At 35.6% G+C, this 72,089-nt stretch overlaps 1 pseudogene; it reads right to left on the reverse strand.

Moving 5' to 3' along the window:
- Positions 1–41,540: 41,540 nt before the first annotated feature.
- Positions 41,541–45,847, reverse strand: LOC131154562 (uncharacterized; annotated as a pseudogene).
- Positions 45,848–72,089: the final 26,242 nt, after the last annotated feature.

Raw genomic sequence — 72,089 nt, forward strand, 5'->3', positions numbered from 1 at the left:
ATTTACAGATCAAATGCAAAGAGAAGAATTGCATCTGTAGTCCCAAAAAGAAGAAGCATTTCAAAGACTACGGATCTGACAAACTTTCAAAGAAAGATTACAGAAAGAAGAAAAGATTCAGATTCTTCAAGAAGAAGAATAGAAGAGGACATGACAAATCTCCTCGCTATTTCATTTGTAAGAAGAAAGGACACTATGCAAAACAGTGCCCGAGGAACCGAACAAAATCTGCAAAGCTTGCTCAACAGTTACAAAATGAAGAATTAGATGCAGATGCAGAATCTATTCTTTCAGAGCAAGAAGAAATGACAGAGGAAACAGTTCTCGTCCTCACTGATTCAGAAACTTCTGATTCAGACAATGATTATCAGACAGATGAATCTCTTCAGATTCAACCAGTCCAGCATGTTCTATTTTCCCAGAATCCTCAAATAAGCCCTCATGTCCAGATCCAGCTCCTTCCTGAAAAACATGGTAAACCTATTCCTGCTGTTGCATTCATTGATACAGGATCTCATAAGACCATGATCAATCCTAAAGTCTTACCACCAGATTGTTGGTCTTCCCACACTCAGTTTTTCAGAGCAGCCAATGATCAAATCTTTTCAACCTCTTTGATTTCCAAAAACAAAATTGGGATTAAACTCCTTCCTAATTGCATCATTTGGACTCAGGTAATCGGTAGTCCACTCCCTCAATATACATAACGCTTCTCCATCAAAGGGAATTAATTTTTTTAAACATTGTCTAATTAATTTTCGACATTCACGTATACTCATTATGTTTATATACACCTATATGTATATTATTTTCTGTGGCATTATACTTTATTTTACTATTCTTACCTTCTTAAAACAATTATTACAATTGAAACAATGAAGACAATGACATACATGATTTATCGTGCTTCTTTATGTTGTGACATAGATCCTCAATCCTTTACACATGTACAACAGAAACTATATTTAAGTCACTATGGATATCCAATCAAATACATAACATGAATAAATAATTAATTAAATTAAATATGATGAAAACTCACATATATTCAATGATAATAAATTGTTAGTGTGTAGGAAAAAACTCCATAACACAATTTATGCCTCCTTTTAAGGACAAGTTCTTAATCCCATGAAGAATTAGTAAAATTATAAAATTTTTGATGATGATTTTTATAAAGAACCAATAATGTTATGAGACATCTAGTTGTGTTGCTTACAAAGAATTAATATTGATATGACATGTCTTATTAATTGTTCCTAGAGACAATTTTAGCTATTAGATGACTCAAAACACTTCTTATGATAGTTAGAATTGTAAGATAACTTATGAACTTCCACAAATAGCCAGTTTAGTCAGATGATCAATGCTTATCTTCTTCAAAAAAGATTCTTAAAATTATCATTCAATTAAATTCTTGGGCAAAAGACATTAATATCCCCTAAGGTTTCAAAAATCCCAAGGACCTCCCTTGAAGTTTCAAAAATTCCAAGGATCTCCTCTGAGGTTTGTCAAAAAGACACAAACATTCCTTGTATTTTACAAAAAAGATAATGTTTTTAGGGGAGGTATGTGTCTTTTCAGAAAACCTCAGGAAAGGCTTGTGGCATTTCTAAAACCTTAAGGGAGGTCTATTGTATTTTGGAAACCTGGCCTTTATCTTTTTTTCAAACCTCGGAAGAGGTGAGTGCCTTTCACCCTAAATTTCTTATATTTTTTCCTTATTAGATATTCATATTTCCTTCAATTTATATGGGAAAATTCTAACAAAATATTGAATTCATATTCGTTTTAAATCTCCCCTTACAAAATGGAACCAACATATGAAAATTCAAAATTTTAAAGGAACTATAGTTCTTATTGATTCATAAATACTACTATAGATATAACAAGATAATCACAAGGGTAAACTCATGAGTTATCCAAATTTAGAAAAGTCCAAATATATGTATATAAACAGTTCAAAATCACAAGGATTTAATTTAGTGTTAGTTGCTAGAAGCATGATAATTGAGAAAATAAGTAAATAACAAAGATAATTGCACAAAATAGACACAAAATTTATATGGTTCAACCTATAGCCTACGTCCAAGGGCGAAGAAGACAAGAGAATTTCATTATTAGGAAGAACCAAAATACAAGAGCATCTAAGATGGTATGCTCTCTCTTACAATTGGAAGACCCAAAAAGACACCTATAAATACACTCCCTAAAAGATAACTCCTCAAATTAGAGGAAATAACTCAAATCTTCCTTAAAAAACATATGCAAATCAATTTCCTTGAAATCAACATTTTTTTTTTATACAAATAACTTCTCTTTTGTATGGGAGAATAATTCTTCTATCTTTTGCAGATAACTCCTCTTTTGAATGAGAGATTTATTGTGAAGCATAAGTGCATTGGCTAAGGCAAGGGAGGGAAAATGAGAACATTCATATGGGTTTTGCCCACGATAACAAATCTCGCCTTCCTGTTATATATGGGATTATATTTTTCTTCCATATTCTCCGTCATGTGCCCTTATTGACACCCTATTTTGTTTAGGATCAATTCAACCAAAACTTTAGCTAATTAGGAGTTAAAGGAATATCAAGGGGTTAATTTGAGTTCAAGAATTTTAATTAAAGTCTATTTCTCTCTCTCTCCCACATTTCAGTGTTCTAATATTGCATTCATAGTATTATGGTGCCTTAATTTCATGTTTGGGGTTCGTTTAATCAAGAATAAGGACCTATCCTTGTTTTAATTTAAAATTAGAAAAGAATAGGATAAAAAGAAGGCCCAAAGACCTCTTTGGACGTGCATGGGAGCTTTTTAAAGCTTAGGGGTAGTTTTGGAAAATGGAAAAGAAGGGCAAGAAAGCCTAACTTTTGCTCTATTTAAAGACCTTAAGAGCATAAGGGAGATACATAGAGTAAAAGGCATACATTCAAGCGAGAGAGAGAGAGAGAGAGAGAGAGAGAGAGGGAGGTGGGTAATCTACCTAAAGCAAAATTTCGACACTCAAACTACTTGCTTTCTCAAAGAACCAAACTGCCACAAACACATTGTATCTTCACTAACTTTGTTTTTCATTAAACCTTGCATGTTGTATGTTCAAAAGCAATATTTTGGTCAGAGTTGCTACCTTACTATATGCTTGAAGAAAAGCTCGCTTTGAAATTAAGGTTTTGGCCATATTAGTGTTGAAAATGAATTTTATTTATGGGTTAAATGCATGGTTGTCTCCACTATAAGGTCATGGATGAGCATTAGAGGAAAAGATTTTGGTAGAGAAAAAATAAATGAGAGAGGGAGTCAAAGGCCATGGCAATTCTAAAAAAGATAAGAGACGAAAGAGTCAAAGGTCCCATTTTTATGTACATAGATTGTCCAAAGGGTAGGAAATAGGTAAATCGAGGTCGAGAGGTCCATAATGAATTAAAAATAGCTAAGAAAACCCCCTAGAATAGAAAAAATCTAATCATCGTCATTATCACTATCGACAGCTGGCCAAGGTAACAATAATCTCAATTTTGCAAGTTTTAGGTTGTTTTTTTAGGTTGGAAAAGACTCCTAGGATCATGAAGAGTAAAATGGTAGTGGTGGTGTCAATTTTGGCTATCAAAGGAGGACAAAATGAAGAGATTGGTATTTTAGGGTTCCAACATCTTCGTTGGCAAGTCGCTAGAAAAGACGGATGGAATGGTAACTCTACTGACTCCCCTTTGCATGTCCCGTGCACGTGACGTGCTTAATCCAATTCAACAGATCGGTCAAAAGGTCCACTTCTATTTATTTATTTATTAAATTAATAAATTCACTTTTAAGTTTTAAAATAATAAAAATGCTTTTTAGGACAATTTTATCATTTTTAGATATTTATCAAGTTTTTTTTTTTTTTTGTTTTCCTTCATTCTTAGCCTCTATAAGTTGTTAAAAAATCATAAAAATTGTTAAAAATTATTGAAAATACCAAAAATTTTCAAAGGGTGTTTTTATTGTTTTTAGGCTTTCACAGTGTTTAGAACTCATTTACGTCTTAATTTGGGTATAAGGGTCAAAGAATGTGAAAAACATGAGCCTCAATTGCACTTGGTATCTTGCTTTGCATGCATTTATTCATTTATGAATGTTAAAATAATCATGTTGAGTAAAAAATATAGTTGAGAAGCATTTTCATGAGGTTTGTTTAGAGTGAATGGTAACAATTCGAATTATATATGTTGTCTATATGATACATGGTGCTATTTTTCTACGATGCAATGTTTGAGTCCTTATCTAAATTTGGCAATGGTTTGGATGTTTGGAAATCTAAAAACCATAAACCTTAATTAATTATTGCGATGATGGATACCCAAAGTACATGTTATTGTTCTTCATATGGTTCTTAACGTGATGGAAGCCTTACAACTCTAATGGGTTACTCGATAGTTGTAAGGTGGAACAATATCTAAAAGCATGGTAAATAAAGTCCACTAAACACTCATCCTCAACCTTGAGACCCTATTGTATTACATGAAACATGAATGTTTTTATATGCATGTTCAGGAAGGAAAACAATTGTATATATGTCATAATTTGAGATTGGCCAAAATATAATATTTTCCATAATTCATTAATTTGATGGAATCACTATAACCAATGTCATAAATCTTAATTAATGAAATCAAAACGACACGTTATTGTTCTTTGTGTGGTTCTTAAGGTGAGGGAATCCTTACAAATCTAATAGGTTACCCAATGGTTATGAGGTGGAATAACACTTAAAGGAAAGGTAACATAATTTATTAAACATTTGAAGGCTATTTTAAATTAATGATTGAACATCCCAAATTCATCATGGCACCATTCAAAAGGATAAGTGTGTAAGGGATGCTAGCACCTTCCCCTCACATAATTGAATTCTTGAACACAGGTTTTGTAATGTAGACCATAGACTATTAGTTCGTTAGATCATAAGATTTGCTAAAGACCAGTTAATCAGTAGTAATTAGGTGAACTTAATCACATCTAGACAATAAAAAAAAAAGGGGTTAGTGGTGATTCTATGAACCTATGAAGTACAAGATAAAGGATATTTAGCACATATTTGGATAATTATCCCTATTAAGGCATTGAATTTTAGTCTGCATGTGTCGATAGCTTGGTGACTGCTAGGAACATTAGATAGTCAAGCCAAAAGATAAGTTCAGGATTGTGCAAACATTAATCAAATTTGTCATTTAAATCTTCTATGTCTTTATTGTTAGTTACTTTTCTTGAATGGGTGTATGCAATGTGGTTTGGGATAAGGCGATCTGCACACACTCACAATCCCTATACCTAGGCTTGTCTTTTTAGAATTAGGTAGGTACGGAATAGTGTTCACTATTGTGAAACAATAGTCTTCGCATAGTCCCATAAAACATCCCATTCAAATTGTATACCTCCAGAACTTCAAAGGTGAAGGATGAAGATTCTACTAGCCTACTTGAGAGTGTTAGTAGAAACAATTTAAGGACCTTTTATCCTTATGTAAATCCAAACACCATGCAGAAAGCTTTAATTCCCTACATTGAATAGGTCCAATCCAAACAAGATAGGGACCTCATCTTTGTGCAACAAAAATGCTTTATATATATGATTTTGTTTCTTACTTCCTTCTATGGTGTTTTCATGTGTGTAATCATTTGCCATGCATTTGACATGTTTTAGGATGGAGCCTTGCTATGGAGATAATAGTTAAATTCCTTAGCTTGCCCAAAAGGTAGTGGTGACCTTGGAGATTGAGTGGGAGGTTCTCATAAGTTCTCAAAGAATGGTGGAAAAAGGCAAAAGCTTTGTTGATGATCAAAATATAATATTGATATAGATTTTGTCCATGACTAATGAGCAGAATGAGTTATAGAAATTGTTTGATATTTGGCAAAGTTCGTCCATAGTCCATAGTCTAATCAAATGAGGACCATTCATAGGAATACATTCAAAGCCACGAGGTTTAAAGTAAATCAATAGAGTGAGCACATAAAGAAGAAGGGTGATGATCAGGTCTTAACTTATAAATGCTTAAAACATGAGAAGCAACCAAAAGGATGACATCTCTATTCTTATCATGGATCTCATAGTATATGGCATAGTGATATTTCCCAAAGCATTGGAGCATGTAGGTGAAGGGTTAATTTCTCCTTACTTACGTCAAGTACAATGCAAATCATAAGGCCACTATTCTTGCCAAAATTTTAGGTCACTTGATCATTGTTGAATGCAAGGAAATGGAAGGTTCAAAGATTGTCTTCCCTTTTTATATATATGGCTTCAAAGTTACTTTATTCCTTTAAAAGGCAAGTTCATCAAACCATGCTTGCTTAGTGTTCTCCAATTTCAAAATTTATTGCAACAAAATGGACATCTAAGAATGACAAGTAAAGATGGGAGGATAGATTCAAGCACTTGGCTAGAGAAGAGGTAGTGTGGAAAGCTCTATGGATGCCACATGTAAAACTATTGTACTAATGTGGGAACCTTTCAGGTGTACCCTTAGTGGGAATATAAGGATGCAACAACTACTTTCCTTTTATGGTCAGAAGATAGTTTTGATCCATGCTGTTTGCACTTGGGATCATCCAATATCAATGGATAAAGTGTGATTCTATTCATTTTGAAGTGGAAAAAGAATTGACAGCTACAAAAAATGCATGGAAGGAAGTTTCCTTGGTAAAGAAAGGTCGTTACATCAACCAAGTCACTAAAGCTTATTAAAAATGGAATTCCATGAGAGTCGGGGGATACGTAGGCTTGAGAAATTAGTCCCTAGGAATTATCATAGAAAAAATACTAGAAACTTGACCTAACATCATGACAAAGGTATAGGATATTAAGATAATGCATGAGAATAAAAGGCTGCGTACGGCGATGGTGTGGTGGCGGTGTTGCATTCGATGGGGGAGTGGCGGCGGTGGGCTTCAATCATACAGGGAGGACAGGGAGGAAAGAGGAGGGCAGGTAACTGGGAGAAGGGGGGATTTAGGATTTTAGCACAAAGGGGAACAAAGGGTTCTGGGCAAAGGTTTTAGTGATGGTTTCAAAAACCGTCACTAAAGGTCTACTATTAGTAATGAAAATTTTCATCACTAATACCCAAAAAATCGTTGCTAATATTTTCTCGCAATAGTTTGAATAGGAAATCTACTTTTAGTGACGAAAGTATTAGTAACAATTTCATTTTCGTCACTAAGAATGCATTATTAGTGACGATTTTAGTTTCGTCACTAAAATTTTTATTTTTATTTTTTTGTGTATGAGTATTTGTATAATGTATATGCATGTGCATGCATGTGGTTGTTGATGTGTGTGATTGATGTACATGTATGTGCCTAATAGAATACTAGGCTTTTTGAAACCATTTTGGAATGCTCTTGGATGGTAATTTTTTTTAAAGGACTTAAAGGGTCTTTTGGTATCTATTTCTTTCATTTATCATTTTGTTTCCTTTAAAGGCACACACACACGCGCACGCGTAATTTCAGTAACCGTTCCATGAAAGTGTAACAATATGGGTGCTAGTTGGCTATCCCTTATTGATATGGTTAGTCAATCAACTTCCCTACACACAAGTGAACTCCCAAACTCAATCTTTGATTTTCATATACTTAAGGTTTTTCTTTGTTTTGCATATCTTTCAAAAATAGTAATAAGGTGGCAACTCTGCATCTTGTGGTTTTTGTGTTTGTGTTTGATTTTCCTCTTTTTCTTTATTTTTATTATTTGGAAATCGCCATGCAAACCCCTTTGGTTGGCATCCCAAATAGAATTCAACATCAAAATCTATAAAAAATTGATTATTTATTGCCAAAACACCGCACAAAAAGTATTATAAGAATGCTTTTTTTTTTTTTCTTTTAGAAACTTATGTGCAAGAAAATATCAAGAAGTAGATCAAGCCATAAGAGGTTGTTTTATTGATCCATGAAAACTAAGCTCCAATGGATTTGTCCAATCCGCGAAGATTAAGCCCTAAATGGTCACTCTCTAGGGTGTATATGCTAAGACTTAAAGGGATAACCCTAAGGCGCTGCCTTAAGGGGTCGACTTGAGTCCTAAAGGGCATCATTCTAGGGCTATAAAGACTAAGCCTTGAGGGATTACCCTAAGGAGCTACTCTACGAGACCGTGAAGATCAAACCCTAGGGGTTGCTCTATAAAAGACTAATACCCATGAGGCCACCTTGTTAGGCTATGAAGATCAAGCCTTAAAGGACCACTTTAAGGGGCCCTAAAGACTAAATCTCATGTTTTATTGGATTTGTACAAGCCCAAATCAGATATATTATATCAAATTTCTACAACCCTAAGGAGCTATGTTATTACAAAATTTTTCAAGCCCCAAGAAGCCATGTTATATTAGATTTCTACAAGGCCTAAGACTATAATATATAGTTTTAACATGTCCTAAAGAGGCCATATATACATCAAATTTATACATCCCTCATATTTTTAGAATTCCCAAGGGAACATATTGTATTAGATTTTTACTAGCTCAATTTGGTCATGCAATATAATTTCATACGAGCACTTTTCTTTTCTATGGCCACAGTAGGCCATGTTGTATTGGATTTCTAATAGCCTTGATAGGTCATGTTATGTTATATTTTTGCTAGCCCTATCAATTCTTGTTTTATCACTTTTTTGTTAATACAACCATGGGATAAATTATATTCTTTGCCTTATAGGGCCTATCAAGTCGTGTTTTATTGGTTTTTTTGTTAATACAACTAAGGGATACATTATATTCTTTGCTCTATAGGGCCATGCGAAGGTCGATTTGGTTATATCAGTTCTATTAGATCTAATGGGTCATATATAAGGTATTTTCAATCTCCCTAGGTCATGTGTCACATTATCATCTTCACAAAGACTATTAAGTAATACATCCTTCACATGAGGCAGCACGTTCACCTTGTTATTGGAAGTGGGAGGATCTTGTTGACTGGTCGAATAAAGTCAATTACAATGCAACACGTGGTCATTTACTATTGGAAGATATTTCAAATTTGGTTCCACATCTATATAAATATCCATCATCCTTTTGGAGAAAGGAGATGTATCTCTTTCAACCCTTAATATTTCTCTAACAAACTAGAGTGTTAAAAGGGCTCTATGCCGCATGAGATCTTCCAAACTCTTTTTGTTTTTTGTTTTTACTGCAAATTATCATTAGAAAATTGTTGGTGTGAAGACCAAAATTGGCATAGCAATGCACAATATATTTAATCAAAATTCAAATATTTGAAACATTAAAGGCTCATTAGGATCAAGAATTAGTTCGAAAAAACGAAAGGAAAATAGGAAGGAAATCCATTTTCTATTATATTTTCTCTTTATATCAAATACTATTAAAAATAAAAAAAAATATTCTAATGTGGTTAAATTTAAAAAAAAATGTTAATGACGTGCAACATCAAATTTTTAAATTTTCTTTCCCACTTTCTTTCATAATCGAGCATAAAATATGGAATCTTTTGTATATTTCTTTCCTTTCTCCAATATTTTTCAAGTTTCAAATAAATCGTACTTTTTAGTTGTGAAAAATATTTTCTATTTTCTATTTTCTAGTTTTTTTTGAAATTTTTATTAAAAAGGTACAAAATAAAGAATTTGTTTAGTTATGCAAAATAATTTTTCATTTTTTATTTCTATATTAAAAAATAACTATAGAAAAGACAAGTTGTTTTTCAACTTTTTCAAAAGTTATATAAGGTAAAACATGAAATTATAGATTTTGAGTCTTGAATTTGAATTTTTTTTAATTTAGAAGAAACTCAATACATATCCACACAAACCAAAGTCCAAAATTTGATTTGTATATGTACTTCCATCTACAAAATAAAAGTTAGAAATCTAGATAAATAATAAAAAGATACTTTCCATTTTTTTTAAAAATAAATTTAGAAATTGAAAATGAGGTGGCATTTTTAATTATTTGAAAATTTTAAAATAAAAATAAAATTATTTGCACAAGAAAATGAAACTAAAGATGTAATCCCAAGAGGAGGGTGAATTGGGTATTTAAAAATTACTTAGCAAAATTTCAGTTTATTTTAACCCTTTTAATTTAAACCACCACAACCACACTCTAATATCAATCTCAATAATCTAATTAGCGACCGTACTATACCAATCGACAATCCTCGATAAATATATGAATGCTGAAATTACAAATCAAATTTAAATTTCAATTAATTCAATATTGAGTTAGTTCAATATCAGAAATTGAATTTCAGCATCAATTAAAAAACCTCAAAGATTTAGTAATCTAAATAAGATATGTGAGATGATTATTTTTTTTGAATAATATAAATGATCACAATAGTTTTTAACTTAGTTAACCACAATCAAATATAGATTTCAAAACTTGTCTGAATTTTCAGTCTATAATATAAATCATACAACCCTTCAAGGAAACCAATTTGTTAACTTGAGATAAGCACAATTAATACTCAATGTTTCAGCAAATTTCCCAACACAATCAAAACATACACACAGTTTATATAAAGTGTTGAATTTAAAAGATAGGGAAGAAGAGCAAAACATAAGGCTTTTTACAAGGTTTGGCTAGTAGCCTACGTCTTTGCCTCAAGCAACTCGCTGTGATGATTTTCTTTACCGCTTCGTTGAATAGGTGAAGCAACCCTCTCTCCATTTGAAGGTGGAGACCTATCTCTAACGAGAACACCCTTTTTCTCGACAACGATTCAGCAATCCTGAACCTTCAAAGTTTGCACAACAACAATATATAATTCGTACAAGAAAATAACTCTCAGCAGAGCAGAATTTGTACAAATTTAAAGCACACTATACTTCAAATAATCAATATTAAATCGAAGCTCATGAAGATATCACAAGTATTCTGATTGTAGGATGTAGATTACAGAGAATCAACTCAGAATTTCACTAAGTATTTCAACAGGAACTCACAAAAGCTTTTCAAAAAGAATTTCAAGAGTATAACATGAATTTTTGAATCGTATGTGAGTATTGGTTACCCTAAATTATGAAAAAATAGTCTTTATATAAAATAAACAAGATAGTTATTGTTTTCCCCAAGTTTGCTCCAAGTTTGGAAACTCAATAAATTGAATTTAGAAAGAAATTAGCGCTTTAGGAAAGTTTAAAACTTGCGCTTTAGTCTCCTGAACTATGAGATCGGTCGCCTAAGCTAATTCAAATTAGTGCGTCAAAACAAGTAGTAGTAGTTCAGTCGGTTGACCCTGTTCTATTTCTTTATTAACACTACAGTAGCATATCAGTCGCCTGATGAATAATCATCAATCGCCTGACCACTACGCCACTTAGTGTTTTTCAAATTTTAATTCCAAAACTTAAATTGGTAACTTGGAAAACTTATTTTAGACCTTATGAAATTATTTTCCATGTTTTAAAACAGGTCTTTAAGTCCATAATGAATCCTAAGAGCTTCAACTTCAATATTGAGAACAGAAGTACTTGCATGAGACTTAATAAGATAAAAACAACTAAGTTCCTAAGTCTTCATTTTGTATAGCTTTTAATAATCATCTAAGCTTTGATCAATTCTTCAATATACTTCATGTTCCTTATGACTCATAGCTTTAATTCTAAGCTTCAACAAACTTCTTCAAGTGCAATCACTTGACTTCATAAATCACTTAAGTCTTGAAACCTAACTCAAAAACACATTTAGTAACCTTGATTTTTTATCATCAAAATGAGATCAAGCTTTGTTAGGCCAACAATCTCCCCCTTTTTGACGATGACAAATAAGGAGAAATAAGAAAGTTTTAATAAGGCTCCCCCTTACATTAAGATTGCCACCCTAAATGTAATATCTCCTTATACAATATACAATATTCAATACATTCATAATATAAACACATTCAGTATGCATAACACATTATGTATAAACTACTTATCAACATGCATAGTATGTATCATGAAAAACGAACATGTATCAAAACTCATGCTTATATCAATATTACTATCTTACTATCACCTTTACATCCATCATAACCCCTCATCATTTTTCCACCCGCTTCTACCCCTTTTGACATCAACAAAAAGGATTAAAACAGAAAATTATCATGTAAATTTTCATAGGACCAAAATCAATAGTCAGTTCACAAATGCAAGGTCCAAAATTCAGCATGCAATTCTCAATTCAAACATCCATCAAGATGTCCAATCCAGATATCCAATAACCAACATGCAAATAATATTCAAGAAGGCCTAAAATCAACATGCATTACAAAATATCCAAAATAACAAAAGTACATAGGAGAAAATGTCAAGAAATATAAGAAAATGATAAGAAATCTAAACAACTAAGAGAAATAGTAAGTAGTAAAATATTACAACCCATTTGTTTGAAAGAAAAAGATTAATAATAAGATTTAGTTTGCAACATCTTCGTCATCACCATCGTATTCAGTACCCTCCTTATCATCATTATCAGCATCATCATCATCACCTCCCGAGCTTGTCTCCTGGTGGTGCATCCCGCTGTGGTTCTGGAGCTTGTTGTTGATCAGCCTAGAATCCTGCATCACGTATATGTGCCCTACCAGGATAGGAATCCACCCTAGGTCATGATACTTTTCATATCTCATTTGCTTAATAGCAGTAGATGAAAAGTAGTCATAGTGGGTGTGTTTGATGAATAATGCGGATGGGGTAGTGACTCCTAGATGATCAAATATTAAAGTTAAAATTCCTCCATAAGGAAGAATTACCCTTCTTGCTTCTTCTCTTGATATCATCCATCTCAGAATCATACTGGGCAGATCAAGGCATTTTCCCTTATACAAACATCACATTACGAAACAATCCAAGTAGGATAGATGGTCACATAACCTACCCTAGGTAAAATATTGTAGATAATGAGGTTATGTATTATTCTAGCTTCCAGATTTAGCTGCCGGTATAGCAAAGGGTGACCAAAATAAACAGGTGCTTCAGTCATTATCATTGGTAAGAATTCCTGAAGATTGAAGTCTTGAGACATAATCCAAGATTTTCCAAGTTGTGGACATTCAAACTCACCTTCTTGGATTCTAAATCTAATAGCCAATGTTTGAGGAGTTAAAGCAAATGTCTTATCTATGACCGTTGTGGAATATACATTATCACCCTTTACCATGTTTGCATAGAATAGCCTAACTAAGTTTGAATATACACCCCTAGCCTGATACATAATAAATCTTTCCCAACCCAAAGCATTAAACATTTGCAAGATGTTGAGAAAATCCTCTCTTATAAAAGAAACATCCAAAATCTTACCAAGAATAGGTTCAGCAGACTTGATGTGATCGCGATAAATTTTTCTTGCTTGGGGAGTGACCAACCACTTTTCAATGTCTTGAGTGTCATCCTTCTCTGAAATGGAGCTCCAGTTTGCCTGTTGCTTGGTCTTTGGCATGGTTCTTAAGAAAATGTTCGGTAGAATCATCTAAAATGAGAGTAAGAAGAAGGATTTGAAGGTTTCATGAAGATTAATCAGTGAAATCTTTATGGGAGAGCACTTGGAAGTGAAAGAATAGACTTTCGGAGAGGTAAGAACAAGTGTCAGTAGCCTGAGGCTCAAAAAAATTAGGACTTTACGAACATAAAGTATTTATATCTCCTCAAGTTAGTCACCTGACATGATACTATCAGTCGCCTAACCTGTATGTATGTTAAAATATCATAGGTTAGTAGCGAGTCAGTCAATTGATCTCGAAGAGTCAGTCGCCTGATGTGCCTAAACTTGAGATATTCTTAAGTCAGTATTAGTTTAGTCGACTGAGATCTAAAGGTTAGTCGCTTGTCCTTCAAAAATTTTTGACTTACTTGTTCTTTTAACTCACCCACCCATTCTAATAAATTTCTCCTTCTTAAATCACTTCTCTACAGTTTAATAAACCTAATTCTCTTAAGTTTCTCTCTTTCTTTTGATTTAAAATTATTCTTTTTGCATATGAATGACAAAATTTCAAATGACTTTCCAAATTAGCCGTTAATGCATAAGTCTCTTTTGAATTCAATGCTTTCTAACTTAACCCTTATGCAATCCAATCTTGCTTGGTTGCGGCCAACAATGCCATTTTTATATTCATTTGATTTCAATATTAATGTCATCAATAAGCTTGGAAATTTATCTTCAAGATTATTATAATCCATTTCAACTTGGTTCAATACTCTTGTATAAGTTGTGATTTCGTGAATTCTCTAAATTCCTTAGTAATGGCTTCTGATATTATCATGGAGTTTAAGCTTTTAATTGATTATGAATAGCTAACCTAATAAGTTCATAAAAACTTACTTAGGTACATTATACTTCTTGAATCAACCATATGTTGTGAGCATTTAGAAATAATTACATTTCACTCACCCTTGAGAACCTATCAGTGTCTTGATATGATTTTAAGATGAATATCTTGTTTATTTAATTTTTAACATGCTAAATTACGAATTTTCATTATGAATTTCTTTTAATGTTTGATCAATCATCAAGATAAATTTAGGATTTGATGAGTAACCTTACTAAGGCTATTTTGATTTACTTTCCTAAATCTCAAGTTTGTGCAAAGGACATAATATTTTGTGCTTTAGATATTAACCCTTAATTGTACATATATTATCTTTAATAATTCAACTAAGCCTACCACTTTTATCTATGGGAAGTGAACTTCCTTGGTAATGCTATCTCATCCCTTTAGTTATAGCTGATATTTTAATCAATTTACCATAATATACACAGTCAAGATGGGCTTTGGATTTATGCCTTAAATTCCTCTTTTTTACTCGACTTTTCAAGGTCTTTACTATAGTAGACATATCTATTTGTATTTTATATTTTAAGTATTATCTACTATCAAAGCACAATTTTAGTTATTACCACATCTCTTCTTATATTAGGATTGACTAACTTAAACTCTATAGGCTATTGAGGCATCACTAACCCTTTCATTTTGGTACAATTGAACCTTCTTGATTCCTAAAAGAGGATGACAAATCCCGAAAAGTAAGGTGTACTCCCAAGAATGGCGGTGAATTGGGGTTTTAAAATTATCTTTGAAAACTCTTTGATTTACAAGTTCATTTAGTTAAGTGTTAACCCCAGCCAACTTTTTTTTTAGTAGTCATACAAACACAATGATCAATAATCCTTTAAGCTTTAACCAACAATCTTTCCAAGTTTAATCTTTTATGTTAACGACCAGCTTAATTAAATTCTCAGAATCAATGAATAATGATAATATCAAGATAATTTCTAGATGATCAAATAAATCAAGTTTACAACTTTCCTTTAACAAAAGTGTTAGCCTTAGTGGCTACACCATCATTGTTTAATGTGTTTTGATGATATTAACCTATATGTTGTTCCTAGTGTTTTCCTATCTTTGCAGATCATGTTTAGTACAAGTACTCGTACATGAATTATTGGATCGAAGGCAAAGACTAGACCGAGTAGACGTCAAGAAGGAAAGATCAAATGGACACGTACTCGGAATGACCCAAGCACAACCAAAGAAAGCTTAAGTGTATAAATTAATTGTAATAAGGGTTGTGTGAGTGAGTGCGTATTATAACTCTTGCGATGTGTATCTTGCATGATTTCTGAGTAAGAGCTGAGTCATTGCATAAGCATACTATGACACATGAGTTTATAGGATCGCACTAAAGACATAAACACAAACTCACCTTTCATAACTTTCTAAGTTAAAACGAGAGTTTGTCAAATGAATCTTAAAACTCAAATAGGCTTTCAAAGGGACAAGTTTTTAACATCCTAATTTTAAGAACATTTTTATACTTAGTCCCGATTGTGTTAAAACAAGTTTAATGTCCTAAAGGCTCAAAGAAAGTTGAGTATATTTACAAAAGGACATACTAAGCATATAAGATATCAAAATGGGTTTCCAAACGTGTTTTATTAATTAAAATATCTTATATTCAAAAGGAAACTCATTTGGTCAAGTTTTAATCTTCATTAGACTTAATATATTTCATATAATTTTGTCCAAGAATGATTTGAGTCATTAAAACACTTTTTGACAAGGAAAAACAAAGTAATCGTCACTGCCATAGTGTAGTCTTGAGTCCTGAACACCTTACGGTATTTAAGATATAACTTTTTCTAAAAAAGTCCAAATGGGACGATCTTGGTGTCCTTGGAAATCTAAGACAAAATTCCACAACTTTAATTTTGGTTACTTTTTCTGATTCAGGGACCTCGTTAACGAAATTCAGATTTTGTCGACGAATTCTGGGCAGAAGCGCTCCAACAGGCAAAAAACGGCTAGTTTGCCAAATAAAATATTTTTTCTTCCCCCCAACAGCTAGTTAATGGCTCCTAAGGTTCTTGGGCAATAAATACAAGCTTTTAGACTTGAATTAACATGGTTTTGAGCATTGTTGATCATATTTGTGAAAAATATCATTTTATCCAAAACCTAAGCACTTTGCACTTTGCATTTTAGTTATTCTTCACAAGTGCTCAATCCTCTCTTGCTCACTTATCTTGTAACATTCATTCCTTTAGAGAATAGAGTGAGGATTTGGTTATGTTTCATATTGGCTCATTTAAGGAGCATTAAATTGTATTTCCAATCTCTTGTAAGGTTCTTTGTGAACCATTGTTGTAAGGTTCTTTGTGAACCGAAGCGAAGGCTCTTGGTGAGCGCGGTAGGGGTTTGTTACCAAGTGTAGGGATTTGTTCTCGAGTTGTAAGGCTTCTTCGCCGGTGAAGGAGTATCTTTAGTGGATTGTGGAATCCTTGGCTTGGTGCTAAGGTGTGGATGTAGGCTTGGTGCCGAACCATGTAAAAATACCGGTGTTGTTCTTTCTCTCCCTTACACTCTTTATTTTATATGTTGTGCATGATTTATATTTATATTGTGATATAATTTCTTGTATCTTTCCAAGAGTTTTTATTTTGTAGAAAAATATGTGTTCCGCGAAAAGAATCTATTCACCCCCCCCCCCTCTAGACTATATACTCTGGGTTGGGACTTCCAACAAAAAAATGAATCTCGGCACAATAACTTTGACTTGTGATATTCAATTTATAATAATTCAAATCAAATTTTCTTTTTAGATCATAACAAAGTTAAAACTTTTCTCAAGATTAATTTCAGCTTGTGCATTCAACAATTCAAATTTCAAAGTTTTATCAAAAACTCAATCAACCAATCAATATAGTTTTTTTTATTAGTGTTCCAGTAATTCTCAATAAACAATAAGCTCTCAACAATTTATTAAAAATATACATAGTTAATATATTTGCAGTAAATTAAAGAGAGTAGGGAGAAGAGCTATAGACATTATTTTTACAAGGTTTGGCTTGAAACCTGTGTCCTTGCCCCCAAGCAACTGTTGTGAGGATTCCAGCTTTATTTAATAAGCCAAAGTTACAACCTCTCTCCCTCAAAGGTTGAGTTCACCTCTTTAACGAGAATCCCCTCTCGCTAGGCAACTATTCAATCCACTGAACCGTCAAAACAAGTCTCTCTTCTAACAAGAATACACCTTCTTTCTAGTCCAACTATTCGATACCCTAAACTATCAAAAAAAAAAAAACACTTTGTGTACAATAATAACTCTTAACAAGAGCAGATTACTACAATTGAAAATCACAATATACTTCAATCAAAATCAATATAGAAAGATGAAGCTCAAGTAATTATCACCGAGGTTCTTTCTTAGATTGAAATACTTAGTAGAAAAGCTAAGAACTGTGAACTTTTATCAGCAAAATCACAGAAGATACTTTAGAAAAAGTATTAGCAAGAGAGCTTTGGAGAGTAGAAAGAATTTAGCTTGATTGCTGCTTGTAGGTGTGTCTTTAATCTTAAGGTTTCACATGTATTTATAGATAGAAAAACTTAATTTTCGTATTCCCTAAGTTTACTTGTAGTATTTCTCAAGTTTTTTACAAAGTTTAGGGTTCAAGCAATCAATTTTGAAAACTTTCCCTTCTTGTTTTAAATTTAAATAACCGAATGTCATTTGACTGAACTATCGGGGTCAGTCGCCTGTGCCTTTATAATTCAGAGAATTTCAAACACATAATGGGGTCAATCTCCTGATCCTGAGAGGTTAGTCGCCTAATGTTATTTTGTCTGCTCAATTTATTTAGCATAAAAATGTCAGCTAACTAATCAAATATGGTCAGTGAGCTTGCATCTTTCCAAAAAACTTTGATTTTCAATACTTTGATCGTTAGATGAAACCTTAATTTAAAAAAAAAATTCAAGGTTTTCAAAAACTGGTCTCTAAGTCAATAAAGATTCCTAAGAGCTTCAACCATTCATATTGACTTTTATGAAGTACTTACATGAGACTTCTTAAAATGCTATGACTCTTCTAACCACTAAGTCTTCATGTATAGCTTCCATTCTTCATGTGTAGCTTGACTTTAAGCTTTAACAATTTTTAGCTTCATAAGATCTTGTAACATTAAGTTCGAGCTTTTAACAAACTTTGTCAAGCACTTTGATATTGGTCACTTGAGTCACTTGATCTTGATACTTGAGTTACCTAAAACATCATCACTTAACCAAACACTTTAAGTTCCCTTTATTTGTTATCATCAAAATAAGATTCTAAGCCTTGTTAGGCTAACAATCTCCCCTTTTTTGATAATGACAAATAAGGAACAAAAATGAGTAAGCCTTAATAAGGCTCCCCCTTACAATAAGCATCAACTTAACAATATGTGCAATATTAAGATCAATTTCAATATCATGTTCATATATCAAGATTAGTTCAATATCAAATCATGTCATAACTCAAGATCAATTATCATGCTCATATATTTCATTTCATAGTTGAGCCAATATAATATCATATCATGTCATAGTTCAAGATCAATTATCATGCACATATATTTTATTTCATAGTTGAGCCAATATACATGCTTAGGTATGCAGTATCATATTCAATTTTTGCCCAAAAAATTCTCCCTCTTTTGACATCAATCAAAAAGAGTAAGATAGCAAAAAAAAAAAAACATATAAATACTAAGGCAATGAGCAACCATAAGCAAAAGTATATATCCAGTGAAGGCACAAAATAGAAACTTTGCATTCATCATACATAAAAAATAGACAATAAGTCCCAAAATAGCATGAGAAAATACAAAAGATTGTATATCAAAATTTTGAATAATTTTTAGTAATGAACATAACTCATGATATCATTACTTAATATGTCTAAATTTCCCTAAATGAAATGTATTTCAAATCAATAGATTCATAATTTTATTCTTGAAGTGCAAACTATGTATCCATGTTTAGTATGGATGTAAATATCACGTGAAGCTATTATCAATCATGTTTTTAAACTTATAATGCCATGCTCATGCTCAGTTTGCTCACATTTAGTTTTACTAAATTTTCTCCCCCTTTTTATATCAACAAAAGGATAAACCGAAAGAAATATTATGTAAAGGTACTAAGGACAAAAAAATTTCTTATCAATAACACAGTCCATAAGCCAGTATATATTTCAATCATAACATGGTCATCCATCATTCAGCATACAAAAAATATATAAAATAATCCAACATTAGTATGTGAACTAAGATGGTCTAGAGAAATAAATAAAAGAGCTAAACACAAAAAAAATAGTAGCTTCAAAAATTTCAAACCAGATTAGTTTTTGGTTTCAGAAAATATTCATGCATCTACAATTCCATCATACTTGTATGCTCATGCTCATGTTTTCATGCTATAGTCATATTTCAAGAATTCATGCTCAGAGCCATATAGCAGATGGTATAAATTAAATGTCCATGCTCAGTTGTTATGTTTTTGTTGAAAACATCTCCTCCTTATGACATCAATCAAAAAAAAAAAGGTCGTCAATAAGCATATACATTCAGCATAAACACAAAACAAATAAATGACTACTCATCATGCTTAATAAGATAAAAAAATATTCAAAATAGCATGAGAAACAAAAAATAGTATCTGATGCACATATTATAATCCAAGATTTGTTTAAAATTGAGAAAGCAACTAATTATCAGCTGTATCTTCATTTGCATCTTCTTCTTCTTCAACATCACCAGAACTTATTTTCATTGGAGCCTTTCCACGTGAAGAACCAGCTATATGTTATTCAATCTGACCAAGTCTTTGGTCAAGAAAATAATAGTTTGCCTAAAGATATGGATAATTAACCTGAGACACAGGGTCAGTAGACTGAGGCGAGAAAACTAAGGTTTTTCAAAATTTAGAGTATGAACTATCATCAGTTAGTCGACTAAAATCGAGGGTCAGTCACCTAACATTTTAACACATTTAAATTTCCTCAGACAATAGTGAGTCGGTCGACTAAGGCTCAACGAGTCAGTCGCTTGATGAGCTTGATCTGAAAAAATTTAGTAAGTAAGAGAGCAATCAGTTGGCTGGGGGTAAAATTTCAGTCGACTGTACATCAGTGTTTTTGACTTACATGCTTTCTTGAAATACTTATCTTTGTTCCTTATTCAAAATACTTCTCTACTATGCAATAGGCTGGATTTTCACTCTTTTAATTTCAGTTTATTCTTTTGCATATGAACACCCAAAATTTATATGTCTTTCCAAATCTCAATACTTTCAAAGTTAAGCCTTGTACAGTCCAAGTTTTCTTGATTGTAGCCAACAATCACATTCTTTTATTCATTTGTTTCAATATAATAGTCATACATAAGCTTAGAAACTCATCTTTAATATTATCATACCTCATTTCAACTTGTTCAATTTGTATTAGTTTTGATTAAGTAGCTTTCCATAGCAAGGAGAATTTTCTTCTTGGTATTTGTGAGCTCTTCATATTTTCTAAGTAGGAGCTTCTGATATGATCATGGAGTGAAGGATTTTAATAATAATTTCAGAAAACTTCTTAGTTGAACTTTTCTTCTTGAATTAGCCATATGATGTAAGTATTTCAAAAATGATTTCATTGCTCCTGCAATACTTTAAAAAAATGAATTTCAGATTCTTCACTTTGGAGCTTCTTTCAGTGTTTAAATTAATCAACTAGGTTTCTTTTTCATTAGTTCTTCTAAATCTCAAGTTTACGCAAAGAGCAACATGTGTTGTGCTCTTAGAGTTTTTAACCTTAAGAGTTTATAACCTTTCTTTAACAATTCAATTAAGGTTATGTTATTTCACCCCTTTAGCTATAGTTGATATAATGAATTATTTACCATGATATGCACAATAAATTTTGCATTAGATTCCTCATTTCACTTAGCTTTTCAGGGTCTCTATTATAGTAGACATTTCAAATTACATTTTAAGTATACTCTACTATCAGAGCACACTTATAGTTATTGCTAAATCTTTTCTTAGAATAGGCTACTTTAAACCCTATAGGTTATAGAGGCATCTCTTTTCATTTTAGTGTAGATTTAGCTTTCTTAATTTCTAAAAAGGGAATGACTATTCCTAGGATCTATGAAGTCCTTGGTTTGTGAACTAGGCTTTCATCTTGGTACCCATACTTTCTTGGGCCTTAATGGTTTAACAAGAGATGTTTCTTTTACTCTCCAAACCTATTTAGTTTTCACACTTTTTCTCTTTAATGGACATTTAAACTTTATATGTCTCTTCTTCTTAGATAGGAAGCATGTGATGTGAGTGTAAGAATTTTAGGAGGTGCTAACATAGTCTTTAGAGGCTTTTACAAAGTACCTCATGTAGAAGTTCTTTTTCCATATGTTCTCAACTCCATTGAATCGTATACCTTCTTTATCCAAAGACATTCTTTGTGATCCAACCATTTTATTAAGGTTTTCCTTTCCTCTAGTAAAATTGTAGATGATTTTGGCTTGATCCTCAATTTTACTCTTAAGATCATAGATATTTTAGTCTTGTATATTTTTACCCTTTACTTGCAACATTACTAGATCTTGAGATATTTTATTGATTTTACTTTCTAGTTTAGACATATACAGATCTTTCTCTTTTTCCATAGAAGATTGGGATTTTAGATCTTCTAATTCTTTAATCACCTTTTCATTATTGCTTTCTAATCTCTTGATTTTTAAATCCTTTTTCTCTTTCAGCAAGACTTTTAGATTCTAATTCTTTCATTAGAGATTCATTCTTATTTTTTAAAGAAGTATATCGTTTAGTCACATTACTTAGAATCTTATGAACCTTGAATAGTTCACTTTGTATTTCTTCATAAGATGACATACTCTCATCATTGGATTTATCAGATGAACTAGATTCATTGTATAAATTATCATAAGATTTTGATGAAGTGCTTTGTTCTTCATGATCGTCCCATGCCATAAGACAACCATTTGCAATCTTTTGGTCACTTGATTCACATTCTGAGCTATTGAAATTTATATTATCCCATGTAGTGACCTTCATTACCCTTTTCTTTTTCTTCTTAGAATCCTTCTTGAGCTGTGGACAATCTAGTTTTATGTGGCCTACTTTCTTGCAATTATCGGATGTATGAGGTTCATTCCTTGTTCCCTTTTTATTGGTTTCGCCTTCATCTGATTTTGAGTCCCGGAATTTTCTAGTGAATTTATTTGTCTTTCTAAGGATTTTTGCAAGTCTCTTGGTTATGGGGACTATATCGTTATCATCCATTACCTCTTCATCTTCATCGCTAAAGCTTTCATTTTAGGCTTTAAATGCAATGGATTCCTTGGTTTTAGATTTTCCACTTCTTTCATTTATTGTCATCTCATAAGTGAGGAGAGATCTTATCAATTCATCAAGGAAGGTGTTTTTCAAGTTTTTTCCTTCTGTAATCGCAGTGGCCTTAGGTTCCCTTTTTGGTGGAAGTCCTCTAAGGATTTTCTGGATCATTTCATATGTGGAGTAATTTTTCCCTAAGGCATTGAGGGAGTTTATAATGTGGGTGAACCTAGTGTACATACTAGTGATGGTCTCATCAGGGTTCATCTTAAAAGTTTCATACTCACTAGTGAGCATATCAATTCTACTATCTCTTACATCAAACGTTCCTTCATAAGTTACTTCAAGTTCATCCCAAATTTCTTTAGCTTATTTACATGTCATGACCCTATTGAATTCATTTACACTAAGAGCACAATAGAAAGCATTCATTGCACTAGAGTTAATTTGCAGCATCTTTAAGTCATTATCAGCCATCTCTTTTTCTTCCTTAGGTATTTCTTTATTATCCACGATTTTAGTGGGGATAAGGTCACCATGTGTGACAAATTTTCATGATTTCCAATCCATAGTTTGTAAGTAAATTCTCATCTATTGTTTCCAAAAAATGTAGTTAACACCGCACAAGATAGGTGGTCTAGAGGAGGATTGACCCTCAGCAAAAGGACACACACCTAGATGTGCCACATAGATCTTTATGTAGCTACTAGTTTAAGATTTACTACGATCCCGCTCTGATACCAATTGAAAAGTAAGGTGTGCTCCCAAGAGGGCGGGTGAATTGGGTTTTTAAAATTTTCTTTGAAAACTCTTTGATTTACAAGTTCCTTTAGTTAAGTGTTAACCTCAACCAACCTTCTTTTCAGCAGTCACACAAACACAATGATCAATAATCCTTTGAACTTTTACCAACAATCTTTCCAAGTTCAATATTTTATGTTAACGACCAACTTAATTAAATTATCAGAATCAATGAATAATGATAATATCAAGATGATTTTCAGATGAACAAATAAATCAAGATTACAACTTTCCTTTAATAGAATAATGAATCTCAACACAATAACTTTAACTTGTGATATTCAACTTATAATAATTCAAATCAGATTTTCTTTTCAGATCATAACAAAGTTAAAAATTTTCTCAAGATTAATTCTAGCTTGTGCATTCAACAATTCAGATTTCAAAGCTTTATCAAAAACTCAATCAACCAACCAATATAGTTCTTTTGATCAATGTTCCAACAATTCTCAATGAACAATCAACTCTCAACAATTTATTAAACGTACACGCAATTGATATATTTGCAGTAAATTAAAGAGAGTAAAGAGAAGAGTTGTAGACCATATTTTTACAAGGTTCGCCTTGAAGCCTATGTCCTTGCCCTAAGCAACTGCTGTGAGAATTCCAACTTTCTTTATTAGGCCAAAGTTCCAACCTCTCTCCCTCAAAGGTAGAGTTCGCCTCTCTAACAAGAATTCCCTCTCACTAGGCAACGATTTAATCCCTTGAACCATCAAAACAAATCTCTCTTCTAACAAGAATACACCTTCTTTCTAGTCCAGTGATTCAATCCCTTGAACCATTAAAAAAAAAAAAACAAGAGAAACAATTTGTGTACAATAATAACTCTCAACAAGAGCAAATTAGTACAATTGAAAATCAAAATATACTTCAATCAAAATCAATATAGAAAGATGAAGCTCAAATAATTATCATTGGGGTTCTTTTTTAGATTGAAATACTCAGTAGAAGAGCTAAGAACCGTGAACTTTTATCAGCAAAATCACAGCAGATACTTCAACAAAAGTATTAGTAAGAGAGCCTTGGAGAGTAGAAATAATTTGGCTTGATTGCTGCTTGTAGGTGTGTGTTTAATCTTAAGGTTTCACATGTATTTATAGACAAAAAAAACTTAATTTTTGTATTCCCCAAGCTTACTTGCAATATTTCCCAAGTTTTTACAAAGTTTGGGGTTCAAGCAATCAATTTTGGAAACTTTCCATAGTTGTTTTAATCAAAGGTTAGTCGATTGATCTGTCAGGGTCAGTTGCCTGTGCCTTTATAATTTAGCAAAATTTCAAACACAAAAGGTGTTGGCCTTACAAGGCTTAAAATCTTGTTCTGATGATAATAAACAAGAGAAACTTAACATATTTGGCCAAACAATGATATTTCAAGACTCAAGTATATGAACACAAAGTCAAATGCTCACAAGTATCATTTAAATCTTATACTCCAAAGAAAGATGATCAAATAAAGCATAAAAGGCATGGGTTCAAAGATTATCTATTTAAGTTTAAAGATTATTAGAGCATGAATGAGAACTTGTTAAAGCATATTAAAGTTTGAAGACAAGATGGAGCCAAATAAAGACAAGCATAAAGACTTAAGTGCTTAGAATGTCAAAAGTCCTAAGACGTCTTTATTTAAGTACTTTGTATTTGAATATCTTATGAAATATTTTGAAGCACTTCTAGGGTTATTCATTGAGTTAGAGACCTTATTTAAAATCCCAAAAAATGTTTAATAAGAAATCAAAGTAAGAGAGTAAAAAGGATTTTTGAAAACTAAATGAAAATTTTGAATTTGGTCTGCCCAGACAACTAAGGTGCACCCTCAGAAGACTGAAGATGTACCTCATACAACTAAAGTTTTGCTTCACTTTACTGAAGAATTTCTTCAAATTTTGCAGTGTGTTAAGGAACATCAGAAGACTGAACCCGATACTTCAGTTGTCTGAACACTGTTAATGGGTAGAAATTTTAAATGTTTTAAAATCCAAATAAAAGTTTCTTGTGCCCCAAATTTTCTAAAAACTTGGAAGATACTCCCAGTAATCTTGGGCAACATGAAATTATTTTTCTAAGCCTATAAATACATGGTTTTGCAAATCAAATCATAACAAGAATTCAAAAATCTGCTGAAAGTCATCTTACTATCAAAGCTCTCTCTTGCTTAACATCTTGCAATACTGAGTTGCTAAATTTCTGGAGTGCTGATTATCATACTACCGAGTTCTAAGTTGCTACTTCTCATCTAGAAGGAACTTGGTGATAAATTCTCTTGAGCTTCAATCTTATTTCAATTTGATATTTAAATATTGAAGAATCTAGCATTTGAAATTGTACTAATCTGCTCCATGTGAGAGTATTAATTTACACAGAGTTTATTTCTTGTCTTTTGTAGTTCTTTGATGATTCCAGCGTGTTGGATCATTGGACCGAGCATAGGGTATCGCTTGGGGAGGTATTACTCTAGCCTATTAAAGGAGTGACCGAGTATGGGGTATCACTTGGAGAGTTGTTGCTCTAACCTATTGAAGGAGTGTCTAAGCGTGGGATATCACTTGTAACAGTTTGTTCCACCCAGAAAGGAATGGTGTAGTGAAATCCTTTGGTGGTATTGGCCAAAGGCAAGGACGTAGGCTATGGATAAGCTGAACCTCATAAAAAAACGTGGTGTCACTCTCTTTCCTTATTCTCTTTAAATTCCAGCAAATATTAACTATGTAGTTTATTTTAATTTTTGATCTTATACACTGCGTGGATTGGATATTAAATAAATTGAAAATTAATTTGATTTTGGGAATTGCAGAAACCGAAAGGAAGTACATTGGTTGATCAATACAAATTGCGGAAACCGTAAAGGAGTACGTTGATTGGTTAATACCCAAGACTCATTAACTGAAAGTTTATTTAAAAGTCTAAGGTCTTGGAAAGAGTGTTGGATTTTATATTGAGCATCATATTGAGAAATAAATTTCATTCAAGACAAGGCTTGAAAAAAACTCATATATTCAAGGGGCTATAAAAGCTGAAACTTGTTAAAAAGCTGCTTACCATATCTTAATGGGGCATTTTATGGTTGATTACTTTAATTTAAAATTGGTTGGTTGAATGTTTATGTTGTGTTTACTTGTGGTGTGTTAAGTATTGGTTTGTGGATTGATTAAGTGATTAAATTAGAAGCTATATAAAGATCTAGATGGCACACATAGGAGTAGCTCCCTTTGGAGATGGCCAATCATCAACTAGACCACCCATCTTTTGTGAACTCAACTACACATTTTGGAAACAACGTATGAGAATCTATCTTCAAACAATGGATTGGAAGGCTTGGAAGGTGGTCACACATGGTGACTTAATTCCTATAAAACTTGTAGATGGAAAAGAAGTACCCAAAGAAGAAAAAGACATGACCGACAATAACCACAAGATGTTACAAGTAAACTCAAGTACTATGAATGCATTATACTGTGCTCTTAATATAAATGAATTCAATAGGATCATGGCATGTAAAGCAGCCAAAGAAATATGGGACAAATAAGAAGTAACTTATGAAGGCACCATTAATGTTAGAGATAGTAGAATCGACAAGCTCACAAGTGAGTATGAGGCTTTCAAGATGAAGCCAGATGAAACCATCACTAATATGTACACTAGGTTCACTCATATAATAAACTCCCTCAATGCCTTAGGAGAAACATACTCCACTTATGAGATGATCCGGAAAATCCTAAGAGGACTGCCTCCAATATGGGAACTTAAAGCTACAGCAATTACACAAGGAAGAAATCTCAAAAATACATCCTTAAAATGAACTCATAGGATCCTTTCTCACTTATAAGATGTCTATGAATGAAAGAAGTGAAAAATCTAAAGCCTAAGAATCAATTGCTTTTAAAGCATCAAAAGAAAACTCTAATGATGAATATGAAGAAGAGATGGATGAAAATGAAATAGCCTTCATATCTAAGAAACTTTGAAAAATCCTAAGAACGAAGAATAAATTTACAAGAAAAATCCGGAACTCAAACTCAGATGAAAAAGAAGAAAAAGAAATCGGTAAAAAGAAACAAAGGCTAAACCTCCATCATGTTATAATTTTAATAAAGTTGGACATATAAAATCGGATTGTCCACGACTTAAGAATGATTCCAAAAAGAAAAAGGAAAAAGGCAACGAAAGCTACTACTTGAGATAATATGAGTACAAGTAGTTCAGACAATGAATCAAGTGACCAAGATGTCGCTTGCTAAATGGCATGGGATGATGATGAAGAACAAAGTTTCTCATCCAAATATTTTAATAGTTCTTAGGATGATTCAACAGAAGAATCCAATGATGAGTGTATGCCCTCTTATGAAGAACTTCAAAATGATCTATTCAAGGTGCATAAAATTCTAGTCAATATGACTAAATGATACACAACATTGAAAAACAAAAATGAAGGGGTGATGAAAGAGTTGGAATCTATAAAATTTGCTAAAAGAGAAAAATACTAAAAAATCAAGCAATTAGAAAGTAAGAATGAGAAGATGTTAAAAGAACTAGAAGTTCTAAAGTCCAAAACTTCCATGGATAAATAAAAAAGACTTATATATTTCCGAATTATAAAGTAAAATCAGCAAGATGTCTCAAAACCAAGAAAAGCTACAAGAAAAGAGTAAAATTACACAAGACGTAGAAATCAGGGATCTTAAGAGACAAATTGAAGATCAAGCTAAAATAATCTACAACTTCACTAAAAGAAAAGAAAATTTTGATAGCATGATTTGTGCACAAAGAATGTCTTTAAATAAAAAAGGCATAGGGTTCAATGGTTTTGAAAATACAAAGAAAAAGAACCTCTATATAGGGTACTTTACAAAAGCCTCCAAAGCTTATGCTAGCACCTCTTCAAATGCTTACACTCACACCACATGCTTCCTATGTAAGAAGAAGGGACATATAAAGTTTGAATGTCCATTAAAGAGAAAGGGTGTGAAAACTAAACAAGTTTGAAAAGTAAAAGAAACATCTCTTGTTAAACAATCCGGACCCAAGAAAGTGTGGGTACCAAGATGAAAGATTAGTTCACAAACCATAGATTTTAGGTATAAGTATTCTCTTATTAGGAGTTAAGTAAGCTAAAATTATGCTGAAATGAAATGGATTAGTAATGACTCAACAGCCCATAGAATTTAAGTTAACCAATCCTAAAAAGAAATAAAGTGATAATTATAAATGTGCTTTGATAATAGACATGCTTAACTCATAAAATATAAATAGGTATGTCTACCTTAAAGATTTGATGCATAATCTGAAAGTATATATTAACTATGCATACAATGGTGAATATTTTAGCTAGAACTAAAGAAAAAGCATAACTTTAGATGAACAGTTATAAGTACTTAAGGTTAAAATTTTTAAGAGCAAAACATATAACATTATTTACACATACTTGAGATTTGGAAAATCAATCACTAACGAACTCATAAGTGAACAATATGAAATACAACTTATTAAAGTATTGTAGGTGCAATGAACTTATTTTACGCTCATAGCATATGGCTGACTCAAAAGGAAAATTCTCCTTGATCAAATCAATGGAAAATCATTTCATAATACATGGACATTAGACATGTTGAAATAGCGGATAAGGATGAGTTTTCAAGCTTATTGATACGTATTATATTGAAATAAAATAATATTGTTGGCCACGATCAAAGGATGAATTGTGCAGGGCTTATTTGTCTTGTGTTGTACCTTGCATTAGAATACATAGGCTTATTGATAACCTTCTTTATTAATGTCAAAAAGGGGGAGAGAGAGTTGAATTAAAAAATTGTTATCTATGAACATAAATTGATATAAATAGCTTATGATATGATATTACTACTGGTATCTATGAAATATGTTGATATCCATGAGTACGTTAACTGATACTTGAGCATGACAGCATATTTGTATCCATGAGAATGTTATGATATTGATAATATTGTTATCATATTGGTATTATTCTTGAAATAGGTATCCATGAGTACTTGCATGAAATAAAATAATATTTGATGCATGGCATGATAAATTTAAAAGCACAATTGGTATCTTCACAATATAAACTTATTGAATATAAAATATATTTCATTTAGGGGGTTAGACTTGATAAATAACGATATCATTGTAACGACCCGCCTAATTTATCATAATTTTTTCCCAGCATATATAAATATCTTTCTGAATAATAATAACCTTGATACCAATATATCAAAATCAACCCAAACCCAAGGGTGCCAGGGATGCACCGTTATACACAGCGAATACCTAAGCAGCTGAAAACATAGATTACATTCACAATGAACAGTACCAGAGTTTCACTACAATCCATAACATTTCTGTAAATATAAATGTACAATCCTCCAAAAGACCGAAAGGAAAAACTAAGATCATAATCCAAACACATCTAACTCTAGCTCAGTAACTCACCCTTCTACCGAAGTAGTAAGAACTGGCTCTGCCGACGTGGAGTTCGGTCCGCCTGTCTATCTGGATTCCCTGAAATGTTTTGTAAGCTGGGGTGAGACACCTCTTAGTAAGGGAAATAAACTAATATCAGTTGTGTGGTAGTATGAGTATATTCGTACTATAATAAACAACACATAACACATGTCTTGATAAAAACTAGTGATATAATTCTAAATAAAACATACATAATCATGATCATGTTAAATCATACTGAATTTCAGTTATTATAAAATCATCTGCTATAGTCGATAGTATTGAAATATTACCCAGGATGGAAAGCTAAATGATATCATGTATTACTCCTCATGATTAGGTTGTGCAGCCCAAAGGTGGGACCTGGCAATGGCCGGTCGACTACTACCAAGTCAAATGTGTCTATAAGTACAATAGGCCTACCTCATCCTAGTCCTGACTTCCAGGAGGACATTTATAACACTACACTGAAACGACATTGACTATTCATCGTCCACACTCTCTACTAGCAAGTGTGGTAGCACTAATCTGAACTGAACTGAATAGCTACGGTATCGAGCCCTGAATACCGATCTAAACTAAAGCATCCGAGTTTTGATAACATATAGTATGTTTACATATACTGATTTAACATAAAATTAGATTGATAGCATTTTACTAAATTCTGACATATCATATATAATCACGGCCTTGCGTCAAATAACATACATAATTACGGCCTTGCGCCAACTATCAATCGCGGCCTTGCGCCAACTATCTATCACGGCCTTGTGCCAAGCATATTATAACATATTGAACTAATATTTGTATTGTTTATCATAAAATTATGAAACCATAATTTCCTATATTATATATGGTTTTCCTGAATAACTGTTGTAAACAAGCTTTTACTGAAAATCTAACATAACGTAATATTCGTAAAATGATACTCATGCCACACAGTTTTAAACAATATTAAAACTGAATACCTAAGCTAAATATATTTCTAATTAAATATTTTAAAATTGTTTTCCTGTTCAACAAAATTATTCCCAAATATTCTAATATAACATACATAATTATTGTAAATACATGCTATTTTAAAAGAATAAATTTTCATAAAAAATAAACTGACTTAATTTATCCCCTTACCTGGCTAGTAAGAAACCCACAAATCTAACTAAATCTGCACCTATGGTGTTCCTAGCTCAACACCCTGAAATTCACATTTTTCCCTAGCAAAACTTCAGTATTATTTCATCTACTACACCTCCTCAGTCTAAAAATATCAAATACCTTATAAAACTTAAAATAATTAACTTACCCAAAATTTAGGATGGTGCCCAAGTTGGCCCAACCAACGATCTACTCCAGCAAATATGAAGAGAAACTTCCCAGGAGTGGCGTGGCGGCTTCAGATCATCGAACCAGCATTAAATGAGGTCAGATTTCTAGAGAGAAAAAGAGGAAGAGGAAGTTAGAGAGAGAGAGAGAGAGAGAGAGAGAGAGAGAGAAAGAGAGAGAGAGAATTTCTGCATGTTCCCCTCGCATAAAATGTGTTCTTGGCCTTTTATAGAATGCCTATCCATGTGGCCTCGTCGACAAGCCATGTCACCTCACCGATGAGTCTAAGAAGGAGTTTCATCGATGAACACTTACCCCTCGTTGATGAAATTCAGGCCCTGGAACAGCCCTCTCGGTAACTTCTCATCGACGAGACTCATGTCCACGTCGATGAGCCCAAGGAGCCTATTCGTCGCCAAGACCCTGCTGAATTCCCCCTTTAAAATTTCCTTTTTATCCTTTCTCTTACTATTTAATTGCTATAATTCATCAGGTCTCTACATTCTCCCCTTCTTATAAAAATTTTGTCCTTGAATTTTACTATCTATATTGAACACCATCCTTTAAAGAAAATGGGCTACTTAATTTATTACTTACCCTCACTTGTGGCAAAGGAATATCGTGGTTACATTCAGGGTCTTGGGAGATTACAAATATATAAAATTAAATTCTCCCAAAACCAAAATACTACCTACTACCAAAACACTATTACATGTACTAATTAACCTGCAAAATTTATTTCAAACTATAATGACCTGCAAAAAGAACATTACATACTTATTTTCATCTTTTCCTAATTACTATTGAACTCCACTGAATAAATGTGGGTATTTATGTTGTATCTACTCCTTGAGCTCCCATGAACCTTCCTCTACTGCATGATTTCTCCACTTGACTTTTACTAAAGAAATCTTCTTATTGCGCAATTTCTGTTCTTACCTATCTAGAATCTGCACTGGTACCTCCTCATATGTCAAAGTATCCCTGAGCTCGATTCACATGGGAGGAGTCTGGAACGTATTTCCTTAACATGGAAACATGGAATACGTCGTGTATTCTGGACAAAACGGGTGGTAAGGCTAGCCTGTAGGCAACTGACCCTACTCTCTTAAGGATCTCAAACGTACCAATAAACCTAGGGCTAAGCTTACCCTTCCTTTCAAATCTCATGACTCCCTTTAATGGAGCTATTTTCAGAAACCCGTGATCTCCCATATCAAATTCTAATTTCTTGCGGCGAGTATCAGCCTAATTTTTATACCGACTCTGAGCTACACTAATCCTATCTCTGATGAGAAAAAATTTATCATATGCCTACTGCACTAGATCTAGCCCCACCACTCGCCACGTACCCACCTCATCCCAATATAATGGGGAATGACACCTTCTTCCATACAACGCTTCAAAAGGTGTTATCCTGATGCTAGTCTGGTAGCTATTATTGTACGCAAACTCCACCAATGGCATACACTGGGTCCAACTACCCCCAAACCCCAGCACAAATACCTGTAGCATATCTTCAAGAATCTGGATCATCCTCTCAGTCTGCCCATCTGTATGAGGATGAAATGTCGTGCTGAAAGATAATTGAGACCCTAGAGCCTCCTATAAGCTCTTCTAAAATCATGACGTAAAATTTGGGCCTCGTTCTAACATTATATACACTAGCACACCATGAGAACGAACTATCTCCTGAACATAAATCTCTACCCGTATGTCCATGGAGTAGTTGATTTTAGAAGGAAGAAAATGGATGGTCTTCGTTAGATGATCAACAATCACCAAAATTGCATTCTGACCATGTAATGCTGATGGCAGCCCTGTAACAAAATCCATAGATATGTGATCCGACTTCCAGTCTAGAATGAAAAGTGGCTGCAACTGACCTGCCGATCTCTGGTGCTCAGCTTTAACCTTCTGGCACGTCAAGCACTGACCAACAAACTCGGCAATCTACCTCTTCATGCCACTCCACCAAAAAAATTCCCAAAGGTCCCTATACATTTTTGTACTGCCAGGATGAACCGTGTATAGATATCTATGAGCCTCCTCTAAAATCATTCTCGTGATATCAGCATCTGTAGGCATATAGAATCTGGTGTGAAACCTCAAAGCTTCATCATCCAAAATACTGAACTCCTCTCCCTGACCACCCTGTACTCTGGCTATTACCTCTGCTAAATCTGGGTCCTCCTTTTTAGCAGCTTTAATCCTTTCCTGTAATGTAGGTTACACCACTAAGTTGGTAATAAATGCCTGAGGATCGCCCTCTACCAACTATACACCGAGTCTCTCCAGATCCATCTAGATTGGATGCTGAACCTCCATGGCTGGCGGTGTTGGTCCCATTAATTTCCTACTCAAAGCATCAGCTACCACGTTTGCTTTCCCTAGGTGGTAACTGATAATGCATTCATAATCTTTAATAAGCTCCAACCACCACCTCTGTCTCATGTTCAGCTCCTTTTTGAGTGAAAAAGTACTTCAAGCTTTTGTGATCGGAGAATATCTCGCATCTCTCACTGTACAAGTAATGCCTCCAAATCTTTAACGTGTGTACCACTGCAGCCAATTTGAGATTGTGGGTAGGGTAGTTCTTTCATACTCTTTCAACTGTCGGGAGGCATAAGCTACAAATCTACCATGTTGGATCAATACATAGTCGAGCTCTTTCAAAGTCGCATCACTATAAATTACATAGCCATCACCCTCAATGGAATTGCCAGTATTAGTGCAGTAACGAGCCTCTATTTTAATTCCTGGAAGCTCTACTCGCATTCATCATCCCATACAAATATGGAATTTTTCCTTCTCAATCGTGTCAAAGGCTGATAAACCTGAGAAACCTTCTACAAACCGACAGTATTATCTCGCCAGTCCCAAGAAACTCTTGATCTCTTGAGCATTCCTCTGCCTTTCCTATTTTACCACTACCCCAATCTTGCTGCGACCCACTAAAATTCCATCTCTTGATATAACATGCCCAGAAACGCAACTTTCTTTAGCTATAATTCACATTTTCTAAACTTAGCATACAATTTCTTTTCCTTGGGCATCTAAAGTACCAGTCGTAGATGCATCTCATGCTCCTTAAAGCTCCTCGAGTAAACTAGTATGTCATTAATGAAAACTACAACGAACTGGTTTAAATACTAGTGAAAAATTATATTCATCAAATCCATGAATACACCAGGAGCATTCACCAAACCAAAAGGCATAACGAGGCATTCATAATGTCCATACCTAGCCTTGAAGGTTGTCTTCAAGACGTCATCTACTTTAACTTTCACATGGTGGTAGTCTGATTTGAGGTTAATCTTGGAATAGACCCATGTACCTTGAAGCTGATCAAATAAATCATCTATATGGGTTAAAGGATACCTATTCTTGATTTTCACCTTATTAATTTTCCTATAATCTATACACATCCTCATGGACCCGTCTTTCTTCTTTACAAATAACACCAGAGCTCCCTACGGTGATACATTGGGCCGAATAAAACCCTTATCCAGCAAGTCTTGCAACTGATTCTTTAGCTCTTCCAACTCTGTTGGAACCATCTTGTAAGGAGCTTTAGAAATCAGTTCCATCCCCGAAAATAGATCAATAGAGAAATCTACCTCGCGATTAGGAGGTAACCTGCGTAGATCGTCTAGGAAGACATCTAAAAACTCCTTCACCCCTAGTGTATTAGTAAGCTTTAATTCATTTTATAATATTTCCTTTACAAAGGCCACGAACCCCTAAAAACCATCCAGGAGTAATCTCCTTGCCCATATGACTGATACTAACTGAGGTGTGGATTGCTCTTGTGACCTCATGAACCTGAATTCTGGTCCTCCCAGAGGTTTGAATATCACTTCTTTCAAACGACAATCTATATTGGCGTAGTTAGTTGCCAGTCAGTCCATACCAAATATTACATTAAACCCATGCATATGCAACACTATCAAATTAGCTGGCCCTTGAATATCAACTGGACAGCCTTGGAACACTCTACTACAGCTCCCTACTGACCCTGTTGGTGTAGTTACTAACAGTTTAATGTCTAACAACTGTTTTTCTGCCCCACATAATCTAATACACCTTATAGAAACAAATAAGTGTGTGGCTCCTAAATCAAACAAAACAATAACTTTAAATGAAAACATGTTAATCATACATGTCACCACATTGTCGGTTGTCTCAGCATCACCTAGCATCTGGGCATAAACTCTCGCTGGAGCCGTATTCCTCTGCTAACCTCCACGGGGCACCTGATAACCTCCCTGAGCAGGTTTGGGAGCAGAAGAAACTCTAGTATGAGCTTGACAATCTCTCATCATATGCCCTGGCTCCCCACATTGGTAATAAATGCCTCACCTGGCACGACACTCTCCCGGGTGTTTTTGTCCAAAAATCTGACTAGCTGGGTATGACTGTGTACCCTGAATCCCGTGGCCCCCTGACTCCTACTTTCGATCCTTATAGTAGCCACCCTTCTTCCATGAACCCTGACTGGATCCCTACTGGAAACCTAAAGGCATGGATCTTTTTTTCTATTTTTGTTCCTCAACATCCATCCGCTCTCCGACTTTTGCCACAGCTACTCTGTCTACTAGCTCCGCAAAGTCCTGTAGTTTTAGTATTGCCACCTGCTTATATAATTCTCACCTTAGGCCTCTTTCAAGCTGTCTCTTTTTCTTCACCTTGTCCAAGATGATGTACAGGGTGAAGCGAGATAATTCAATGAACCTCATCGCGTACTGTTGCATTGTCTGCTGTCCTTGCTTCAGATTCAGGAACTCCTCTACCTTGGCTTCTCTGGACAAGGCAGGAAAGTATATGTTGAAAAATATTTCTTTGAATCGGTTCCATGTCATCTCTCTAGGCACTGACCTCTGTTGCTCCAGGAGTTCACTGCCATCCACATTCTCTTGGCCTCTCTTGTCAATTTATACGTGGCAAATAGAACCCTCTGCTCCTCTGTACATTGTAGCACTGTCAACACCTTTTCAATCTCCTGCATCCAATTCTCAATGACTGCAGGATCAGTTCCTCCTCAGAAATTCGTAGGATTCATCTTTGTAAACTTATCAATCGTACATTTGTGGCCTCTAGACGGACCTCCCTACTCCTTGGAACTTCTGGTGAATTTAGCCATGACTTGTTGAGCCATGCTACGTAATACTGCGTCTGAATCGCCACCAGCTGCACCTGAAGGTCCAACACCCTCACTACCACTTGCATGTGCGCTACCACCTCAAGGGTCCATCTTGAAAAGACAATAATCTTAGCTTTAGGACCCTATTACCATAACATGTCCAACAAATTTCGTCTAACTAGTATATCATATCCTTAGTTAATTTATCATCTCTATTATTAACTCAAGGTTCAATCTTGCAACCTAGACATCCAACCCGACAATAGTTTTCTATGACTTTCCTAAAATCGTCACCCTAGGAAAGACACATAAATCATCACGGAAGTCCTGCATCTAGACTACAAAACAAAGCCTCAAAATCCTTTGTCCTATACTCTGGTATTGTTTTCGCTGCATTCTAAAGTCTACACAACCTAGAAACTAGGCTCTAATACCAAACTGTAACAACCCGCCTAATTTATCATAATTTTGTTTCCCAGATACAAAAATATCCTTATGAATAATAATAACCCTGATACCAATATAGCAAAATCAACTCGAACCCAAGGGTTCCGGGGATGCACCTGTTATACACAACGAATACCTAAGTAGTGAAAAACATAGATTACATTCACAACGAACAGTACCAGAGTTTCAATACAATCCATAACATTTTTTTAAATATAAATATACAATCCTCCAAAATACCAAAAGGAAAAACTAATATCATAATCCAAAAACCATCTAACCCTAACACAATAACTCACCCTCCTACCAGGATAGTATGAACTGCCTCTACCAATATGGAGCTCGATCTGCTTGTCTATCTGGATTCCCTAAAATGTTTTGTAAGCTAGGGTGAAACACCTCTCAGTAAGGGAAATAAACTAATATTTGTTGTGTGGCGATATGAGTATATTCGTACAATAATAGATAAACAATATATAACACATGTCTGGATAAAAACTAGTGATATAATACTGAATAGAGCATACATAATCATGATCATGTTAAATCATATTGAATTTCAGTTATTATAAAATCATCTGCTATAACTAATAGTACTGAAATATTACCCAAGATGGATAACTAGCTGATGTCATGTATTACCCCCCACAACTGGGTTGTGTAGCCCGAAGGCGGGACCTGACAATGGTTGGTCGACCACTACCAAGTCAAATGTGTCTATAAGTACGATGGGCCTGCCCCACCCTAGTCCAGACTACCAAGGGGACATCTACAACACTACAATGAAACCACATCAACTCTCAATCTCCCACACTCTCTACTAGCAAGTGTGGTAGTACTAATTTGAACTAAATTGAATAGCTACGGTACCAAGCCCTAAATACTGATCTAAACTTAACCATCCGGGTTTTGATAACATATAGTATGTTTACATATACTGATTTAACATGAAACTAAATTGATAGCATTTTACTAAATTCTGACATATCATATATAATCACGACCTTGCGCCAAATAACATACATAATTGCGGCCTTGTGTCGGCTATCATTCAAAGCCTTGTGCCAAGCATATTATAACATACTGGACTGAAATTTGTACTATTTATCATAAAATTCTGAAACCATAATTTCCTGTATTATTTATGATTTTCCTGAATAACTGTTGTAAACATGCTTTAATTGAAAATCTAATATGATGTAATATTCATAAAATGATACTCATGCCACACAGTTTTAAATAGTATTAAAACTGAATACCTACGCTGAATATATTTCTAATTAAATATTTCAAAAGTATTTTTTTGTTCAACAGTAGTATTCCCAAATATTATGATATAACATACATAATTACTATAAATACATGCTGTTTTAAAATAATGAATTTTCATAAAAATAAACTAACTTAATTTATCTGCTTACTTGGCATTTGAGAAACCCACAAATCTAACTAAATATGCACCTATGGTGTTCCCAACCAATAATCTACTCCAAGAGTAGCGTGGCGGCTTCAGATCATCGAACCGGCGTGAAATGAGGCTAGATTTCTAAAGAGAAAGAGAGGGAGATGAAGTTAGAGAGAGAGAGAGAGAGAGAGAGAGAGAGAGAGAGAGAGAGAGAATTTCTATATGTTCCCCTTGTATAAAATGTGTTATTGGCCTTTTATAGAATGCCTGTCCACGTGGCCTCATCAACGAGCCATGTCACCTCGTCAACGAGTCCAAGAAGGAGTTTCGTCGATGAACACTTACCCCTCATCGATGAAATTCAGGCCCTAGAATAGCCCTCTCAGTAACTTCTCGTCAACGAGACACACGTCGACATCGACAAGCCCAAGACATCTATTCCTCCCCCTTTAAAATTTCCTTTTTACCCTTTCTTTTATTATTTAATTGCTATAATTCATCGGTTCTCTACAATCATGATTTATGGAAATCATTGAAAATTATGATAGAAAATTTATTGCCTTCGTATTTATACGTTTTTCTTGATATCTTACGTTTTTTTATTGATGTCAAAAGGGGGAGAAATTTTGGGCAAAAATTGAGCATGATACTTCATACTTAAGTTGATATGTGATCTTGATCTTGAATTGTGATCTTGATATATGAGCATGATATTGAAATTAATATTGAACTTGATCTTGATATTGCATATATTGTTAAGTTGATGCTTATTATAAGAGGAAGTCTTTTTAAGGCTTACTTAATTTTTTGCCCCTTATTTGTCATCATCAAAAAGGGGGAGATTGTTGGCCTTACAAGACTCGAAATATTATTTTCATGATAACAAATAAGAGGAACTTAATGTATTTGGTTAAGTGATGATATTTCAAGACTCAAGTATGTGAACAAAGATTCAAATGCTCATAAGGATCATTTAAAGCTTATACTCCAAAGACAGATGATCAAATGAAGCTTAAAAGGCATGGATTCAACGATGATCTATTAAAGCTTGAAGATCATGAGATCATGACTGAGAACTTGTTGAAGTATATTAAAGTTTGAAGACAAGATGGAGCCAAAGAAAGACGAGCATGAAGACTTAAGTGCTTAGAATGTCAAAAGTCCTAAGGCGTCTTTATGTAAGTACTTCATATTTGAATATCTTATGAAATATTTTGAAGCTCTTCTAGGGTTATTCATTGACTTAGAGACCTTATTTAAAACCCCATAAAATCTTTAATAAGAAATCAAAGCAAGAGAGCAAAAAGGATTTTTGAAAACTAAAATGAAAAATCTGAATTTGGTCTGCCCAGATGACTGAGGAGCACCCTCAGAATACTGAAGATGTACCTCAGAAGACTGAAGTTTTGCTTCAGTCTAATAAAAAATTTCTTTAGAATACTGAATAATTAGTTCAGTCTACCGAATATTTTTCTAAAGGAATACAGAAGAGGCCATACACCCTCAAAAGATTGAACCCTCAGCTCATTCGTCTGATGTAGGACTTCAGAAGACTGAACCCTCGGTTTAGTCATCTGAACCTATGTCCAATTCAAATTTTTCAATGTATTAAGGAACATCAGAAGATTGAATCAGATACTTCAATCGTCTCAACATTGTTAGCGGTTAGAAATTTTAAATGTTTTAAAATCCAAATAAAAGTTTCTTGTGCCCCAAATTTTCTAAAAACTTGGAAGATACTCCAAGTAATCTTGGGCAACATGAAATTATTTTTCTAAGCCTATAAATACATGGTTTTGCAAATCAAATCATACTAAGAATTAAAAAATCTGCTGAAAGCCATCTTGCTATCAAAGCTGTTTCTTGCTCAACTTCTTGCAATACTGAGTTACTGAATTTATGGAGTGTTGATTATCATACTACTGAGTTCTGAGTTGCTAATTCTCATCTAGAAGGAACTTGGTGATAAATTCTCTTGAGCTTCAATCTTATTTCAATATGATATTTTAATATTGAAGTATCTAGTGTTTGAAATTGTACTAATCTGCTCTATGTGAGAGTATTATTGTACGCAGAGTTTATTTGTCTCTTGTAGTTCTTTGATGATTCCAAGGTGTTGGATCGTTCGACCGAGTGTGGGGTATCGCTTGGAGAGGTATTGCTCTAGCCTATTGAAGGACCGACCGAGTGTGGGGCATCACTTGGAGAGGCGTTGGTCTAGCCTATTAAAGGAGTTTCTAAGTGTGGGGTATCGTGTAATAGTTTGTTCTGCCTGTAAAGGAACGGTATAATGGAATCCTTTGGTGGTATTGGCCAAAGGCGAGGATGTAGGCTGGGGATAAGCATAACCTCGTAAAAAAATATGGTGTCACTCTCTTTCTTACTCTCTTTAAACTCTAGAAAATATTAACCCAAACCATGTTATATGGAACAAATAAATAGGAAAAAGGGCAAAGCAGTAAATTGAGTAAGCTTCGTTGACGAAGCCAGAATTCGTCGACGAAGGCCTTTGTATTAATCGGTGATGAAATGCAGAGGCTCATCGATGAGGAGAAGCCGAGAGGTTTCGGGAAACCAAAAATCTCAGGCTCGTCGTTGAGGCCACCGCTTCATCGAGGAACACCCTTCATTGACTTGTCAACGAAGATGCCGTCTGATCGACGAGGTTGGCCGAGTCAAAGGACTATAAATATCTTTTTCAATTGCTTATTAGCTAAGTAATCAAAATTCTTTCTCTCTCTCTCTCTCTCTGATACGGAACCCCAAGAATAAACGTCCGGAGACCCCAAATCAGATTTATCAAAACCCCAAACCCAAAATAAGATTCGAAATGCTATAGGATCCTTGACCTATTGCTTGACGTGAAGCACAAACCAAGAATATCAAATTAATGGATGAACGCCACAAAGGTAGCACCTTTGATAAGTTCGGTGAAAGTTCAATGAAGAACTTGAAGAGAAACAACCTCACTTGAATTCTATTCAGCAAAAATCAATATTCTTTAATACAATAGAGAGTTGACTACTTATAGAAAATAAAAGAAACCCATGACATCAGTTCAGCCAATAGAATTAAACTATGACATCAATCTAGCCAATAAAATAATCCCACATAACCTTAAGCATGCCATGTCATTTAATGAAACATGTGCAAGTCACATGCCATGTGTCATTTAATGAAACATGTGCAAGTCACATGCCATGTGTCATGTCATTTAATGAAACATGTGCGAGTCACATGTCATGCTTAATTGACACAATTGGCCCACTATTTAATCCATAAAAATTTCCCAAACAGCCCTTATTGACTTAAGGTTCCAGCTTCACACGCCTTTAGACAATTTAGCATCTTGGGCTCTTCAAGAAAGTCCTTTTCTTTAGTGTCCATGGCCCTCATTGACTCTTGCTCAAACAACTTCTCAATTAGTCCTTGCATAGCCTCCTTGACCTTCTTGGCTCTAGCTCTTGTGATGGGTCCGCTTGGCACGTGCAGATCATCATGTGGAATTGGAGCTTGTGGGTTCATATCATTCCCCCTTTCTTCAAAAAGATTCATCCTCGAATCATCTCCTACATCAAAAAAGGATAAATCAGAAACGTTGAAAGTTGCATTGACCTTATACTCACCCGGGAGATCCAACTTGTATGCATTATCGTTGATCTTTTCTACCACTTGAAAAGGTCCATCACCCCTCGGGTGTAGCTTTGTTTTCCTTTTAGTAGGAAACCTCTCTTTTCTCATATGCACCCATACCCAATCTCCTGGTTCAAAAGTAACGAACTTGCGCCCCTTATTAGCTTGAGATGAATATTGTCGGTTCTTCTTTTCGATGTGCTGCCGTGCTTGTTCATGGATCCTCTTCACCAAGTCAGCCTTGTGTCGGCCGTCTAGGCTAGCTATCTCATTCACAGGTAGCGGTATCAAATCCAATGGAGTCAAAGGATTAAAACCATAAACAATTTCAAAGGGAGAAAAATTAGTAGAAGCATGCACAGTTCTATTAGAAGCAAACTCAACAAGTGGTATACATTCTTCCCATGATTTTAAATTCCCTTGAATGACCGCACGCAATAAGGTTGCTAAAGTCCGATTAACTACTTCGGTTTGACCGTCGGTTTGAGGATGACAAGTAGTAGAAAACAATAGCTTAGTTCCTAATTTTCCCCATAAAACCTTCCAAAAGTAGCTAAGGAATTTAACATCCCTATCACTTACAATTGTCCTTGGAATGCCATGCAATCGCACAATGTCCCTAAAAAATAAATTGGCTATATTTGTGGCATCATCAGTTTTGTGGCAAGGAATAAAATGTGCCATTTTAGAAAATCTTTCAACCACCACAAATATAGAGTCCCTACCGCCTTTGGACCTAGGCAAACCTAATATGAAATCCATTGAAATGTCTACCCAAGGTTCACTAGGTACAGGCAAAGGAGTACAAAGGCCATGAGGTAAGACCTTAGACTTAGCTTGTTTACATGAAATGCATCTAGAACACACTCTCTCTACATCTCTACGCATATGTGGCCAAAAGAAGTGTTCATGCAGAATATCTAAAGTCTTTTGTACCCCAAAATGTCCCATCAAACCCCCACTATGTGACTCTCGCACAAGCAATTCTCTTAGGGAGCAGTTAGGCACACAAAGTCTATTCTCCCTAAACAAATATCCATCATTCCTATAGAATTTATGAAACGCAACTTTATCACATGCCTCATACACATTAGCAAAATCAGAATCTTTAGCATATAAATCCTTTATGTACTCAAAACCCAATAGCTTAGTGCTAAGTGTAGTAATTAAGGCATACCCGCAAGAAAGCGCATCAGCCACGACATTTTCTTTCCCCTGCTTGTACTGAATGACATATGGGAAGGTTTCAATGAACTCTACCCATTTGGCGTGGCAGCGATTTAGCTTACCTTGCCCCTTCAAATGCTTTAAAGATTCATGATCAGAGTGGATCACGAATTCTTTAGGCTACAAGTAATGTTGCCACGTCTCCAATGCCCGCACCAAGGCATACAGTTCTTTATCATACATGGAGTAGTTCAATGCTGCCCCATTGAGCTTTTCACTAAAATATGCAATGGGATGCTTATCCTGCATCAAAACAGCTCCAATACCAATCCCGGAGGCATCACATTCAATCTCAAAAGTTTTAGTGAAATCAGGTAAAAGCAACAATGGAGCAGAACACAACTTATCTTTAAGCATTTTAAAGGAATGTTCTTGTGCAGTACCCCATTTAAACCCCACGTTCTTTTTTATTACTTCAATTAAAGGTGCAACAATGGTGCTAAAATCTCTCACAAACCGCCTATAAAAACTAGCCAACCCATGAAAACTACGTACATCAGTCACAGATTTAGGTGTTGGCCAATCTTTTATTGCTTTCACTTTTTCCTCATCCACTTCTACGCCTTTAGCACTCACCATATAACCCAAGAAAATAACCTTTTCCATGCAGAAATCACATTTCTTTAGGTTAGCAAACAAATTTTCTTTTTTAAGAACATCGAGTACACCTTTCAAATGATCCAAGTGATCATCAAGATTCTTGCTATACACTAGGATGTCGTCAAAGTAGACAACAACAAATCTGCCTATAAATGCACGCAATACATGATTCATCAAGCGCATGAAAGTACTAGGTGCATTGGTCAGACCAAAGGGCATAACCATCCATTCATACAAACCGTACTTTGTCTTAAATGCAGTTTTCCATTCATCACCCGGTTTCATTCTTATTTGATGGTAGCCACTTTTTAAATCAATTTTAGAAAAGATGCAAGAGCCATGCAGTTCATCTAACATGTAATCTAGTCTAGGGATAGGATGGCGATACTTTACAGCGATTTTATTGATGGCTCTACAATCGACGCACATCCTCCATGATCCATCTTTCTTCGGTACCAGTAGCACGGGTGCCGCACATGGACTCATGCTCTCCCTCACATGCCCCTTAGCAAGCAGCTCCTCAACTTGTCTTTGAAGTTCCTTAGTCTCCTCGGGGGTGCTCCTATAGGCTGGACGGTTGGGAATCGTAGCCCCGGGAATGAAGTCAATCTGATGCTCAATTCCTCTAATTGGTGGCAAACCATTGGGCACGTCCACAGGAAAGACATCCTTGTATTCCTGCAGCAAAGAAACAAGAGCACTAGGTAAGGAAGAGGTGAGTTCGTTAGTGCTCAAATATACCTCCTTGTACATGAGTACAAAGAGAGGTCTTTGTGCATAAAAAGCTTTCATACACTCTTTTTCTTTTGCATACAAACCCACTTTTTCCTCTCTCGTTGTTTTTCTCTCATTTTTACCACCTTTTTTTTTTTCTAATTTCAATGCTCTCTGCCTCTCCTTTTGTTTTATTCTCAGCCTCTTTTTTGTTTTTCTCATCATTTGCTCTTTTCAATCTCACTTGATCTTCATACACTTGCTTAGGAGTCAATGGTACAAGGGTCACACTTCTCCCATCTTTTAGAAAAGAATACCTATTCTTGAACCCATCATGAGTGACACGTCGATCATATTGCCATGGCCTGCCCAATAAGATGTGACTAGCATGCATAGGGACCACATCACATACAATCTCATCAGAATATTTTCCAATTGAAAATACAATCAACACTTGCTTATTCACCCTAACCTCCCCACACTCATTCAACCATTGAAGTTTGTAAGGCCTAGGATGTTTTATGCATTGCAACCCCAACTTCTCTACTAATGTGGCACTAGCTACGTTAGTGCAGCTCCCTCCATCGATGATCATGCTACACACCTTATCATTGATGTAACATCGAGTATGAAATATATTCTCATGTTGCTCCTCATTTTCATCTTTCACCACATGCATGTTTAAAGCTCTCCTAGTTACTAATGCCTCACCATGGATAGCATACTCAACATCGCTAGAATCTTCTAGTGAAGGCATGGACTCATGATCGCTCTCTTCATCATCAGTCTCAATAGTACCATCATCTCTCATAATCATTGTTCTTTTGTTTGGGCATTGTGATGCAATATGGCCAGTCCCCAAACACCTAAAACACTTGGTATTTCTGTACCTACTAGATTGAGAAGAAGTTATACCTTTTTCATGGCTGCCCACTTTGTCTTTGCCTTTCTCCTTCTCTTCCTTGGATTTGGAAACAACCATTTCTTCTTTTGATTTCCCCCATTCGGTTTCCATGTGGAATGGGAAGCCGAAGTTGTTGTAGCATGTTTGTTTCCACCTTGTGTTTGAGTTGCCTCTCTACTTTCATTGCCATATGCACCATGTCCTCTAACTCCACATAGTGCTGCAGCTCCACTATGTTAGCAATTTCCCGGTTCAACCCACATATGAATCGTGCCATTGTAGCTTCTCTATCTTCCTCAATATTTGCCCGAATCATAGCTATCTCCATCTCCTTGTGGTAGTCCTCCACACTTTTGGTACCTTGGGTAAGGCTTTGAAGACGTTGGTGTAAGTCTCGGTAGTAGTGGTTTGGTACAAATCGCTTCCTCATCACCGCCTTCATTTCAGCCCATGTCTGGATAGGTCTTTCCATGTTTCTACGCCTACTAAGAAGAATTTGATCCCACCATACCAGTGCGTAGTCAGTAAACTCCACAGCTGCCAATTTCACCTTCTTTTCTTCGGAGTAGTTATGACACTCAAAAATGAGCTCAACCTTCCTCTCCCATTCAAGGTATACATCCGGGTTATTTTTCCCCTGAAAAGGAGGAATCTTCATTTTGATGCTTCCGATGTTTCTATCAATGTTATCTCGACCCCTTGGCTCCCATCGAGGTTGTCGCTCTTGCCTAGCACCTCGATAAGCAAATCTTCCCATACCTCCATGTTCATCATCACTTGCTTCGTTGCTACCTATATCATATTCAAATTCAGCAATCGGAGGAGTATGTGGCCTTTGCCGCCTTTCATTGGATTGCCCTCTTCTCAGTCCATCAATTGCAGCGTCTTGTCTATCCAATCTATCTCTGAACTCCCCAAAAACCGTATTGAGTCTTTCAAACTGTTGTTGAATGGCTTGCAAGGTGAAGAATGAGTCTTGTGGAGGGTTCTCATTCTCGCTACCTTTGCTGGAAGTTTCAGCGCCAACCACCTTTCTACTCATAATTTCAAACCTGCAAAAAGGATATTAGAGAGAAAAAAAAAATTCCTCACTCACTCCCTTACGTGTTTACCCTCCAAACAATGACACTCAACACTCGTGTTTTTGACACAATTTTTTTTTTTTTTGGCTTTTTCCCTCTGATGCGCGCACACACTCGTGCCTCTTACCACTCAGGATTTCTCTTTTAGTTCTTTAATGAACTAATCCCAAACAAATCAAACGCAACTAAATCAATGAAAACAACTAAATCAAGACACGAAACAACGAAGGAAAGACAAAAAGAAGTCAAGAAAAACAATAATGACGCGAACGAAATAAAAAGAAATTCAATGGACCAACTCGACCAAGGATATATTCAAACATATATCAGAATAATAAGTTGCTGCCTCCTCTTTTTTTTTTTCTTTTTTTCTTTTTTTTTATAACTACAAAATATTGCCCTTTCTCTTTGTTTTTTTTTTTTTTGGATGCACAAAATGGTTTTTTTTTTTTTTTTTTAATGTGCTCTAATCAGCCTTGCTGTATTTCTTGCAATTTCTAGCCACAAAAGATTCAATCTTGATGGTGGACAATATTAAAGAAGAGTTGGAAAATTTCAAAAACAAGAAAACAAGATAGGTAGATCGGAAGATAGAAGAATATGAAATAAGGATAAATGATTATAAGATAAAAGAATTTTCTAAAGCAATCAAGAAAAATAAGATAGATAGAACCTAATTTGAACCAAAGCTCTGATACCAAATGATACGGAACCCCAAGAATAAACGTCCGGAGACCCCAAATCAGATTTATCAAAACCCCAAACCCAAAATAAGATTCGAAATGGTATAGGATCCTTGACCTATTGCTTGACGTGAAGCACAAACCAAGAATATCAAATTAATGGATGAACGCCACAAAGGTAGCACCTTTGATAAGTTCGGTGAAAGTTCAATGAAGAACTTGAAGAGAAATAACCTCACTTGAATTCTATTCAGCAAAAATCAATATTCTTTAATACAATAGAGAGTTGACTACTTATAGAAAATAAAAGAAACCCATGACATCAGTTCAGCCAATAGAATTAAACTATGACATCAATCTGGCCAATAAAATAATCCCACATAACCTTAAGCATGCCATGTCATTTAATGAAACATGTGCAAGTCACATGCCATGTGTCATTTAATGAAACATGTGCAAGTCACATGCCATGTGTCATGTCATTTAATGAAACATGTGCGAGTCACATGTCATGCTTAATTGACACAATTGGCCCACTATTTAATCCATAAAAATTCCCCAAACAGCCCTTATTGACTTAAGGTTCCAGCTTCACACGCCTTTAGACAATTTAGCATCTTGGGCTCTTCAAGAAAGTCCTTTTCTTTAGTGTCCATGGCCCTCATTGACTCTTGCTCAAACAACTTCTCAATTAGTCCTTGCATAGCCTCCTTGACCTTCTTGGCTCTAGCTCTTGTGATGGGTCCGCTTGGCACGTGCAGATCATCATGTGGAATTGGAGCTTGTGGGTTCATATCACTCTCTCTAAGAACTCGAATCCCACTCTCTCTCTCTCTAGATTTCTTCGTCGTACATTGTTAGAATCGACAATCCGACGTTACTATGAGAATCAAGGAAGGATTCTCTTCAGTATTTTTGGAACGGATCTTTGTGACTCGTTCTGAGTTATGCATCCAAGTGCAGAAGTATCAAGTTGTATCAAGGATGAGTCTAGGATCGTATTCCACAGGGACCATTGAGTATCAAAGTATTTGTGAAAGTTTAGTGAAATCTTGTTGCAGTAAAATGTGGGTTGAAAATATTTTTGGTCTTTTATGATTTTGAAAACAGTAAACAAAGTGGGAGATGCTTGAGTAAACTATCAAAATGAGAATGAAATTTCATCAATTTTCCAAAAATGTAAATCTAATAACGCAACCAAAACTAAACAGATTAACTGAAACAATTTTACCAAACACTCGGGTTACGGGTTCAACGTCTGTTTGCTTCCACCGTTTACTAATTTCCTAGGCCTTACTCCTCTTCTTGTTAATCCAATCAAGGCATTAATAAGATGAAATTTTATTACTAAATATTAAGTAAATTGACCACATCCAAACGGAAGAAAATAAAAACTCTCATTAAGCATCAACCGAATTTTATGTAAAAATTAGTTGATTAAAATCCTAGATTAAATCAAGGTTTTGGTGTGCCTATCGTCAACAACAAAACAAGAAATAAGAGCCAGCGATTTATCAACGATACCTTCAATATTTAGTTTTAACCAAATAAAAGTTTAACAATAATTTCTTAGGATAACTAATAAACCATGGAAACAAACGACATTGACCCACAACCCGAGTTACCGAACTTAGCCACTCATGCTCGCAATACACAATTTTCAGGTCAAATTAATTCCATGTTGGCTCATTGCATCAATAAAATGAAAGACAACAAATTAAAACAACTAATTATTTCAATCTTGAAACATTAAAGATAACAAACTAAAAGATAAAAAATTAAATTAACCTAATAAATCACTGAAATAACATCATAAAAATTAATACTTAAACTCAACATTAATAACTCAAACAAAATCTTTAGACAAACATCAAAGTAAAGAGACAAGTTGAAAGAAAGATTAATAAACTCAACAATACTCTAAATATAAAATACTCAATGTCATAATCACTTCAAACTCAACATCAAAACATCTATTCAGTTAATAATAAAGTTAACAAAAAGAAACTAAACTATTTATTTAAAGAGAAAGAAGTAGAAAGAGAGAGAGAGAGATAAGGAAAGAAAGAAAGAAGGCGTAGGTGTGCTCTCACACACAGCAGCAATAGCTGCTGTCTTCTGCCCCTTGCAGCAGAGCACAAACCCCAAAAAACCCTACTTTTGCTCCCCTCCTTCTTTCCTTTCTTGCCCCCCAAAACAATACATGTTGGGCTGCCCTTGTGCGCCCAGCAGTACCCACAAGTTCCCAACACTACCCATGGGTTCTAGCGCTTCTTTCTTCTTGCACACGCACCCACGACTTCACCCCTTTTTTTGTTTTATTTGCTTTGTTGTTTTTTTTTTTTTTTTCTTTCAGCTGCCAACCCACCTTTTATTTTGATTCAAGCCCAACACGGCCCTCTTGCACAATACACACACACACACACACACACACACACACACACACACACACACACATACATATATATATATATATATATATGTTCACATGTATATTTTTTTTCTTCTTGATTTTCTTTCCGTTAAATGTCCAAGGGGACCTTCGGCGTGTAGATTCTCAATCAATGCACACGGATTGCATGGCTTCTTCATTTAATTCTCATGGATCTTTACTTGATTCTTGGTTCACGTACGTGGCTCTTTCCGAACACAACAACGTACAAGTACATGCTTGACTTTTTGTACATTTTAAATTTCAATCTTGATCTCCAAAAATTGTCCTGCAATATTAAAACACAAATGACCGTAAATTTCCTCGACAAAATAGGATAATTATCGAATGAACTCATTGATTAAAAAGATCGACATACTCGAGCATTTAATAAAAATTATGACCTTTAATGCATGAATTTAAATGTTGAATTACCCTATTTTTGATGCATAATCACTTTGTTTGGAGCATTTTCGGGTTTTGACCCAAAATCGAGGTAAGGCTCGATTTTTATTTCCTTTTTGGTAGTTCTGTAAGGAATGGAATTGTGAGTATATTTTGTACTGTGATTCATAGGTTTCGAAAACTCGGTTCGCTGTTTAGGAGCCGTAGAGTTCGGGTTTGGATATTTGGGGAAAGGTAAGAGGATTCTATTTATATCGGTTATTTTTAAAATCGGACTTGGTAAAACTGCGGTTCATAGTCCTGTGTGTGTTTTGATTACTCATTTAGGGAAATCTAACGGGTGGAAATTATGGGATTTCCATGTTATAGTTTTTGGAAAAGGGGGCATTGGGTTGCATCTCTGGTTTCGTTAGAAAACCGTGGATATATTGTGATATATATTATGTTATGGGGATGGTCGTGCCTTGACTTGTTTAAACTGTATTTTTGATAAAATCATGATTTTTAGATTACCAAATGGGTGTGGATTGTTTTTTTATATGAACATGCATGAGTTGTGATTTTATGAAATGAGATATAGGAATTCCAAATTGTTCCAAGTTGTGAAAGAGTGTCCGGCTCTATATTCGAGGGCATGAGTCTTACCAGCTAATCACCAAAAGGTGTGGATCCACAAGTTGTACCGATACGAAGCCTTGGGAGCTTGGGGCTACGCCATGTGCCGGGGATGTCGTGTAATGCGGGCCGGCTTCGGGTCGAAGGCTGTGACAACACCAGGTTACTTGATCATGTGTGTGTGTGTGTGTGTGTGTGATGAGCAATATATTGGAACTGTTTTGTGGAAATACTGGAATTGTATTGAATTATATATGTTTTATGTCATGATAACACTCATATGCCTATTGAGAAGTGTCTCACCCCTATCGTACGTACATGTTTTTCCGATCCTTTGAGTAACCGGAACTAGCGTCCTTGTGTTGGGAGTGTAGTGGTCGATGTACTGCGGGAAGTACTTGTGTAAGTACTAGGACTTTATCGGGTTGTCATTTTGGGTTTTAGTTGACACCTGGGTTTATGTTTTGTATTATGGAGCTTAGACTCATTTTGTATAGACTCTAGTATGGTACCATGTATATATAAAAATAATAGTTTCCGCTGCCTATTTTTCATATATGTGAATGTGTTTAGGGTGTACGGGAACCCCACAGGGTCAGACTCTCATTCATTATGGTGTATCATTGTTGTTTTATATGATACAGGAATAGGTTAGGTTACTAATTCACCCGTGGGTCCCATTACCAGGTTCGGGGCGTGATAGCTTGGTATCAGAGCTAACTAGGTTGTTAGATCTTGTAGACTTGGTTAGGCTTGACTATGTGTACATACCAAAGTATAGGAAGTGGGAAATTGGTAGAGAAGGTCGGGGGCTATTTTGTTGCTAGACAGTAACTCATTGGTGGTTTTCTGTGCTTTTCCTAGAATGACGATTTTAATAAAATCACGGTAAACCATTGACGATTTTTGTGTCGGTGTGATAGTGTAATGACTCGGAGAAATTATGATATTTAAAGAGTAAGGAGAGAGGGAAATGGAAATAGTAATAGAAGGAGGCAGTCAATTTCGTCGACGACATTGCATTTTGGGAAGTAATGAACAAAGAAAATTATCAGGTCCTCATCAACGAAAGCATGGGAGTCATTGACGAGGGTACAAGAGGGCCTCGTCGATGAAGACAAGTTTCATCGATGAGAAAATACCGAGAGGTTTTTGGGGTGACTCTGAATTTCATCGACGAAGGAAAGAGCTCGTCGACAAAATTACTATTGACCTCGTCGATGAGGTGACGTGTCTCGTCGACAAAGCCACTAGTATAAAGAGTGTAAAACTCGGATTAAACATAGAAAAATCAAAAATCTTCTTACACTCTCTCTCTCCTCTATGGTTCCTCTCTCCTCTCTCTTTGATTTCGAGCCAAATTTTCGCCGATTCGATGATCTGAAGCTACCACGACGCTCCTAGAGAAATTCTTTCCATTTTTACCGGAGCGGATCGTTGGTGGGAGCAAGTTGAAATTCGTCCCCCAATCAAGGTAAGGCTTTTTATGCCGAATTTGTTCTTTTCATAGTTATAGGAAATAATATTCACGTGAAAATACTGAAGTTTAGTACTGGGAGTTTTTATTTTCGGGGTATTGATCAGGAAATCCTACGGGTGTGGGTCTAGGATTTCATAGGGGCTTTTTAGTTGTCAAGTAAGGGAATAAACTAAAGAAATTATTTTCCATGCGTATTGTTATTATTTATTAGTAAATTAATTTTCAGAAAAACATGCATGATATTTGAATATTATTGAGAAAATGTATGTTATTGGGAAAATACTGCTACTATACGAAAAATGTGATTTTAGAATGAAATGTACGAAATTATTCAACTTGTGTGGCATGAATGTTATTTTTCATGAAAAGTAGTGATATGACAAATTTTATGAATAAAGCATGTTTTCTGGAGTTATGAAAAGATACAGTATATTATGATGATTTTGATAAGTACATGATAATTGATTATTTTCAGAATGATATGTATGAAATGATTTTGACGTGAGGTCGTATATATATGAAATGATTTCTGCGCGAGGCCGTATTTAAGAAATGTTTGGCTCGAGGACGTATTTATGAAATTATGAAAAATGTTATAATATCATGTATTATATGTTATCAGAACCCAGATGTTAGTTTAGTTCAGTTTGAGGAGCTCGGTCTCGTAACTTATAGATCAGATATCTATAATCAGATTGGTACTAACCACCCCACGAGGGGGTGGGAGATGGATAGTTAATGTGGCTTTCAGTGTAGAGTGTAGACGTCTACCTAGCAGTCCGGACCAGGATGTTGCAGGCCCATCGTACTTACAGACATTTTTGACTCAATAGTGGTCGGCCAGCCATTGTCAGGTCCCGCCTTGGGGCTGCACAACTCGTTATAGGGTTTAATACATGACACCAACTAACTATTCATCCTAGGTATGTTTTCAGTGTTATCAGCTATAACAGACGTTTTATGAGCGATATGATTTATTTGCAAATATGAAAGTATATGATTATTTTGTACGATATGATGAATGTTTACAGATATATAAAATGTACTGTATATATATATATATATAATTACATTAAATGTTCATGTTGCCAAACAGTTGTATTTAGTTTATTTTCCCTTACTGAGAAGTGTCTCACCCCCAAATTTAATTAATTTTTTAGGAGACCCTGAGAGAATGGCGGGTCATGGCCGCCGTTGAGTTTGTTAAGTTACCCTACTAGGAGGGTAAGATTTTGTACTAGGATCTGGATTATTTTGTTGTTAGATCCTAGTTGTATTTGGAATGTTATGGGAGATTGAACATATATGTATGTTATTTTGGTGTAAGTAGACTCTGGTATTATGTTTTATGGTTGGATGGTTGTGATTTTATACTTACTGCTGCTTAGGTTTTCGCTGTTTATGACTGGTCTATCCCCATTGCCCATGGGTTGGGTTGATCATATATTTAAATATGCTTATTATTTGATAAGTTAAGCAGGTCGTTACAGATAGGGCATACCTGGACCCATGAGATGGTAGTTAACATGATTAGTTATAAATGATTGTGTTAACTTTATGTTACATAGGAGTGCTAATAGATTCCTATTGTATTTTTAGAATGGAGCCCAAGGATAATAACTTGGAAAGTGGTTCCAAGGAGACTACGAGCGATGAGTCTCCTTCTATGCCTCGAGGGTTGACGAGGCAGGTGATGCGGGAGATCGGGCAGAGTGTTACGAGACGTGAACGCTCTCCTATTGCACCCTCCGACATTTGCAGAAGAACCCGATCCGATGATAGCAGGGGACTGGGTCGAGAAGACCGAGAGAATTCTGGAGGTCCTACACTGCACATATAAGCAGAGAGTCCTTTACGCTACCTTCCAGCTGTCTTGAGAGGCGGGGCGATGGTGTCTAGTGGTGAGTCTACTGGAGAAGTAGAGATCCGGTTCTATAGAGATGACATAGAGTCGTTTCAAGGATAGATGACATAGAGTCATTTCAATGAAGTGTTCTTTGAGAGATACTTCTCGGCCTCCATACGTGATGCAAAGGCAGATGAGTTCTCTGCTCTAACACAGGGAGATATGACGGTGCAGGGGTATGCTGCTTGGTATATAGAGCTATTTCGTTTCACGCCATATTTGATCTCGAATGAGTACGAAAAGGGTATGAGAAAGGACATCCGTAGATTAGTGGGTATGCTTTAGATCCGTGAATTTTTTATTTTGGTGGATAAGGCCACTGTGATCGAGACCGGCATTCGGGAGGATGAGGTGGATCAGGAACCAAAGAAGAGGCCAATACCTTCTGGTTCTCATTCTGGATCTCGCCAAGGATCATGGAAGAAGAAGAACAAGGGCTCGGGTTACCGTCAGAATACTGAGCGTCAGAGTTCTTAGGTGAGTCAGTTGGGTGATCGTTGTATCAGGTGCCACAGATGGCATAGTGGTGAATGCCAGCCATTTGGGGGTAACTACTACAACTGTGGAAAACTAGGTCATATGGCTCGGGATTGTCATGCACCAAAGAGGGGTACGCCCGCTTTGAGTCAGAATCGGGGAAGAAATCAGGTATCCTGGGGAACTTATCAGGTAAACACAGCTCCAGCAAGGGTATACTCGCTTACTCCAACGGATGCTGAGCATGCGGGGAATGTGGTGATAAGTACTATGATGTTGCTTTTAAATAGAGTTGTGGTTTTATTTGATTCGGGTGCGACCCATTCCTTTATATCTGCTAACTTTATAAAATTCTATAGGGTTGAGACCCAAGTCATGAATGAATAATTGTCTATAGCTACTCCATCTAGGTGTGTATCGTTCTGTAGGAGGATGTTAGAAGACTACCCAATGGTAATTCAGGGAAGACTGCTACCTGCGAATCTTGTGGTATACGACATGTCTGGGTTCGATGTCATACTGGGGATGGATTGGTTATCCTCCAGTTATGTTGTGATTGACTGTTGTGGAAAGGTGGTAGTATTTAGACCTCTTGGGGAGCAAGAGTACAAGTATGTAGGATCAAGTGTGCGTTCGACGCCACGGGTCTATTGGCATTACAGGCGAGGAGGTTACTCTTAGACGGATGTCAGGGGTACCTAGCTTGTGTGATTTGAAGCTTGAGGACATTCGAGTGGCTAACGAGTTCCCGGATGTGTTTCCCAAATACTTACCTGATTTACCTCCAAATCGTGAGGTGGAGTTCGCGATATAGTTGCTGCCTAGTAAGGCACCGATCTCTAAAGCTCCATATCAGATGGCTTCAGCAGAACATCAGGAGTTGAAGGAGCAGTTGCAAGAATTACTGGATAAAGGCTTTATCTGACCTAGTGTTTCGCCCTACGGAGCTCTAGTTTTTTTTGTGAAGAAGAAGGATGGGTCTATATGTATATGTATTGATTACCGTGAGATCAACAAGGTGACTATGAAGAATCATTACCCGTTGCCTCGAATTGATGATCTCTTTGACTAGCTACAGGGGACGTAGGTCTTTTCAAAGATCAACCTACGGTTAGGGTATCATCAGGTGAGGGTTAGATTTGAGGATGCGGCGAAAACTACTTTCTGAACCAGATACAGCCACTACGAGTTCTTAGTTATGTCTTTTGGGTTGACGAATGCTTTGGTAGTGTTCATGGACCTGATGAATAGGGTTTTCCATAAGTACTTGGACCAATTCGTAATGGTGTTCATTGACGACATTTTGGTATATTCGAGGAGTTTGAAAGAGCATAAAAACCATCTAAGGTTAGTGCTACAGGTTCTACGAGAGAGGAAATTATACGCCAAGCTGAAGGAGTGTGAGTTCTTATTGAATCAGGTCTCATTTTTAGGCCATGTGGTACTGAAGGCGGTAACTCAGTTGATCCTAGAAAGAATGAAGTTGTGGTCGATTAGGTGAGAACGAAAAGTGTGCAGGAGGTTCAAAGTTTTCTAGGACTGACGGGTTACTATCGTCGGTTCGTGGAGGGATTCTCGAAGTTGTCTGGGCCTCTGACACAATTGACCAGGAATGGGTGAAATTTGACTGAACCTGTAATGACCTGAAAAATAATGGTATTTAAATATTAAAGAGAGAGGAAAATAGAAATATAAAAGAGGATGTGGCATTTCGGGCTCATCGACGAGGGTGCGCTTCGTCGATGAGAAGATATCGAGAGGCAATTTTTCCCAGCTCTGAATTTCGTCGATGAGGAATAGTATTTGTCAACGAATTGGCTACTTGACCTCGTCGACGAAGTGACATGGCTCGTCGACGAAGGCCAGTGTATAAATAAGCCTAACCTTCATTTTATGGTTGAAAATCCTACGAGAATTTCTCTTTCTTCTCACTTCGTCCCTCCTCCCTTCTCTCTAAGATCCCGGGAGGAATTCTCACCGGTTCGACGATCTGAAGCCACCAAGACGCTCCTGGGAAAGTTCTTTGCAAACCTACCAGAGTGGATCATTGGTGGAGCTACTTTGGAATTCATCCCTAGTTTAAGGTAAGGCTTTATATTCAAAATCTGGTCTTTCCATAGTTATAGGAAATGTTGTACAAGAAGAAATACTGAAGCTTAGTTCTGAGAAATGTTGATTTCAGGGTGTTGATCGGGGAACCCTGCGAGTGCAGGACGAGTGTATTTTAGGGGGTTTCTTTGCAGAAATCAGGTAAGGAAATAAACTAAAGCAGTTAATTTTCCACAAAAATACTATTAAATTACTAGTAGATTTATGTTCAGAAGCATGTATTACGTTTGAGTATTATTGAGAAAATGTTTATTTGGGAAAAATACTATTATTATATTGAAATGTATGTATTAGTATAAAATGCCAGAAAATATGATTTCAGTGTAGAATATATGGTCTCATTCAGCATTGTGTTGCATGAATATTATTTTATGTGAAAAGTATTATGTTAAGGCAATTTTACATATAAAGTATGTTTTCAGAAATTATGGAATAATGCAGTACATTATGATTTTATAATACATGATAAATGACATGTCTATTCAGATAATTATCTATGAAATGTTCGATGCAAGGCTGTGATTGATAGCCAGCGCAAGGTCGTGTATTATGTATGATTTCGGTGCAAGGCCGTAATTATGAAATGTTCGACACAAGGCTGCAGATATGAAAGTAACCGGCACAAGGCCGTATATATTTACTTTATTACAGAAAATGCTATCAATCTCTTTACGTTAATTTGTATATTATCATGTATTATATATTATCAGAACCCGGATGATGGTTCAATTCAGTTACAGAAGCACAGTACCATAGCTATACAGATCAGATTATTATGTTTCAGACTTGTTCTAATCACCCCTGCTAGTAGAGGGGGTGCTGCTAGTAAAGGGGGTGGGAGATGGATAGTCGATGTGGCTTTCAGTGTAGAGTTGTAGACGTCCACCTGGCAGTCCAGACGAGGGTGTGGTGGGCCCATCGTACTTACAGACATTTTTGATTCTGCAATGGTCGGCCAGCTATTGTCGAGTCCCGCCTTCGGGCTACACAACCCATCATGGGGGGTAATATATGACATTAGCTAGCTATTCATTCTAGGTAAATTTTCAATATTATTAACTATATCAGACAGTTCATGAAAAGTACGATTTATTAGAAATATGAAAGTATATGTTTATGCAGTTATTAAATGATTAATGTTTTCTAGTATGCAAAATGTATTGTATATCTATATTAGCATTAAATATTCATGTTGCCGCATAACTGTATTTAGTTTATTTTCTTTTACTGAGAGGTGTCTCACCCCCAGCTTAAATAATTTTCAGGAAACCCAGAAAGACCAGCGGAGCGAGGCCACCGTTGAGTTAGTTGTGCTACCTCGCTAGGAGGGTAAGTTTTGAACTAAGATCAGGAGATTTTGATATGGGAGCCTAGTAATATTTTTGGGATTGTATATGAATACAGTATTACTATGGATTGCATTTGACTCCGATATTATGTATTTTATGATTTAATGGATGTAATTTATATTTACTACTGCTTAGGTTTCCACTGTGTATGATAGGTGTGTGTCCCCGTGACCCACGGGTTCGGGTTGACTTTATAATATGTGTTTAATTATATGATAAGTAAACAGGTCATTACAGGACCGAGGATTGCAAGTAGTGTTTCCAGGAGCTAAAACAGCGATTGGTTACTGCTTCGGTTTTAACCATTCCTTCGGGGGATGGCGGTTTTGTGATCTATAGCGACGCGTCTCCGAAGAGTTTGGGATGTGTGCTTCTGCAACAGGGAAAGGTAATAAATTGTGCTTCTCGACAACTTAAGGAATATGAGAAGAATTACCCTAAGTATGATCTAGAATTGGCTACTGCAGTTTATGCACTGAAGATCTGGCGACACTACCTATATGGTGTTCAGTGCGAGATTTTCATTGACCACAAAAGTCTCAGGTACTTTTTCACGTAGAAAGAGTTGAATATAAAGCAGCGAAGGTGGATTAAGCTTATCAAAGACTACCATTGCACCATTAGTTATCACCCGAGGAAAGCTAATGTGGTAGTCGATGCGATGAGTCAGAAGTCGGAGCATGTGGCAGTATTAGTAGTTGTATCTCAACATCATATCAGACGGGATCTGGAAAGCTTTCGTATTGAGTTAGTAGCCAGAGATCATCAGGCTTTCATTGCTAGCTTGGTGGTCCAGCCGACTTTGTTTGAGCATATTAAAAACCACGCAGGCTGGTGATGTGGAGTTAGTCGAGACTATGGAGAAAGTGCAGCAAGGGTTAGCAGTGGATTTTAACATCTCTAAAGGAGGTTTGTTGAGGTTTGGAACTAGGTTGTGTGTTCCAAACGACAATGAGATCAAAAGGACGATTTCGGAGGAATTGCATCATTCTTTGTATACGGTGCATCCAGGTAGCACGAAGATGTATTGGGATTCACACGAGACCTTCTGGTGGAGTGGTATGAAAAGGTAGATTGCTCAGTTCATGAAGTAGTGTCCAACATTTCAGCAGATAAAAGCTGAACATCAAAGGCCAGTAGGGCCGTTACAGCCCTTAGCTATTTCAAAATGGAAATAGGAGCATATTTCCATGGACTTTGTGACCGGATTGCCATCATCGCTTCACAGGAAGAATGCTATTTGGGTGATCGTGGATAGGTTGATGAAATCTGCTCACTTTGTACTAATGAAGGTTAGCTACCCTTTGAGTAAGCTAGCAGACTTGCATGTGTATAAAATAATTAGAATGCTCGGGGTACCGGTGTCCATTGTGTCAGATCGAGACCCGAGGTTTACCTCTCATTTCTGGAAGAGCTTGCAAGAAGCATTAGGGATAAAGCTTACTTTCAGTACAACGTTTCACCCCCAAACAGAAGGACAGTTAGAGAGAACAATACAGATCTTGGAGGATATGTTACAATCTTGCGTGTTAGACTTCGGTGGTAGTTGGATACAGTTTCTGCCACTAGTAGAGTTCACCTATAACAATAGCTTCCAAGCCAGCATTGGGATGGCACCGTTTAAGGCTTTGTATGGTCGGAGGTGTCGGTATCTTCTATATTGGGATGAGGTTGGGGAACGTCAGGTGTTAGGATCTGAACTCATGCAGCAGGCGTCTAAGAGAGTGGGTTTGATCTGGGATAGGATTATATCAGCTCAGAGTCGGCAGAAGAGTTACGCAGATGTTCACCATCGTGAGTTGGAATTTGAGGTGGGGGGTAAGGTATTTCTGAGGATCGCTCCGATGAAAAAGGTGATGAGATTCGAAAAGAAAGGCAAGTTGATCCTGAGGTATATTAGACCATTCGATACATATCAAATCCATCGCATGTTATTAGTTATGAGAACTTGGAAATTAAGGATACTTTAGCGTACGAGGAAGTACCTGTGTAGATTCTGGACCGTAAAGTTCAGAAACTACGTACCAAGGATATACCGTTAGTGAAGGTACTGTGGCAGAATCATGAGGTTGAGAAAGCTTCTTGGGAATTGGAAGTAGAAATACGCTGAAAGTATTCACATTTGTTCTGAGAATGTGTGTGTCACCTTACTATTGTTTTGGGATAGGTGGTTAGTCATTGGGAGTGTGTATTATTGTGAACTCCTGAGACAGTTTATGTATGTAACCACGGTATTCCTCCTTCATAAGTGAGGGTTTGTATATATTGTGATGGGGCTTCAATGTATATAGCCGCTGGTTCTTTCTAGAGTCGAGTGTGTGTTTGGTGGTGTGAATAAGTTCGTGAATGAGAGATTACAAATTTCGAGGACGAAATTTTTGTAAGGAGGGGAGTTTGTAAGAACCTGAACCATATTATATGGAATAAATAAATAGGAAAAAGGGCAAAGCAGTAAATTGAGCAGGCTTCGTCAATGAAGCCAGAGTTCGTCGACGAAGGCCCTTGTATTACTTAGCGATGAAATGCAAAGGCTCGTTGACAAGGAGAAGCCGAGAGGTTTCAAGAAACTAGAAATCCCATGCTTGTCGACGAGGCCACCGCTTCATCGACGAACGCCCTTCATTGACTCGTCGACGAAGACACCTCTTCGTTAACTAGGTTGGCCGAGTCAAAAGGCTATAAATATCTTTTTCCATTGCTTCTTAGCTAAGTAATCAAAATCCTCTCTCTCTCTTTCTCTAACAACTAGAATCCCACTCTCTCTCTCTCGCTCTCTAGATTTCTTCACCGTACGTTGTTAGAATCGACAATTAGACGTTACTACAAGGATTAGGGAAGGATTCTCTTCAGGATTTTTGGAACAGATTTTCGTTTTGAGCATTTTCAGGTTTTGACCCAAAATCGAGGTAAGGCTCGGTTTTCATTTCCATTTTGGTAGTTTTGTAGGGAATGGAATTGTGAGTATGTTTTGTACTATGATTCATAGGTTTTGGGAACTCAGTTCGTTGTTTAGGAGTCATAAAGTTCGAGTTTGGATATTTAGGGAAAGGTAAGGGGATTCTATTTATATCAGTTATTTTTAAAATTGAACTCAGTAGAACTACGGTTCATGGTCCTGTGTGTGTTTTGATTACTCATTTGGGGAAATCTAATGGGTGGAAATTACGAGATTTTCATGTCACAGTTTTGGGAAAAGGGGGCATTGGGTTACATCTCTGGTTTCATTAGAAAACCATGGATATATTGTGATATATATTATGTTATGGGGATGGTCGTACTTTGACTTGTTTAAACTGTATTTTTGGGAAAATCATGATTTTTAAATTACCAAATGGATGTGGATTGTTTTGTTATATGAACATGCATGAGTTGTGATTTTCGGAAATGAGATATAGGAACTGGGTTTTGAATTGTTCCAGGTTGTGAAAGAGTGTCTGGCTCTATATCCGAGGGTGTGAAATATCACCTGCCAGTGGACAAAAGTGTCTGACTCTATCTAAGGGCATGAGCCTTACCGACTAATCACCGAAGGGTGTGGATCCACCAGTTGTATCGGTATGATGCCATGGGAGCCTGGGGATACGCCATGTGCCAGGGACGCCGTGTAATGCAAGCCTTCTTTGGGATGAAGGGTGTGAGGACACCGAGTTACTTGATCATGTGTGTGTGTGTGTGTGTGATGAGCACTATACTGGAACTATTTTTTGAAAATACTGGAATTGTATTGAACTGTGTTTGTTTTATGTCATGATAACACTCATATGTCACACACTGAAATAACCTGGATCTGCCTTATTGAGAAGTGTCTCACCCCTATCGTACGTACATGTTTTTTAGGTCCTTCAAGTAACCGGAACTAGCATCCTTGTGTTGGAAGCATAGTGGTTGGTGTACTATGGGAAGAACTTGTGTAAGTACTAGGACTTTATCGGGTTGCCATTTTGGGTTTTAGTTGACACCTAGGTTTATGTTTTGTATTATCGAGCTCAGACTCGTGTTGTATAGACTCTAGTATGGTACCATGTATGTATAAAAAGAACAGTTTATGCTGCCTATTTGTCATATACACGAATGTGTTTAGAGTGTACGGGAACCCCACGGGGTCGGACCCTCATTCAATATGGTGTATCATTGTTGTTTTGTATGATACAAGAAAGGGTTAGGTTACTAATTCACCCCTGGGTCCCATTACCAGGTTCGGGGCGTGACATTAACTGCATGGTTGAATTTAATTTTTGATCTTATACACTGCGTGGATTGGATATTAAATAAACTGAAGATTAATTTGATTTTGGGAATTGCGAAAACTGAAAGGAAGTACGTTGGTTGATCAATACAAATTGCGGAAACCGTAAGGGAGTACTTTGATTGGTTAATACCCAAGACTCATTAACTGAAAGTTTATTTAAAAGTCCAAGGTCTTGGAAGGAGTGTTGGATTTCATATTGAGTATCATATTGAGAAATCAACTTCATTCAATATAGGGCTTTAAACAAACTTATATATTCATAGGGCTATAAAAGCTTAAACTTGTAAAAAAGCTGCTTACCATATCTTAATTGGGTATTTTATGGTTGATTACTTTAATTCAAAATTGGTTGGTTGAATGTTTAAGTTGTGTTTTCTTATGGTGTGTTAATTATTGGTTTGTGGATTGATTAAGTGATTAAAAAGCTTTGTTGTGTAATTGTTAAATCAACAAGAGGTTAAGAATTCATAAGAGGTATTAAAAGAAATTTTAATAACCTAATTCACCCCCTCCCCTCTTGGGACTACACCTTAACTTTCAGAATGGGGTTAGTCGCCTGATCCTAAGAGGTCAGTTGCCTGGTGTTATTCTGTCTGTTCAATCTATTCAACATAAAAATGCCAGTCAACTAATCAAATATGATCAGTCACTTAAGCTTGCATCTTTCCAAAAACTTTGATTTTCAATTCTTTGATCCTTAAATGAAACTTTAATTTAAAAAAAAAAAGTTTTTAGGGTTTTCAAAAACTTGTCTCTAAGTCAATAAAGATTCTTAAGAGCTTCAACCATTCATATTGACTTTCATGAAGTACTTATATGAGACTTCTTAAAATGCTATGACTCTTCTAATCACTAAGTCTTCATGTATAGTTTCCATTCTTCATGTGTAACTTGACTTTAAGCTTTGACAGTTTTAAGCTTCACAATATCTTGTAACATTAAGTTCGAGCTTTTAACAAACTTTGTCAAGCACTTTGATATTGGTTACTTGAGTCACTTGATCTTGATACTTGAGTTACCTGAAACATCATATCTTAACCAAATATGTTAAGTTCCCTTGATTTGTTATCATCAAAATAAGATTCTAAACCTTGTTAGGCCAACAAATCCTAAAATCTTTGGAGGCCTTAGTTCAAGGATTAGGTTATCATTTTGGTACCCATTCTTTCTTGGGTCTTAATGGTTTAACAAGAGATGATTCTTTGACTCTCCAAACCTGTTTGGTTTTCACACCCTTTTCTCTTAAATGGACATTCAAACTTTATGTGTCCCATCTTCTTACATAAGAAACATGTGGTGTATGTGTAAGCATTTTAGGAGGTACTAGCTGAGTAGTTGGAAGCTTTTACAAAGTACCCCATGTAGAGGTTCTTTTTATTTTTCTTTTTTATTTCAATTCCATTGAATCCTATGCCCTCCTTGTCTAATGACATTCTTTGAGACCTAACCAGTTTATCAAAGTTCTCCTTTCCTCTTGTGAAATTGTAGATTATTTTAAATTGGTCCTCTATTTTACTTTCAATACTAAATATTTATGAATCTTTTATATGTTTGCAATTTGCTTGTAACCTCACTAGTTCTTGGGCCATCTTTTTAATTTTACATTCTAGTTCAAAAATATACAGATCCTTCTCATTTTCAATAGAAGTTTGGGATCTTAGATCTTCTAGTTCTTTCATCACTTTTTCATTCTTGCTTTCTAATTTCTTAATTTTTAAGTCCTTTTCTCTTTCAATAAGATTTAGAGATTCTAATTCTTTCATTAACGCTTCATCCTTATTTTTCAACAAAGTATATCGTTTAATCACTTTCACTAGAATCTTATGAACCTTGAATAGTTATCTTTGCAATTCTTTATAAGATGGCATACTCTCATCATTGGATTTATTAAATGAATCGTCACAGGATTCATTGCATGAATCATTTAATGATTTGGATGAGGAACTTTGAGCTTCATCATAATCCCATGTCATAAAGCAGACATTAGCAACCTCTTGGTTGCTTGATTCACTTTCTAAACTACTGGAACTTATATTGTCCCAAGTAGTGGTTTTCATTGCCTTTTTCTTCTTCTTCTTAGAAGCCTTCTTGAGTTGTGGACAATCAGGTATTATATTACCTACTTCTTGCAGTTATAACACATCGGAGGTTTAGCCTTTGTTTCCTTCTTACTAGTTTCTCCTTTATCCATTTTGGAGTCTCGAAATTTTCTTTTAAATTTATTTTTCTTCCTACGAAACTTTGCAAGCTTTTTGGTTATGAAGGCTATATCATTAACATCTACAACCTCTTCATCTTCATCGCTAAAGCTTTCATTTGAGGCTTTAAAAGAGTTGGATTTCTTGGTTTTAGGGTTTTCACTAGATCTTTCGTTTTTTGCCATCTCATATGTGAGAAGCAACCCTATGAGTTCATCTAGGGAAGTATTCTTCAAGTTTTTGCCTTCAGTATTCAATCAGCTCAATATCAAAAACAAAATTTTAGTAACAATTAAATAACCTCAAAAATTTAGTAATATGAATAAGATACGTGACATAATTATACTTTTGAATAATATAAACAATCAAAATAGTTTTTTACTTAGTTAACCACAATCAGATATAGATTTGAGAGCTTGTCTGAATTTTTAGTCAATAATATAAATCATACAACCCTTCAAGGAAACCAATTTGTTAACTTGAGATAAGCACAATCAATACTCAATGTTTCAACAAATTTCCCAACACAATCAGAACATACACGCAATTTATAGAGTGTTGAATTTAAAAATAGGGAAGAAGAGTAGAACACAAGGCTTTTTACAACATTCGGCCAGCAGCCTACGTCCTTACCTCAAGCAACTCATTATGAGGATTTTCTTTACCACTTCATTGAAAGGTGAAGCAACCCTCTCTCCGTTTGAAGGTGGAGGCCCCTCTTTAATGAGAACACCCTCTCAATAGACAATGATTCAACAATCCTAAACCATCAAAGTTTGCACAATAGTAATATACAATTCATACAAGAAAATAACTGTCAATAAAGAAAAATTCGTACAAATTTAAAGCACACTATACTTTAGATAATCAATATAAAATTGAAGCTTACGAAGATATAACAAGTATTCTGATTGTAGGATGTATATTTAAGAGAATCAAATCAAAATTTTGCTAGGTATTCAATAAGAACTCGTAACAGCTTTTTAGAAAGAATTTCAAGAGTACAACACGAATTTTTGGATTGTATGTGAGTATTGGTTACCCTAAATTTTGAAAATATAGTCTTCATATAAAGTAAACAAGATAGTTACCGTTTTACCCAAGTTTGCTCCAAGTTTGGAAACTCAATCAATTGAATTTAAAAAGAAATCAGTGCTTTATGAAAGTTTAAAACTTACGCTTCAGACACCTAAACTATAAAGACCCAAAAATTATAATAATTAAATAATAAAGAGGAAGGAAAATTTAAAAGGGGATTAAAGCAGGGTTCATCAATGAATGCCCTGGTTTCGTTGATGAATTCCCATGTAGTGTTCCTGGACGAGTTTCAGCGTTTTTTGACAAAGAGATATTGAGGGGGTATTTCAGACCCATCGGTTCGTCGACGAGCTCTTCACCTTTTTCAACGAACTCCCTTCTTAGATTCGTCGATGAGTACACATGGCTCGTTGATGAGGCCACGTGTCAAGTCACCTATAAATATGCTGAAATCAGGATTCAACATGAAAAATCTCTCTCTCTTATTTTCTCTCTCTACCCTCGGCTCCTCCTCCTTCTCTTTACGAATTTGGCTATGTTTCTCCTCGTTTCGACGATCAGAAGCCACCATATTGATCCTGGGGAGATTCTCTACAACTTAGCTGGAGCAGAATTTTAGTTTGAGGAGTTCAGACCCCATCCCAAAATCAGAGTAAGTGGGTTATTTAAGGTTTATTTGGTTAGAACGCTTTTGCAAGCCCAGACTCTGTATTAAATATTGATGTACTGGTGTTTGGGATGATTAAACTAGGGTGTTACAATTTTAGGGTTTGGGGTTTCAAACGCTTCAGGCATGGACTGAGAAACCCCATGGGTATCATCTCAGGAACCCAAGTAAATGATAAATAGTTCATAGTTTAGAAATTATTGTATGATAATTATTATGGATATTCAGTTGATTGACAAGGAGATATATATATATATATATATATATATAATTTTAGGGTTTGGAATTACGAACGTCGTAGGCATGAGATAGAGAAATAATAAATATAACTCAGATATTGAGGTAAGGGGAAATATGTTATACCAGATAATTTAGAGATTTTATCAGTATAGCACAATAATTGAATATGAGTTGCAGAGTTTGGTTTTAAACTAAATAAAGCATGGAAACTATACAGTATTACAATAGATATTTATAGAGTTTAATTTAATTATGTGGCATAAGGAAAATACTGGAATATTTACAAAAATTATACGCAGATTTACAAACTAATGATCATATAGTTATGAAATATAGTTTTATTTATAGAACTATGATCATACAAAGTTTTATAGAATTATAGTTTACATGGTTACACAGAATAGCAATATACAGTATTTTATAGAACCATGTTTATACAGCATTATACAGAACCATGTAATACAGTATTTTATAGGAACATGTTTATACAGAGTTTTACAGTACCATGATTATACAGAATGTTTTATAAAACCATGATATATAGAAATACAGATTATACAGAAATATAGATTATATAGAAAATATAGATTATATAGAAAAACAAATTATACAGAATTACAGAGATTTACGGCATCATGGTTAATACAGATAACATAGAATCATGGTAAAATAGTTAGATCTTATATAGAAATAGTATTATATAGTATCAAGTCCTGATGGAATAGAGCACGATACCGTAGCTATACAGTATAGACAGTGCAACCATACATCTCAGATAGAGTATGGTACAGCCAATTGTGCCACGAGTAGGGTAGAGGACTCCTTGGCGTCCGGATCAGGTGGAGTGGGGCCTTTCGTGCTATAGGCATATACAGATGCATACCATTAGGCTGACATTGGGGGGCCAACCAGTGTCTAGCCCCACCTACGGGCCCTAGTCATGAGGGGTTAAATCATGACATACAGCCATCTAGGGAAGTTTTCAGAGTTATGTATATATATTTATAGCATCCATAGAAAACATAGATTACCTATTATAGATAGAACTATGATTGAATAGATATCTCATAAAATAATGTATTTTAAATTACATGGATGTGGATTATTATACAGATACTTTTTACATGATATCCTATTTACAGTTTTAATTAAGGTTATGTTTTATGTACTGACTCATATGCCACACACTAGTAATAACATGTTTTTTCCTTACTGAGAGGTGTCTCACCCCGAGCATTATAAATATTTCAGGTAACCTAGAGAGGCGTGCAAGGTCGGCTTAAAGATAAAGTAGGCGGCTGAGTCGGCGTGGTTTTGGGGTGAGTTTTGGGCTGGGTAGTAGAGCCCACAGTATTTTGGGGATTTTTTAGGAAAGGATGTATATGTGTGCATGTATATATAGGTGGGTCTGTAGAACTCTGGTATTGTGTATTTTGGGTAATGTATTGGATGTTGTTAGCTTTGGTGTATTCCCAAAAGGGGGGTGAATTAAAATTTTAAAATTTATCTCCTAGGTTAAACGAGATAGCCATATAACACAACCTAGGGTCTTTCTAATCATACACCAATTGCACAGATAATGATATGCGAAAATTAAATCATGCACAACAGTCACAATATAACATATACATGCGGTAAATATTAGATATAGAAATATAAACAGACACACGATATGTTATCAGGGTTTGGCCAATACTGCCTATGTCCTCGCCTCTAGCTCGCAAGCCTAAGGAATCTACTAATGCTCACTTAATGGGTGGAGTGCCACCGGTTACAACCAGGTCAATTCACGGGGCTGACCTCAACCTACACCTTACTAGGATGGTGCACCTAGCTTTCCTAACCAGGTCTAAGCCAATTTGGGACTATTCAACAGGGCTAGTCTCCCTCTTCAGGCCCAGGCCTGGAATACAACAAATATGAAAATTTTGCGTACAAGGAAATGCTTCTTGCATAAGAAGATATGTACCACTACACACAATATCACAAATCAATGCACACTACCAAATGATAAGATATGATAAGCTCAATGTAGTCTTAGTTTCTACCCTCAAAGATTTATACAAATATTGCAATCAGTATGTGAGAGTATAAGTGATAGGATCTTAGTATCAAAATAATAGTCTCAATCACAATACAGCAACAAAGATCACAAGCACACTCCAGATATCTCAACAAATAATTTTTCTCATTATAAACCATAAGAGATATTCAAACAACGGTTTGTAAAATATTTATTTGATCTTTGTAATAAAATGATAATCTCAGTCAAAAGGTATAGCAACAAAGACCTTTTAGCACTCAATAAAATATATCAAAATAAATTTCTCAAAGATAAGCACAAGAGATATTTTTGAAAATGATGTATAAAATATTTTTAGCAATCAAAATCCAATATGAACTCCTTGAGTATTGCAATGACAATGTAAAACTCAAAGACTCAATGAAGTATTCCTAAGGTAGACTTATTAACAAAGTCTCCTAAGGAAACTTGAAGCTTTGCTCTCTAACAAAATAACTTCAATCAATCAATAACAAAAGAGAGCTTAAGCCTATGGGAAGAACACTCAAGCACACTTACAAAGAGATTTAAGCAATAAAATTTAGTAAGAATGAGTGTAGGAGGCTTAAAAAATTGAATTATGATTTTTTGAATTTCAAAGGATTTTTTCTAATTAAGATTGCTAATCTTTTACTAATCTTTGCAAATGAGGGGGTATATGTAGAATTCCCCAAAATTATAACCGTTCAAGACATATTAGTCATTTTAGGAAAAGTTTAAGTGAGGTTAGTAAAAATAAAAACATTTTTAACCTTGGTAAAATTTGCCAACTCGAGAGCACCGATCGACCGAACTTAAGGTTCGGTTGACTGAATGGCTAGGTTTGGTCGACCGGGAGAAAAATTGAACTGAGAGTTCGGTCAACCGGGTTGAGGATCTTAAAGGCAATTTTCCAAAATTCGTGCGGTTCGGTCGACTAGTCTGTTTTGAACTATGAAGTTTGGTTGACCAGGTGGTTGGAGCTTCTCCCGAGGATGTTCAGTCGACCAAAGCATTGGAGTTCATTGTTTGGTTGGTCGACCAAAGAGTCAATTTTTGACCCCAAGGATGTTTGATTGACCAAGCTATATGATCTTGGCCAGGTTCGGTCGACCATAGTGTGGTCAAACTGTTGACCATAGACCAGTTCGGTTGACTAAATGCTCCTCATGCATTCTAGTTCGATTGACCGAACATGCATTTTAGGTGCATTTTAGTCCTAATTCCTTTGTATATAAACCATATTTATATAATGATTAAATTTAAAAAGACATGGCATATTTTTATGTAGTATAGGGGATCCTATGGTCAGTCTAAGGCATTTGAGAATTAATCCCAAAAATCTAGCGTCGGTCGACTGAAGAGCTTATCTATCCTACCATGTAGGTAAGGCATTAATTATTACATACCATTTTCTTATGTTACTATTACAGACCCAAAATGATAAAATATAAATTACAATAAACAAATATGACAGGGTCTTCAATTTTCTTCAACTTGTCGCATGCCATCAATATAATCTTATTAGTATGATCATGCACACAAACTTGAAAGCCATCAAATACAAGGAATATTTGTCATTATCAAAAATTGGGTATGACCCATAGGGCCAACAGATGTTATGTTTTTTCGCTGCATAGGTAGAACCAGGGATTGCACAGGTTACCACAGTGCCAGAGGCTGTGATGATGATAGATGTTTATTTACAGGGTATTCAGAGATTATGTTTTATAGCATAATAGATAATGAATAAAAAAAGGATAGAAATTTTGGGTCGTTACAATTTGGTATCAAATCCTAGGTTGTTAGGTTCTGTAGACTATAATGTGCAGAGGCAAAATAATACCAAAGTATAGGAACAGATTAGGAATTTAGTGAGTCGACATTGGGGAATTAAGATGAGTATTTAGGGTTTTGTTCCATGATCGGAAAGCAGGATTTCCGCAGTGGTTTCTATGTTTTTCCTGGGGTGACGATTTCAGGAAAGTCATAGTAAACTATTGTTGGGTTGTGTTTCTCAAATACTAAACTGGATCTTAAATTGAGAATAAGGGCGATAGATTAATTCATAGTATGAGATTTCGACTAGATTAATATGTTAGTTATGTTTATTTTCCTTCCTAGATAGGGTTCTCAAGTTATGTTTATTTTCCTTTTAGGATGGACCCTAGAGGTAGTAGTGCTCACATAAGTGGGGACAATGGAGCAAGCCCCTCTGGTGTAGGTGGTGGGGATTCAGAAGCAGTTTTGCATAGTGTGTCTCAACAAGTTATGGCTGAGATTGCATGGAAATCTAGAGAGCAGGGAGGCCCATCGACAGACTAAAGCTGTTCCACTAAGAAGTTTACTAAAATGAATCCTCCAGCGTTCTTAAGAGGAGTAAATCCTGTAGTGGTCAAAAACTGGATGCAGGAGATCAAGAAAATTTTGATGGTACTTCACTATACGAATGAAAAGATGGTTCTCTATACTACCTATAAATTGACAAGTGAAGCCGAGAGGTAGTGGACAGTTATGAGGTTATTAGAGGAGTAGAGATGTGTGCCAGTGGTTATGACCTGGAGTCAATTCAGGGAAATATTCTTTGACAGATATTTTCTTATTACCATCAGAGAGGCCAAGGTAGTAGAATTTATGAATTTGACTCAGGAAAATCTCACAGTACAGCAGTATGTGGAAAAGTTCATTGAGTTCTCACACTTTGCCCCCTACATCATCCCGAATGAGGTCAAAAAGGCGAGGATGTTTGAGAGAGGTTTAAGGCGAGATATATATAAGTAGGTGACAATTCTAAAGTTGCAGGACTTCTCTGAATTTGTTGACAAGGCCACAGTAACAAAGGAGAGTGAGCAGAAAGATATTGGAGCATCGATCCAAAGGAAGAGGCCCACGCCACCTGGTTTCTAAGTAGGGTCCAACCGAGGCCCTTGGAGGGGAGATAGAAATGGCAGGGCTCAGAGATAGGAGAGAGGAGAGCATGGGCACCGGGGCGAGCAGGCATACATTATTTGCCCTATATGCGATAGGAGACATACAGGAGCATGCCGATTGGGGAACAATGTTTTCTACAGATGTGGTAGACTTTGACACATAGCACGAGGGTGTCATTGACCACCAAACAGCGCACCAACCTCTAGATAGCTCCGGAGACATTATCAGGCACCCAAAGGTGGCAGCCAGTAGAAGAACACAGCTCCGACGAGGGTTTATGCGCTGATTTTAGGAGACGCTGAGGCTGTCGGAGACGTTGTTACAGATACACTTACTGCTTCACCATATAAAGTCATTGTTTTGTTTAACATAGGTATTACCCATTCTTTTGTACCGTTGGGATATGCTAAAATATCTGGGGTCAAGGCATAGTTGTTAAATATTAAGCTATCAGTAGCCACGCTGACAAGATCAACATAGGAAGGTACTTAAAAATTATCCAGTGAGCATTCAGGAGAAAGTATTACCATCTGACCTCATGCTGTTAGATATGCAAGGGTTTGATGTGATATTGGGTATGGACTGGTTGGCGACTAATTACGCCAACATTGATTGTCATCAGAAAGAAGTGATCTTCAGACCCCCAAGTGCATTGTGGGATCACGTGTGCGCGCCCCACCACAGTTAGTGTCGGCTATTTAGGTGAGGAAGCTACTTCAGGGTGGTTGTTAGGGGCATGTGGCTTATGTAAAGGAGGCACTAAAGGGAGAATTAAAGCTTACTAATATTCTAGTAGTCAAAGAATTTCCAGATATATTTCTAGAAGAATTACTTGACTTACCACTAGATCGAGAGATTGAAGTTACCGTAGATTTACTACCAAGGTCACCAATATCTAAAGCA

This window comes from Malania oleifera, chromosome 4 (assembly GCF_029873635.1).
Source record: "Malania oleifera isolate guangnan ecotype guangnan chromosome 4, ASM2987363v1, whole genome shotgun sequence".
In the NCBI taxonomy this organism is placed as follows: domain Eukaryota; kingdom Viridiplantae; phylum Streptophyta; class Magnoliopsida; order Santalales; family Ximeniaceae; genus Malania; species Malania oleifera.